Here is a 68,667-nt window from a genome sequence, read left to right as displayed (position 1 = left end):
ATTTTTCTCAAACTCGAGAAGCGATTTCCTCGACTGCTACAGGCGGGGTTATACAAGGTCGCTTACTGACATCTAGCTGGCGCGAACATGAACGTCTTGTCTACATTCCGAACACGACACCCAGCAGGATAACTTGTGTTGCTCCGTTGCTCCCTGACAGAAACGTGATGAGCGCACGGTGAAGAGTACGGCGGTGAGGGTGGTGGATTTTGGCAGCGCCACATTCGACCACGAGCACCACAGCACCATCGTGTCCACCAGGCACTACCGCGCCCCCGAGGTCATACTAGGTAAGTCACCTAACCCTGAACTCTGACCCCCCCTCCCCTCCCGAGGTCATACTAGGTAAGTCACCTAACCCTGAACTCTGACCCCCCCTCCCCTCCCGAGGTCATACTAGGTCAGTCACCTAACCCTGAACTCTGACCCCCCCTCCCCTCCCGAGGTCATACTAGGTCAGTCACCTAACCCTGAACTCTGACCCCCCCTCCCCTCCCGAGGTCATACTAGGTCAGTCACCTAACCCTGAACTCTGACCCCCCCTCCCCTCCCGAGGTCATACTAGGTCAGTCACCTAACCCTGAACTCTGACCCCCCCTCCCCTCCCGAGGTCATACTAGGTCAGTCACCTAACCCTGAACTCTGACCCCCCCTCCCCTCCCGAGGTCATACTAGGTCAGTCACCTAACCCTGAACTCTGACCCCCCCTCCCCTCCCGAGGTCATACTAGGTCAGTCACCTAACCCTGAACTCTGACCCCCCCTCCCCTCCCGAGGTCATACTAGGTCAGTCACCTAACCCTGAACTCTGACCCCCCCTCCCCTCCCGAGGTCATACTAGGTCAGTCACCTAACCCTGAACTCTGACCCCCCCTCCCCTCCCGAGGTCATACTAGGTAAGTCACCTAACCCTGAACTCTGACCCCCCCTCCCCTCCCGAGGTCATACTAGGTCAGTCACCTAACCCTGAACTCTGACCCCCCCTCCCCTCCCGAGGTCATACTAGGTAAGTCACCTAACCCTGAACTCTGACCCCCCCTCCCCTCCCGAGGTCATACTAGGTAAGTCACCTAACCCTGAACTCTGACCCCCCCTCCCCTCCCGAGGTCATACTAGGTCAGTCACCTAACCCTGAACTCTGACCCCCCCCCCCCCCCCCCCCAAGGTCACACAAGGGCAGTCCCCTAACCCTGTTCCTGTGGTCACAGTAAAACGCTGGATCACTCTTCGTAGATCTCAGTAACAGGCTGGAACTCTTCCATTAGAACTCCTCTTTTAGAACTCTTCCATTAGAACTCCTCTTTTAGAACTCTTCCATTAGAACTCCTCTTTTAGAACTCTTCCATTAGAACTCCTCTTTTAGAACTCTTCCATTAGAACTCCTCTTTTAGAACTCTTCCATTAGAACTCCTCTTTTAGAACTCTTCCATTAGAACTCCTCTTTTAGAACTCTTCCATTAGAACTCCTCTGTTAGAACTCTTCCATTAGAACTCCTCTTTTAGAACTCTTCCATTAGAACTCCTCTGTTAGAACTCTTCCATTAGAACTCCTCTGTTAGAACTCTTCCATTAGAACTCCTCTGTTAGAACTCTTCCATTAGAACTCCTCTGTTAGAACTCTTCCATTAGAACTCCTCTGTTAGGATATTGGCACCCTTCCATCAGAACATGACACAACTTTTGTTTTGGTACGTAGATGTATTTTCGTACCGTAGTTCCTGAGAGCTAGGTTGACATCTTCTCCGAAGTGCCACTGAGCCTCTTGGAAAGCCCTCCTCCAGGAGAGCACCACATTACTGGAGCCCTGCCACTGCTTCTGGGGCACTTTTAAGCGCAGGCTAAATCCGGGTGTCTCCCTGGTGGTGCCAGGGGCTCCTAGGCTTGTTAAGGCTTCACAAACTGTCCTCTGTTGAGACATAAACCCTAGCACGCAAACTGGTGTTGTCATCCAAACATTGACCTTAGAGTTCAACCAGCAAGCTCTACCAACCTAACACCTTCCCAGCTCTAAGCAGGGAACCTATTTGTCTGTCGCTGTAGATGAAAGCATCTGCTAAACAAAGGAATGTGTCCTGGTGGGTGGTGGTCACTGGTCCTGTGTGTGTGACCTGTTGTGTGTGCTGTGGTCCTGCAGAGCTGGTCTGGAGTCAGCCCTGTGACATGTTGTGTGTGCTGTGGTCCTGCAGAGCTGGTCTGGAGTCAGCCCTGTGACATGTTGTGTGTGCTGTGGTCCTGCAGAGCTGGTCTGGAGTCAGCCCTGTGACATGTTGTGTGTGCTGTGGTCCTACAGAGCTGGGCTGGAGTCAGCCCTGTGACGTGTGGAGCCTTGGCTGCATCCTGTTTGAGTACTACCTGGGCTTCACGCTGTTCCAGGTACGGGACAAACTAGCCTGCGCTCCTACGAGACACACACACACACTCCTGTCTATCCTGTGTGTGTGTGAGAGAAAGTGTGTGTTTGTTGCTCCTCTGGCCCACTCTCTCTTTCTCACACACACTGTCTTTCTCACACCCACACACACACACACACAGAAAGAGACATTCTCAGGGAGCAGGAGGGAGGCAGGCTGCTAATCCCAGGGGATTACCCCCTGGTTGAGGTCTGGTGAGGAGGGGCCGGACCAGGTCAGGACCCAGCGCCTCATATGGGCCGATGACATCACTACAGATCAACCAGGGAGGGGGGGGGCTTTATCCCCCATAAAGAGCCAATACTGATCCTTAGCTGAGAGGAAGTCTGTTAATGGATATTTGCAGATTTAATGTGTTTGTGTTTTTCTTTCAGGAAGTTTACTTTAATAACCATATATGTCTGTTATAACAAAGTTAGGAAACAGTCAAGAATTCCACTGTACCCGTAGTTGTTGGTCTATGATTTAGGAGGCAGTTGATTTGGGATTCAGGAGCAGGTTTTGGACATGGCTGTTGGTTGGTATTTATCTGTGTCGAGAAGCTGCTTGTCTAACTGGACAAACTCTGTCTCAGACGCATGACAACAGGGAGCATCTGGCCATGATGGAGAGAATCCTGGGCCCGGTGCCTTCTAGAATGATCCGCAAGACCAGGTCAGAACTGCACGCGTGCATGCACTCACACACACACACTCTCACACATACACACACACTAACACACACACTCTCACATATGATCTGCCTGCCCTCCAGGAAACAGAAGTATTTCTACCGAGGCCGTCTGGACTGGGACGAGAGCTCGTCTGCAGGGAAGTACGTGAGGGAGAACTGCAAGCCTTTGAGGGTAAGTGGACCAGAGCAGAGAGGAGGAGAGAGGAGGCAGGAGGATAAAACACCATCTGTGGTCTCACTGCAGGGACTGACATCTCTCTCTTTCTCCCTCACCTCCCCCCTCACCTCTCACCTCCCCCCCTCCCTCCCTCACCTCCCCCCTCACCTCCCCCCTCACCTCCCTCACCTCACCTCCCCCCCTCACCTCCCTCACCTCCCCCCTCCCTCCCTCACCTCTCACCTCCCCTTCTCACCTCCCTCACCTCCTCCCTCCCTCACCTCCCCCCTCACCTCCCTCCCTCACCTCCCCCCTCACCTCCCTCACCTCACCCCCCTCACCTTCCTCCCCCCCCTCACCTCCCTCACCTCCCCCCTCACCTCCCTCACCTCACCCCCCTCACCTCCCTCCCCCCCCTCACCTCCCTCACCTCCATCCTCACCTCCCTCACCTTCCTCCCCCCCCCTCACCTCCCTCAGAGGTACCTGCTGTCTGAGGCAGAGGATCACCACCAGCTGTTTGACCTGATCGAGAGCATGCTGGAGTACGAGCCGTCCAAGCGGCTGGCGCTGGCCGACTCCCTGAAACACCCCTTCTTCGAGGCCGGCGTGGCAGGCGACCCAGCGGGAGGGAAGAGCTGGGAGGGGAACCGCGACATCAGCCGGTGACACGGGGCCTCCCCTGATCACCCCCTCGACCCCTGACCGGCTGGAGGCTGAGCGCAGACTAGGTGTGTCAGGTGAGGCCTGTGGCTGTCTCAAGGTGTTCTCGTGATCTGATCTTCGTAGCATGGACTTCCTCCCTCCCTCCCTTCTGCTCCCAGCACACCCAGACCCCCTCCAGACTGCTTCCCCAGACAGACTCCCAGAGAGAGACAGACCCTCAGCTAGGAGACTGCAGAGGCGGGAAGGAATCAAGGAGTATAGTTCTCACCTCCCTCCCTTCCCTCTCTGTCGAGGTACAGTGACCAAGAAAGGATTGTTTTACCCCCCAGCTATAGCAGACCCCCCCCCCCCCGGCCTTCCCTCTGCATGTGCTGGTGAGGAGGGATATTTCTGAGCGTATGGGGCTGCCCTGCGTTTGGGAGGCAGAACCGCAGCCTGGGAGCGACGTCAAACCCCTTTGGTTTGAAGCGAGGCTTGAGACACAGCCAAGAGCAGAATTGTGTTTGCTCGTTCTGTGAAAGACAACATGGAATGTTTGGTTCTCGTTTGAGCTGGTGAGATGACAAGTCTAGGCATTGATGAACACTCCACCCATATAGGCCTGTGTAGCCTCTGATATAGGTAAATAGTTATTTCTGTTACGTTATGCAACGCTTCTTTGTGTGGGGGCTGGATTAATACGCCGGCATTATAATGTATTGTTCACTTTTTTTTTTCCCCAACTGTTTTATTTTAATTGGCTGTCCTTTCTCTTATCTTCTTGGGAAGTCCCGATATAAACACACACACACACACACACCACTACACAAACTGCCTTTTTCCATGTGTGAAGGATTCAGGCCTGTGGTCTATGAGATTAAGCACACATCCAGGACATGACACAGCATGTGTTTACAGTATTTATTATGGAAGCAACAGTGCCCCGCCCCCCTCCTCCATTGTACATAAGTTTGTTTTTGTATGAATTTAAATGTATAAACCTGTATATATGTACGATTGTGTAGAAATAAAGATGAGTCCTCCCTGCCGAGGGTTCCAGCGTGATCCCTGTCACCCTCAGACTCTGGCAGAGTCAAGGGGAGGCAGGTGGTCTTCAAATAACCTGACTGACTCAATCCTTCATTTTGGGAGAGCAGGGAGTGACTGTCCTCCGTTGTGGGTTTGGTGGCGTTGGCTCCATAGAGTTAATATAACTAGAGTAAGATACTTTTGTCTTTTAAGATGGCGTCCCCATTTATTTCTATGAAAAGTACTCAGTGGCGGTCTGGTTGGTTCTCGTCTGAACGCGCCACACCAAGGGATGGAAAGATGGAGAGTATTTGTTATCAAAGTGATAGATGGATCGAGAGACAGAACGATAATGGAAATAATCTTATTGAAAATAGTGACAAAAGGGTGAAGTGGACAATTAAAGTTCAAGAATAACTAATATGATTAGATTAGAAAGAGATTACTTTACATGATTTGGGGTCGCTTCCAGTTTTAACTTCTGACAAACTGAAATGTCTACCTAACATGCAGGAATCATCTTAAACAAGGTTCCCAGGTGGTCTTAAAAAAGTCTACAATTCTGAACTAAAAACGTCTTAAAAACGGCCAGACGGATGTTATTTCTGCAACACAGATAAATATTTAACAGAAATGTACAGCTTCGTCTATTATGGCTGAGAATCTTTTGATCGGGTTTTGTTCCGATTCTTGAGGTCAGATAATTTTGATTTTTTAAACAAATTGCGATTTTATATATGCTTACATGTTTAAAAAAAAAGAAAAAGTGAATCAATGTGAATTGCTAGAAGACTGAATTGCAATTCATATGTGAATAGATTTTTGATTGCTTTATCCTAAATTTAATTAATACTTTTTCAATGACTATATTCATTGAAATAAAAATATTTTTGGGGGGTAAATCGTCGTGTAGGTCTGAAATTTGACTTACTAAAACCTGCAGAAACCCTAAAATACTTATGGAGACAGAAATGGAAGGGTCACATCGGTATATCAATTGGTAGACTACACATCAGTTCTATCGTGTTTGCAGTTGTCAACACCGGGCCTGTGATTGGTCCACCCATCTTGGCATTCGTCATCAGTCCCCCGTGCTCTTCCCCTGTGAACACGAAATCCCTTCTTTGCCAAATTGTCTCTGCCATCTGTTACTGGTGCCAGCTCTTTTTCAAACATGAGGTCAAGTCACCCAATCATCTGTCCATTGACAAAAATACCCTAATGGGTCATGCTTGATCCTATAGCTGCTGGTTATTTATAAATACCAGTAGTAACCTCAAAATAGAGAATGAAATAACGTTCTGGTGAAAGATTAGTGTTTTTTGACATGACTGTCCTCGAGAATGTAAACCAAAAAGTAAAATTAACTTCCTATAACTACAAAACGTCCTTTAACTCACAACTGAGATGAATTCGCCCCTTGAAAAACATATTTCGTTAAACTCGTCCTGTATAAACATCATGTCCCCATTCAAGAGTTGTCCCCCCACCACCCCACCCCAGGTCCGTATCCTTCCTCGCCGGCAGATTATGAGATTACCTGAAGACGTAAGAGTAGCTAATCTAGTAGACAAGCAGGTGGAGTTATCTCCAATCTCGTTTAAGAGCAGCTGGGAACAGAGTCTGATCCAATCCTGAAGAGTGTACCTGAGGGACGAACCCGAGCAGCGTAGGCCCTACCTGAGGACCGCCGTTGCTGAGACTCAGTAGTGAAGATCCCTCCGCGGATCGAACACGCGTGAGAAGTTTGTTCAGATAATTCAGATACTTTTGTTTTAACGTTGCGGTTGGACGTTCGACTTTGCGCGGGATTGTTTTTTGTAATTGTTGCTACTGCATGTATTTGCATCTGTAGATCTGTGGCTGGACAGTCCGTTCTTCGACCCTGAAATTTACTGACACCTTACACAAAAGCACTCCCAAACTGGAGTTCTGGTAGGAGTAGAAAACAGTATCATTGACGTACACACACGTACACAAAAGCCACAGAGATGGATGCGGCTATGAAGAAGTCACTGGCAGCTCCCATCAAGCAGCTGACCAACTACGTGTACGGGACGAAGAACGGCAGGCGTGGTAGCGTCAAGAACACCCCGGCCGTCCGCAGGAAGAGCATCGCTCGCAGAAAGAGCGTCGTTCGTAGGAAGAGCGCCCCGTGCACCAGCCAGAAAGTTCCGGACTCCTGGCTCCGGGTCTATCAAGCGGACCTTCAGAGAGAACGGTACGGCGATGGGAATAAGTAACGACGGGGGGGGGGTGATGTTTGGAAGTGCCTCTCTTGGGTAGGCCTTGGCTACTTTTGTAAAGAAGCGGGGTTGCTAGGAGTGATTTGTGTAGATAATCTTTGGTAGTCCTAGCATGTAGGATTACGGGTAACATTGTGAAGTGCTTTGAGCTTGTTTAGTCGTGCACGTGTCTAATCTTCCTTGTGTGTGCCTGTGCTCTGTGGATCAGGAAACTGAGAGAGGCCAAGTTTGCCAAGAAGAATGCTGAGAGAACTGTGAGAGCAAACTTCAGGAGCCAGCACTGTCTTCGTAGGGTACGTGTGTGTTGACATGTTTGTGCAGTCAGAACCGACTTCCAAGGTGACTGCTCATCCCATTATCTTCTTCGTCTCTTTGCAGAGTTCTAACACCAGGAAGCCACCCAAGAAGAACCCAAACACTTTATTCGGAGCGTTCCAGGGTCTCAGTCTAGATGGGCTGACGGGCAACACCAACACGACTCCAACTGCCGAACCGTGCAAGGTCATGTGAGGAGGAACGTGTCTAAAGCCTCTGCCATAGTCGCTACCTGGAGATCACACAGCAACATTACATGCAGGACATTGAGGATCCCCTCTGATCGTGAGGGACCTCGGGGCACCTGGACAGATTGAGAGCAATAGTTTGATTGCAGAAGTGTACTTGCATTTACGTTGCTAGATGCTGTGTGTCTTGTTTCCTTGTTGATGTTTCTTAACATATTGAAACATTTTATGAGGTTCATATAATATATATTAATAGTAGATATAATTATTCCTTTGTACTGTGAATTCTAACTTTGTTACATTGTATTGTTTGCACAATTTGCCTCTGCCAAAAGAATGATTAAATGATTGTTAAAATCTGTTAGTATTTAACAGATCTATACAGTACAGTAATGAGTACAAGTTTACACACTTGCATATTACCGTTTGAGAATATTTTCAGTTTATTGACAATACTGTAGATTAGTTTCCCATGATCAACCACAAGACTCCATCCAGGACTTAAACAGAAAGTCTTCTACTACGGAGGATTTGCAAACTGAACAGAGCTGCAGAAAATAATCACTCTTCTTGCCTTGTGGAGAAAACCCAAAATGGGTGACTGTCATGATTTCTATATATTTTAGAAAAAAATTAAGACAACCAAATGGCAGTTAACTTGAGACGGCGTGAAAATCGGCTTGTTACAAACAAGCGTTTATTTAATGGTACAATAAAAAAAATAAAAGATTACAGCACAAGATTCATGACAAACTTAAGGTTGATACAGAGATGGAAGATTTCCTTTCATTCTTTATTGAGCTCATTCGGATGCTCTCGGAGGTTGAAGATCACAAATATGTACATTAAAAAGAATGGGGGACGCAGACCTACACTTTACAGGTGGGGTGTCTGATGAGGAAGGGGGAGGAGCCATCGAACGGGGAGGGGCCATCAAAGGGGGAGGGGCCATCCCTCCCGCACCACATCAGACCAATCACTCTCTCTGTTCCATCTTAACCTTGGGCGGCTTAAGGAACGATCTATTCTTCTTCTCCTTTTTCTTGCCCTTGGCCTGGAAGGTTCTCCAACTATCCACTCGACCGTCCCTCGTTTCCTGAGGGAAATAAAGAGGATTTTACCTCCCTACAGCATCAGGTACAAAATCTCAGGTACTGTCCCCCCAAAACAGCACTTTTCTTCCCAGATACAAATCAACCATGACGACGATAATTCCATCATTAAAAAATTAAAACATACCTCAAAGTTTTTCTGCCACTCCCTATCCCGTTTGGCTTTCTCGTGTGTTTCGATCTCTTCCTCTCTCGCCCTTTTCCTGTGGAGAAGAAAAAAAAGAAGACAAATTGTGGTTGCTGCTTTAATACTAAACCGTCTGTGTTGGCTCTCTGTTGACATGGACAACCAGAGGCTTTGGGACACAGGTGATTGACTGACAGCCTCCTACCTTTCATGCATATCCTTGGCTTCCCTCTCCTTCCTCTTAATCTCTAGTTCTGCAAACAGCTTCATGGTTTGCTTGTACACCGCTTGCCTGAACTGAGGACCAAAACAAAACAAGGCATTAGTTTTGTCCATCTGTAACTGTCAAAAAAACATATAATTTTCTTCTGATCTTTATCTTGATAGAGACAGTCAGAGAGAGAACAAAGTGGAGAGAGAGGGGAGCACATGCAGGAAATGTGCCCCGGGCCAGAATCGAACCCGGTCCCCTGCGGTAAGGCCTTAGCCTATGTGGTACGCACTCTTCCCCGGTGAGCCGACGACATGAGTTTCATCTGACACGGAGAAGCTGCGTTTTGTTCGCAACCTAAACACTCTCTTATAAACACAGAGATGCAGAGTTTGAATGTGTAACTGACCATTTCCGGGTCGTCTTCCTCAACAAACTGGGGTTTGCCATCTTTCTTTAGCTGTTTCTTCTTCTCCTTCATCTGTCAAAAGCAAAAAGACAAATAAGTGAAAAACGAAGTCACTTAAACAGTCAAGTGAAGTGTGACAGGAAAGGCTGGGAGAAATGAAGACATGCAGCCAATCAGGTGAACCCTAACCTCCAGATACAGGTGTACATGCAGCCAATCAGGTGAACCCTAACCTCCAGATACAGGTGTACATGCAGCCAATCAGGTGAACCCTAACCTACACAGATACAGGTGTACATGCAGCCAATCAGGTGAACCCTAACCTCCAGATACAGGTGTACATGCAGCCAATCAGGTGAACCCTAACCTCCAGATACAGGTGTACATGCAGCCAATCAGGTGAACCCTAACCTCCAGATACAGGTGTACATGCAGCCAATCAGGTGAACCCTAACCTACACAGATACAGGTGTACATGCAGCCAATCAGGTTAACCCTAACCTCCAGATACAGGTGTACATGCAGCCAATCAGGTGAACCCTAACCTCCAGATACAGGTGTACATGCAGCCAATCAGGTGAACCCTAACCTACACAGATACAGGTGTACATGCAGCCAATAAGGTGAACCCTAACCTACACAGATACAGATGTAACAGGTGGGTCTTGGCATCACTCAGCAGTATTGCTCCTTCCCTGAACTGCCCACACACTTTGAACTAGGGTCCTCTGTCTCACTCACACAAACACCTTTTTACAAACACCGTTATAGCCAGACAACACCAATCCTAAAGCTGGCAGTTCAATGGCACAGACAGGCAGTGTTAATACAGAGTTTGACTTATTCAACTGGGGGGGGGGGGGAATTGGCAGGTGAGCTCTGAGGATGACTGTCGTGGGTGGGAAGTACGTACATCTGAGGAGTGTGGATGATGGTAAAAGCAGGATCACTCACATTGTGTTCAACATACTCTTTTCCTGCGTGGATCACATCCACCGCTCTCTTCTTCTGCTCACCATCCAGAAGAAGCTTGTAGGCTTTGTCCACGGCTAAAGACACCGTGACGTTAATTCCTCACTAGTATTACAGCCGCCATTGAACTGGGTAATGTAGAACAACTTAGCATTTCATTTGTACCTTCGAAGGCTTGCTGTGCTCTCTCTGGATCATCTTGGTTTTTATCTGGATGGACTAAGATGGACAGCTGGGGGAAAGAGGAAGATAATTGTATCCTTGACGGAAAAAAAAAGTTGTTGGAGACATCTCTGTTCTGAACTGGTATGCCATGTTCGTACCTGTCGAAACCTCTTCTTCATTTCGTCCTCTGTGACCTCGGGATCAATCTGCAACACCTTCAATCCAACAGACGTCTCATTAACATGTCGACAGGCTAGTTCAGGGCACGCTGATAACAAGATCAAAACACTGATTCGAACGAAACAATGCCAATTGGTCCAGACGGTTCTCTCGGTCACCTCAATTAGAGAACGTGTAAGTGACGTTAACCGGGTTAGCGGAGAGTAACCGCGCATACCTCAAAAGGGTTCAGATTGAAGTAAGATGATCCCGGTCGGAGCAGTCGGTCAATTTGCTGCTTTGAGGTCAACACAGAGTCCCTCTTCTCAATCTGCTTTACCTGTGTGACAATAACAATACCATACAGTTGAGTGTTAGCGCTATCATGCGGCTAGCAAGCTAACTAGGTGGTGGTAGACTTGAATGCCAGGTGGTGGTGGCATAACTATGCCCCACTGGAACATGATCGGTAAATGGCTAGGACGTTGGCTTTGACAGCAGCATGGAGAGCAATGATGAGATAAATAGATAACAAAATTAAGCATATCTAGCTAATATAAGATGATAGATTTGAGCTCGCTAGACAACTAGCTAACGTTAGCTAGCAGTAGTGATGGTCTCATGTTAGCTGGATCATATTCGAGAGAGTAATAGACCGAGACTGATCAATCTTTTGAGGAAGGTAAATGATGACACCTCTATACGTATTTCTGTTGAATTTGACAAACCTCCGTGTAGAAGTGTTGAAATAAATCATCCGAACCGCCCTGGGAAGAAGGCTCTCCTCCTGCAGCCGCCATCTTGGCTCGGGCTTCTAAATGACGTCAAATATTTTTGACCACGTGAATGCCAATGCAGCGTTTTAAACTTAGTCTTTCTAAATTTTTATTGTGAATTCAAAGTCAAAAGAAAAGGTGTTGAAAAAAAGATAATCAATGAATGTAAATTATGGCAAGTAGGTATATTATGATTTAGAAGTCGTATTATAATCCATATGTATGCGTGTAGGCACGAAATGTAACATCTTTGTATTCTATCAAATCAATAAATCGAAATCACAAATTACAATTTTCATTATTATAAAAGCCCATAGAATCATCGCGGCTGGTGTCGAATGTTTTAGTCGGACACATCAGAGAATTGCTTCGCATCCCGGGGCAACACCTTTCACTCAAGTTAGAGTAAAGATTATAGGCTCTGACATATTTAAAAAGGAGCCTTTACTACTACCTGTTTTACTGTCACTTGGTAACTGGACCTCACATCATATTAATACATTGATACCAAAACACACCATAGGCATTGCCAAGCCCATATGCCGAGCCCATATGGCCATGGCTGATCAGGAATGTCTCCGATCTGTCATGTCGACATCGCTAACTCCCTCTACCAGTGTAACAAGTGTTATAACAACCTAACAGTGTAATAACAACGTAATAACGGTGTAACAGGTGTATCAAGTGTAATAACAAAAACTGTAACTACAGTGTAATAACGTAATAAGTGTTACAACCGTGTAATCAGTGTAAGAAGTATAGATATTTGTGTAAAAAGTACACAAGTACTTACACACATCTTCTAAAGATTTGCTTCTGTCGTCAAGAGGTGGATTGAAAGAAACATGTTGGTTGAATGTTGAGTTGTACATTTCCTCAGGATACTTTTTGTGTTGAAATAGAATGTTGAGGTCATTATGCTAGGCAACCAGATTTATGTATTTATCCACATTCATGTGAAATGTTTAAAATGTTGCCCCACTTAATACTGCAGATTCCAACAATAAACTTGAAACATTCCCTCACAGAAAAGACACACAACACAAACTCTCCAAATAAATGACTCAAACACTTTTCTCTCCAACAAAATGTATTTAACAAAAACACATAACAAAATCTGAACATATTTTTGTTGTTGTTTTTGAGTATGTCCCACGCTTCCAATGGAGCACGTCCTCTCTCAGGCAGACCCTACGGGCCATCAGCAGCCGTAAAGGGGCTGCCATCTACCCTCCCCTCCCCAGACAGCGGGGTGGGCAGCGTGGGGCCCCCCTGGCGGAGGTGGTGGTGTAGGGGACAGAGGCCCTGGATGCCCTGGGCCCTCAGAGCCCTGCTGGTCCCCTCCAGAGCCTCCAGCCTGAGGGCCATGTCCTCTAGCCGGCTCCTCAGGGCCACAATCCTCCTCAGCTGGTCTGACAGGGCGTTCTCTTCCTCACGGCCCTGGTGGGGGGGGGAGACGAGACAGCGGTTAGATACAGGTGTTGGGAGGAAGGGTGGGGTTATTAAAGTCACAGTGTTAGTTATCGGTAGCCAATTACAAAACTAGAGAGAATCACACAAAGAGACAGACAAACTACGATCAACAAACACGGTCTGAGCCGGCTCACCTTCCTCCTCCGGAAGCTTCTGTAAGCGTCGTAGACGGCGACGGCCACAAAGGTGACCGCGAGGAGCAGAGCCCAGACCGGGGAGGAGAGGAGATCCACCACCTGGGCCAGGGCTGGAGGTTTGGCCTCTGTCTGGCTCCTCAGGAAGGCTGCCAGCTCTTCCTGGGGGATGTCCAGGCCCACGGAAGCCCACGCTGGGATCTTGGACTGGGGGCCAGGTGACAACTCTCTAGGGCAAGAGTCTGAAAATGGCCATCGTGTAAGGTCCATGTTAGCTGAATGGTTTCTAGAATGTGAGGCAAACAATGCTGGCAAACACTAAAATCAACAAGTCCTGTATGTGGATGTTCTAAAGGGTGTGTCGTCATTTGCGATTGTGACATCATTTGAGATTGTGAGATAATTTGCGATTGTGACGTCTCGCATTGTGACTGGTGCAGAGTGCGATGATTTTAACAGGAGGGTGAAAGGGTTTGTAAGTAACCACTGTGGTACTGGAATAAGACCTTACCCCTGGTTCCTCTCCCTCTGAGCCACGCCTACAGCTGGGAGGGATGGAGGAGGGCAGGTGTGACTGCTGCGCACCTGCAGCCTAGTGACAAAGCCAACATATAAACACAAACACAGCCATACTCATCAGTTAACACACTGTCAAATAAACTCTTAGAACGCCTTAAATTTGACACCTGTCAATCAAAAGCAAATCAAATCACAGGGGGGTGAATTAACCACTCCAAGTTATACATTTGCCTGTTAATTAAAGAATAAAATATATATATATTATAACCCCAACCCTACATAATTATATACAGAAGAAAATATATATTCTGCCCTCTAGTGGACACTAACAGCAAGTACAGCTATTTCCAGGGACATCCATTGTTCTAATATTTGCTGGTCTCGACCGAATCTTAAAAACACGACATGACTGAAAAATGAATACATTTTTAAGAACCAGGATACTAACAGGCATTTATTATTGAGTCTTTATCAGATATTTAACAGCCAATTGAACAGTAATATTGCCTTTCTGTCAGAGGAAATATGAAAACCATGTATATCCATCGTCATTGAGATGTCTCCCTCTAGTGGCAAAAAAGGATAACGGTTTCTCCTTAGACTTAGATTTGAGAAGGCACAGACTGGAGATTAACACGAGGAGTCCCACAAGTGACAGGTGTTTATAAAGACCAGGGCAGGGGGTTCACCCTCTTAGTAAATCCATCATGGTCTAATTTGGGGACTCTTTAATCCAGACAGAACCTGACAACAATCGGCTTTTGAGAACCACCGATTAATTTTTTCTCCAGTCAGGCTGGTTACAGTAATGGCCAAATCCCCCCCCCCCCTAGAGCCAGTATGTACGGTTCACAAAACTGAAAAGTACTCTTAGGGGTGTTTCTAAAGAATTTCCACCCCACAGAGCGAGCATACGTTTACTGTGGCTCGTGATTCCTAGCAGAGTGGTTAAACAGCGTAGGTAGGTGTGACATGCCTGAGCTGGGAATGTCCCCTTGATTAGAGGTGATAGTCGGTGAGGCGACTCTGTAAACTAGCTCACCCTCTTGTAAGAACACAGTTGTGGGTGAGCTCCTCACGTTAGCGATGCTGCACCTGCTTCACCACCTGGGTATGTTGGGATAGAAGGACAGAACATGAACAAACACAAGCGCTTTCATCACAAGGCAATTTGCTCTCAAGCACGTTGCTTTGGAAAATGAAAGAAAAAAAAAAAGTTTTTTAAAAGCGTAAGGAATACAAGAAAGAAATTAATTCAATATAGAGATTAATTCTGGTGTCAGGTAAGAATTTTAACCCTTGAGGATTATCGGATCCGTTTTTGTCCATATGGATTCAATCAGCTCCATCAAGCGTTTCTCATTCAACTATCCCACGGGCCCCACATGAAGGATGAGTGGAGGTGAATTACAATTGAGCCAGTTTTTCAGTACAGTGTCTTCAGGAAATGTGATTTGTTCCTAGCACTTTATTGAATTGGTCTGAGGTGTTTAATGTACACATGGTATTGTAATGGGGACAATATGAATGCTTGCCCAAACAGTGCTACTATGGTAAAAAAAAAAAAAAGAAGACATCCTGAAAAGTGAAAGGGTTAAAATCCTTTTTAGTTTTTCGGTTATTAAAAAACTATGTATCTTCTCTTGTCCAGTCTTGTTTGATACACAATTGAAAAAATTGCCCAAATGTGAAATTTGAGGTAGGAATCGACTCAAAATATTGATTGACACCATTAAATTTGAGGTATCTGACAATTGAATTGATGCTCAACTGAGTTTTATTGAAACGGAACAAAACGTAAAAGTTATAAATACAAACATCAAAGAACAAACGGTGGCTCTTAAGGTAAGCCAAACCATGTTCTAACGGGCAAGTTCAAAGAAAACATAGGAAGTTAAGATAATAATATCAGATTTAAAAAACACAATCAATCTACCTCTAGAAATGCTAGACATACACGTTTTAACGTTACAAAACTTTTTTTTTTTTCTCGCCTCTCCTTCCTGTGGATTATTTTCTTCACCACTGCAAAAAATGATTATGAAGCTCTAGCCATATGCAAATATTTACAAGCAAGTCCCTAAGCGACTAGTAGAAACCAGAAAGAGAGGGAGTACAAGTGGGGGAGGGGGAGGGTGGACACAAACTTCCTGCAAGGCAATCTCATGATTTAATGTCCTCTCAGACTTTTGAAAATGAACGTCCGCTTTTTAAAATGTTCATTGTTGGCTTTAAAAGAACCACAAACAAAAAGGAGTAAAGGTGTGTATGTGTTGTTTTAAGACGTATGTCCCATGTAACCGTAAGGAGTAAGAACTGCTTCAGTATAACGGTTACTTCTTCAGCCAATCAACTTCAGCCAATTCTGGGGTCTGTCCATTTTAACATTTTTTTTTGTCAGTGTTTTTTTGGGGTGTGTGTCAGTTTGTTTTCATGAGGGGATGAAGAATAAAAAGTCAATCAAAAAACTGCGGCCAATCTCCTCTTTTTTTTCTCTCTTTTTTTCTACTTTCTGCCAAATACCTTTCTGTTGCATTTACTTCCATTGCTGCCCATAGGAATCCTGTGAAAATTCCAGGGTGTCATTACTGTAACCATAGTTACCGGAATAGTCGGCCCCCTGTTGCAGGGGCTGCTGGGCGATGGGTTGGGACCCCCAGTTCTGTTGGTTGGTCTGTCTGCGTTTGGAGTCCGGCTGGTTGAACACATCCGCCTTCCTCTTCCCGCCCACATTTCCTCCACGGTTCCCCCGGGGACCCCTGGCACCCCGACCCCTCTGTGGCTGGAAAGGGGCCCCCCGGCCCCCTCTGCCGCCCCGTGGACCCCCGATGGGAGGCCCCCTCTGAGCGTAGCCCCCTCGACCCCGGGTAGGCGGTGCCCCGCGGGCCCTGGGTGGGGGAGGGGCCCCCCTGCTGGGCCGGCTGCCTCGGCCCCTCATGGTGTAGACGTCGTCGTAGCCATAATAGGGGTCTTCGTAGCCGCCGCGGTAGTCGTGGTAGTCGTAGCCGCCGTAGTAGTCATCGTAGTAGTCCTCATAGCTGTAGTAGTCTGGGGGGTAGGCGGAGTAGCCCCCCCGCCCCCCTCGGCCCCTCCCCCTGCCCGGAGGAGGCATGCGTGGAGGAGGGTAGTGGTAATAATCGTCGTACCTGCAGGAAAGAGCAAGTCAACAACACAGCTTTCAAAAAAATAAACACACTCGGGGTGAGCTACACGGGTCAAATCTCAAGGTCTGTCAAGGTTCCTTCATATCTACCAGATGTGAGTCAAGCCTGGGCTGTCCCTCTGAGCAGCCTCACCCTGTGTTCCTGGTGGTCTGTCTCTGAGCTTGCCGCTCTTTCCTTTTCTTGTCCGGAGGCTTGGCCAGGACGATCTCTATGTCCTCCCCACCCAGCTCCTTTCCATTCATCTCGTCCATCGCCTGAGAGAGAAAACGGCGGAAAACGGCGTCATCGCCACGTGTCAACAAGGACACATGACTGCGGCCGCTGACTTAGGGAGTGCAAGGGGGTCGTGGTGGGGGGGGGGGGATGTTTCCCACCTTCACGGCCGCGTCCCTCTCCTCAAAGTGAACGAAGGCGTAGTCCTTCAGCTTCTTGACTCGCTCCAGCTTCCCAAACTGGGAGAAGGTCTTCTCCAGCAGCTCCTCTGTGACTGGGGTGGCCAGCTTCCTCACAAACAGCACCTTCACCTGGAGACACACACACAAACACTCAGAATGATACAAAACACACTCATCACACAAAAAGGGAGAGAAGAAGAAAGAGAGACAGAGGGAAAAGACAGATGGAGACAGATGGATGAAAAGGACCGAGTCTGACCTTGGCCATGATCTCTGGGTCTGGCTCTGCGACAGGGTCGGCCCACTCTACGGTGACGGGGTTTCCCCACACCTTCACCTTCCCGCTCATCAGGCGCCGCCGGGCCTGGGCCGCAGACTTGTGGTCCTCGTACTCCAGGAAGCAGAAGCCCCGGTTCTTCTTCTTGTCATCCGGCTGGTGGTACAGGATCACCTCCTGAAGGCCCTCTGGAGAGGAAGACAAAGATCAGCACTCTAACAAGAGAGAAATCTGCTGGAGATTTGCACTGTGATTTTATTGACCTGGAAGAATTTCGCTGACTAGGAGGAACGCGCATAAACAGGAACTACCATCTTACCTGTGACTTTACCAAAGTCCTCTAGTATGCTGTCTCTGGTCTTGTTCTTTGGGATCGAACCCACAAACAGACGATTGTTGGCCACAGATATGCACACTCCGAGGTACTTCCCAGCCCGGATTTCATAGTTGTCACACTGGAGACAGGAAACATCAAACATGAATACTCTAAACCTTCTCTTGTGCTACACCCATCCCCTGCTCTACGACCAAGCTACACCGTCCCTATGTTCTACCACTAAATTACACCCAATCCCATAATCTACCCCCCCCCCTCCCTCCCCCACCCTCTCCCCTCCACGTCCACCCACCCTCTCCCCCCCTCCCCCCTCACCAGTTTGACAGCCTCCTGCGCGGCGTCCTTGCTGCAAAAGGTGATGAAGGCGTAGCCGCGGTTCTGGCCCGACAAGGGGTCCATCATCAGCCTCAGGTCCCAGATGGGCCCGGCCTTCTCAAACAGCGGCACCAGCTCGTCCTCATACAGGTCCCTGGGGATCTTCCCCACAAACACCTGGTGGAGGAAGCAGCCAGGGCAGTCAGCAGTCCACTAGGAACTGACTGGATCTGGTTAGGGTCCTACGCGTGGTAATGCAGAGGGGAGAGGCCAGTGGGTCTGCCCTGGAGATTTGCCTGATAAAAAATCTACGTTGTTCTGTTTTTTTTTTACAGTGTTGCTACGGAGGAAAAGATTTAGGTGAAAAATACAATTTTTACAGTTGGCGTAGCGCGTGAACTCCATTGCTCTGACAGTAAATACGCAGATTTGTTTGTTGTTTGCGCAAGAAAATCCAAATCTCATCCAAAGTGACTTACAAACGATGGAGCCGACCAAAAAGAGAGCGGCGACGTAGTTAGGGTCGCTCTGAGACGAAGTATCTTTACATTGTCATTTAGCAGACGCTCTTATCCAGATAGACTTGCAGTAAGTAAAGGAACATACTCCCGAGGCAAGTAGGGTGAAGTGCCTTGCCCAAGGACACAACGTCATTTTTGCACGGCCGATTAATCGAACCGGCAACCTTCTGATTAGCCCAACTCCTTAACCGCTCAGCCATTCTTTACCTCAGTTCCAATTCCAGGCTGTGTTCCTTTGAAGACGTCGTCGGGCGGCGGGCCTCCGTACTTCCTCTGTCCCGTGGTGACGTCCAGGGTGTACCCCGTCCTCTCCAGCAGGGCCTGGGGAGAGAGGCCACGTCAGCACCACCGCACCTGGGCAGGTGTGTCGCCCCACCGCACCTGGGCAGGTGTGTCGCCCCACAGAGACGCCTCCCGAAGACTCGACTTCAACACTTGTCGTCAACGCACCTTTATTTTGGACTCGTCGGGTCCCTTTGTCGATTCCTGTACTTTGCTTCCTTGTTTCTCTCTCTGTCGGTATGTTTTCATGACGCCGCACAAAAACGCACTTTTGTTCTGTGGAAACAGGGGTCACTTCACCTAGGGTGGGTTTGTGATGGTAACCAATACTTTTTAACTAGTCTGATGAAGTCTTAATACAACATTTTAACAAATCTGGTTTTATCCAAAGCAACAGAAAATTAAGGATCAAAAGTAGGTCGTTTAAACAGTATTTCAGTGGTTAGAGTCAAGGAACTGTCTGTATTTACCAGGCACAGTGCAACAATAACAATATCTCTGCTACCAATCACAGTGCAACAATAACAATATCTCTGCTACCAGGCACGTGGCAACAATAACAAAAGTCCTCACCTGCACATGGGACAGGTCGCTCTCTTTAAACTGCAACAGCACGGACATAGCCCCCTCCTCGTTGAATTCCCTCAGGGCATCGATAGCCCTCTCATCCAGATCCGCATACGCCACCAAGCCTAGACGACAGAAGACACGCTAAGATCACTATCATCCCTGTCCCACACGCGCACCCGCTTCTCTTAACTCAGTTCTCCTGTGCAGCTTGCAGCGTTTTCTGTTTTTCCAACACGGAGAGTGGGAATTGTCAAACCCGTGGTTCCCCGCACCTGTCTGGAAGATGTTGTCGAGGCTTTCTGCCACTTTCTGGGGCAGCCCAGCGTCGAGGAGCGTCTGGTAGTTCTCTGTGTGGGTGCTGCTGATGTCCATCGGCTCTTCCTCCTCCCTTACCGGGGCAGAACTTCCGTTCACCTCGGCGGCTGCCATTCTCCTTTAAGTAAACAAGTGGAAAAAAAAGAAAAAATCCGAGATGTGAGTTCATTTACAGTTCAACTATTATGTGTAGGCTAGTGATACAGTCATCCGGTGGAGACATGTTGCAAACAGGGACAGGGGTTTAAGCTACTAAACAACCCCAACATCGCACACTACACCTTTTTTTTTGACGAAAAGTTCAGCAAACGCCGTCAGTCCAAATTACATTCATTCAATGATTCATGGTTTCTTAACCAAGACCCACACAAAATTAAATTAAACTAATGGTTGAATTAAATATATGCCTGGCGAAGGAATTGACAGGTGCAACGGTCAGAATTGAACTACAGCTTGTTAATTGCAAAGATGATTGATAGCTAGCTAGCTCGGTTTCATTGACTTCACGATTTTCTAAGGGTTTTTTTTCTCTTTGCTGGACAGCGCCGTCCCGCCCCCTTCGCATGTAGCTAGTCTGCTAAAAGGGCTAACATCAGATTACATAGCTAGCAGGCAGCAGAAAACAAGACAGAATACAGAAATCAAGGAGACTACACCGAGGTTGCAGCATGACAAATGCCAAAAAATATTGCACAGGTTGGAAAGCGGCGAATTGAGTAAAATTACGAAAAATATCACAGCTGGTTAGCTAATGGTGGGGCTACGGCCTTGTGTGTGCAGACACCTTTCAGAATTCCAATAAAGCACGCGCCCAAACAGATAAGCATTAGGTTGTATCAATATCTTACCTATCTATTCCGGTAAATTACCAGTGGCGTTAATCTTTGGCGACAATTAACCTGTAAATTTGATCCAAAACTGCTGATATGAATAATATGTTTTGGTCTACCCACGAGACAAGATCTCGAGACGGCCCAGTCGCTCACACAACGCCACCGCTTGGCAACGAACCCAGTTTCTGAGCTACACGCCCCCATGCTCTGTGTAGCAGACTCCCCAACCAATCCAAGAGGTTTAAAATTGACTGACGTTTTGTACGCCAATCGTTTTACTCCTAAAACAGAAAAGCGGTTTCAAATTTAAGCTTCCAGACATAATGGTAGTTGTATCGTAGCTACCGTTTTATGTCCAAGATCAGTCAAACTCGTTTGTATTCGCCAGGTAGGCTAACGTCCGTGTCTTGGATTTATAACTAAGAAACGAGACTGCTGTCACCCCCAAAGATTACACCGCCCCCCTCCCCCTCCCAAAATTTAGCTTGTAGGGCCAATCGGATTTCAGAAAGGGATTTAGTATTCTCAGTACCACCTTTACAAATCACAAGAGACCACTTTACAGAAAATCCAAAAGCATTTATTCATAAATAATGCTATAAACCATCAAATCCAGCATATTGATTTGTGATATAGGCTAAGACTCCTATAGAATATTGGAGTTCAGTCGTCATGGTTCAGCTTCTTGATCTTTCCCAAGTGACGATCAATCTCTTTCTGCAGTCGCTCGATCTCCTTCTTGTGGTGGTCGATCTCCTCTTCATGGTGTTGATGGAGCGCCGCCAACTGATCTCGGCTTTTTTCCCTGGGAATTGAAAGACATCATAATAAATCAAATGAAAAACTTGCCCCTGGAGATCTACCCTCCTGTAGGTTCACCCCCAATCTCAATTTATTTAAATTAACCAGATAGCTTCAAGTAAAATCATGTGTACTCGATTATGGTTTGAGAAAAGCAAGGTCATATGAGGTCAAATATAGTGAGACGCCCAACTTAACAAAAAGCACACAACCTTCATTACTGGTTAAACAAGAGTTGTACAAGTAGCTTGAAGCCCCATTACAACTTCGTTGCCATTGGTCTGCTGACTACGGTCAAGTCACTACACTGGACAAGTTTACTTTGGATTCCAATGATTCAACCACACACACACTTAACATAGCTAGACTAATTGTATAACACTTTATATCCATTGCATCTACGAAAACAATCTAGCTAATGTGGTAGCTCATTGTATCCATGGACATGTTACTGCTAATATTCGTCGTAACGGAGCAGGATTGGGATCCTTGAAATTATTTAAAAACAGGTGGACTCGCCAAAAATAACGCTCCTCTTCGGCAGCTGCTTTTCTTCCAAAGGCCCCACCGGCCGCCCTGATGGAGCCCCCTCCCCCTCCCCCTTTTCCGGCTCCTTGGCCCAGGTCGCCGACCTATGACAAAAAACAAACAAAAAAAGTTGTACTTTTAAGTAAACCGATGCACCCTTTGTTGGTGCACAGGATTTATTTTATTGTTTACTATTTGTGGAATTCTTCTAGTACTAGAGCTAAATATGGCAACAAAAGCTAGAGCTAATCTGTAGACAAGCAGATGTACAATTGAATGACCCCATGCCCGCAGCTAGCAATGATTAGCTAGCTGTTGTTGTTATATTTAGAGCTAGCTAGCTATGTATATAGCTAGCTTTGAGTTTCAATCAAACTTTGGCTTTCTTGTGTGCACACAGGACACTCTCCATGTCATCACTCGTAAAACACTACCTGATCGGACGACATCCTGAACTGGTTAGCAAAGCAACCTCTGAAGATGGATCTCGATAGAAACCTCGCCATTGTTTTTTCTTTCAAATTATCAAGTGAGCTCTGCGCAGGGGGATTTAAATTCCTGACTGGATCCTCAAAGCGGAAATTGGCCTTTTATATTCCCGTTTGGCCCCTCTCTACTGCCCTCTGCTCCTGTTCCTAAGCCATTGGAGGTCACACAGTGTTGAGAATTATAGAGCAACCAGTGGTAGACTATTACATAGGCTATTTAAACAGATTGTTTTTTAAAACGTGTAACTGTAATCATGCAACCTGGTCCAGTTGTGTCAGATAATCGGTAATGATTTCTTAAAGCCACAATAATCAACCCTGTAAAGTCTGAACTGATATTTTATAATGACCCAGCAGACTTTGGATTGAATTCAGAGTGGCTTTACAATCCGACAGGTTACAAAGAGGCCATATCATTTCCTCTGAGTACGATGGCACTGAAGGCTCATTCAGAACTAGAGGAGAGATGACACAAGCGGATATGTACTAAACAAGAGAGAGAGAGAGAGAGAGAGAGAGAGAGAGAGAAAGAGAGAGAGAGAGAGAAAGAGAGAGAGAAAGAGAGAGAGAGAAGGAGAGAGGGTGTTAGGCCGGATGAGTCATGGAAGCACTCAAAAGGTATACAATCTCTGGATGACAAAGCTCATAGCAGAGAAGAGCCGAATGAGTCCAACTGGACCAGACTCTCTCTAAATCATCCATGGTACTGAGGACGTCAAGGTCAACAACCACCAGTGTGTCCCCACATATTTTCCTGTGACCCAGAAAAACTAGGGGGGTCTGGGGGCATGTTCCCCCAGAAGACGTTTTTGAAAATATCCTTTTAAACAGTGTCCTCTGGTGGGTTTTAGAAAGAGAAATTAATACATTTAGATTTAAAATATGAAAGAAAAAAGAAAGACAAATATATATTTTTCATTTTTGGGGGGGGGGCTAACGAAACTTTTGGGGGGGAAAATAGGGGTAGATACGCCCATGATCTCCACAATGTCTTCTCTACTCTGAACGCTACGAACGGGAGGCAACCGAACAGTCATGGGGGACGTTTGTATGACACTTAAACACAGCGAAAGGAAAGGAGGCCCACAGCTTTTTGAACAAGAAAGTCTGGTTTTATAGCTGCTTTTTCTTGAGGGTTTGAATTAAAGAGAATTCGTTGAATTTTGAGGTAAAGCAGTGAGAAGGAAGGAGTCCACCAAATGAGAACTACACGCTAAAAACAAGAAGATAATTTATCTGAACCATGGCAAATAGCATTGAGTTTGGATAATTTTCCTGGTTAAAGCTGTATTTTCCTCATAATTCTAGGTTCATGTTTATTATTGATGTATTCCAGCTATCAAAAAGGGAATTTTTAAGTTTTTACATTTAAAACGTTACTTATTTTCCCGCTGTATATATTCTGTAGTCTAATGCAACAGTTGACGAGCAACTCCATCTCAAGGTCAGTTATAGAAATGCTACTAAATTGCAGTTTTAGCTAACAACCACAGGGTGGCAGTGTGGCTCAACACAATTTCATGCAATTGACACTTAAAAATCCCACTGGCTTTCTGCAAACAGCAAACATCCTCCTTGATAAACTGTATTCAACACATTGTTATATAAAAGTGATTGCATGTTTTTATAAGCAATCTGCATGATCATTACTCTCAGGGTAAGAGTGAGTTGTGAGTCTAAGTAGTCAAAAACTCATGTTACCTTTTTATAATGTCAAATTAACAATGCAATACCTTTATTCGATATGATCTGCAATATATATTATTTATGCATGTTTAATTTTACTCTCTGAAAGAGATATCTATAGATGTATGTAATATGCATGATCAGACTACGGTCTGATGTTTAAGCTGCGACTGCCATAGACAAATAAGAACAAAAATATTATTTGCATTATATAAGTGTCTGGTATCAAATCAATCACATAGGGAAAATAAAGACAATATGTGTGCTTGTATCTAGATTGTTTTGCTCGTCAGTGTACCATACAGGCAACATCCAGTTGTTTATGCCAATGAAAGTGATGGTGCTTATTTGTTTTATTTGTTTGCACAATAATAACTAATAGTCAAATCCATTTGAAAGGTTCAGAGTAGCACAATGATTTGTTTTTTGAATCTGCTTTCTAAAAGAAAGGAGACAGAAATGATGAAATGAATTATAATTGATCAATTAATTCAGGACAAACAACACAATGCTGCACAATGCTTCTAGGTCTACGGATGAACTGCAATGAATGGTGAAAACTCCCTGACAAGGCAAACTATAGGCTAGTTAAACTATTGGAGATTGCATTATTTCTTATTTTCTGTGTCTGTACATGAATGGGCTTCCGGTGTGCAGGAGATGGAACAGCCAGTTACCTGCGTGTATCTACTCACCTCGCCAGCTCAAGTGTTGCCATAGGAAATAGTATCCTGGCAACAGCACAAATCTGAGCAAAGACAAAGTAAGGTCGCGCAGAGCTTTCAATTTGAGGCCAGTGTCCCCGTATGAAAGATTTACTCTCATAGGTTAGATAATGTGTTGCTTGCTTTTGCCAGTAAAATGTATCACATGCATTGATTCTGACAATTTGTCAATTATACGCCGGGCTTTGCTAAAGCCATGGCTACATGGTATTGCAGCATATTGCAGTCCACACCCTTCCTCAGGAACGACGTTAAGTGTTTCTTCGTGGCTGCAGCGTATTCTCTCCCTGTGACAGCACGCCACAACTTTACTGACATGGCGTCTTCCCATTGGGGAGGGGAACAAGTTTTCCCGTGCAGAAAGCGTTTGGATTTAGATTGAAGCATGTGTTATACGTGAGATATGGTGAGATAAGTCTACCTCCATTCTGTAGCTACCATCGTACGAGACTAGCTAGATTAAAACGGCTAGACCTCTTTCCCCCCTGAAACATTTCACTGCAAAAAGTGCAATCAGAATTGGGCATCCAAAATGAACATTCACTAAACTCTCAATATGGCTCTCGGTGAAAATACGTGTAGCGCCGCCAAAGGTGGTGGTGGTGATGGTGACGACCGTCTAATGATAATGGTGATGATAATGAAGCCATCTCGACTGGCGACCATGATGACCTCTAAACTATAGCTGCGGTCAGATCCTTCCTCGGTCCGCTCTGCCTCTTTATCTATGTCTCGGTAACGACCTCAATGAGCTGACTGCTTGCTCTCTCTGTTGCCATGGGGATGTTGCGGCGCGAGAGGGCCTGGACTATGTGTGCATCCATAGGAAACACCAGACATAAAAGGAGCGAATGTAAGGCCTATTGAATTGCTATAGCACAAATAATGGGAATTACACGAGTTGTGTGGATTTTCTGTAACGAAAGCGTGTCACACACACACACACGCACACAAAACAACCGACATCCGACCACTTAAGAACTTGTCTTTGTCTGCTTAGGCTATTCGGTGAATATAGTTCTTCTGGCATTTAGTTCAGACGGCAATTGAATTGTTTCTACATGAGCTTTTCCATTAAGACCTCTACCGCTCTTGCTGGTCATTAGCCGCCCCCGGTAGAAGTCCCCTGCAGGGCTAACATGGGCCTGGGACTGAACCGAGAGACCGACCCCTCCAGGGAACTCGGCTCAAGAGAATGTTGGCATTTGCTTATGACGCACAAACGCAGCAGTATTCCGCCGCAATTGACATTAGTCATTCAGAGAAGTAGGTAAACTTCCTAAAGGTATCATGGAGGAGGTTTTTTTCAATGGCACTCTTACGTATTTTGTACGTTTTGTTCTTCTTTCATTGACGAGCATTCATAATAATCGGAATAATGTTATAGGCTGCCAAATGTGTAGGCGTACGTTCATGTAACAACGAACCACTAACCTCTCTACAAGTCCCCCAATCCAACACAGAACCCCACCCCCTAACTGACAAGTTGATGCAGTAATTGTCCTCAGATTTCTTCGAACATGGCTACATTGATATTCAACTGTAATTTCGCCATCGGAAACAAACCATTTAAGTCCAGACAGCGGATGTGTCACGCACTCACGCTCTCCTTTTCCCTGTGTCCATCAGACAAGAGAATCATTTCAATAGAAAGCTGCATGCTTCTAGAAGCGGAAACGTCGGGACAGGCCAATCAAACCGGTGTCTGAGTGTGCCGAATGTCGTCACTCTTCCCCGGTTGATTGCTGTTTGTTGTGCCTACCGTTTACGTGACCTTTAACAAGCACAGCGGGGTTACACCACCACCCACAGCCAGAGGTTGAGAGTGATAGCATGACATCGATGCAGATCAGAATATTACAGAGGAAAGCAAACCTAAGAACAACACCGGGGCATTTACTTTTTATTTTACTGGACGACAAAGATGTACTCACATTTTGCACATGCCTATTGAAAATACCGGTATTAAAAACACTGACAGGGTAATTTTGACCGTTATTCCCCTCCGGTATTTATCTGCATCTTTGAATACTTAATTCATGCAGCATTGGCATGAAAAACAGACCCTTGGTCTGCAGAGTGAACACAGCAAACATACTTTTCTGCAGAATAGAAAACATGCAGTGTGCAAAGATTCTCCCCAACACAAAGAAAACAAGATGGCTGCAAATAACCTTCAGACACATGTTTACTCAAACTCTGTTTCATTTTTAGTACATCTCATTCATTTGGCAGGCGCTTTTATCCAAAGCGACACACAAACAAGTGTGTGTATAAGTACAGCAGAAGATCAAGGAACTGAAGTTCCGAGTCCTAACAGTGTTGTTGCCTCTCTCCTCTGTTCAAGCCTCGACAGTGTCCCCTTGGAAGACCAAGTGGGACCACGCCAGGAAAACAAACATACGCTTCTCCAGCCCTCCATCTCTGTGTTACACTTGACAATTTCCATGGCATCATTAGTGCCAACAATCACCAGCAGAAGCCCGGCTGCCTGGAGATATAAACCTAGTGAGTTCCTCTAGTCTGTCTGCCCTATGTGAGCACTACCTCCCCCGGCTGTTACACCCTCTCCTCTCCTCCCCCCCCACCCCAACCCGCCTACCCCCCTCTTCCTCCCCACCCAGAAGCCATAGGCGATACCCCCCTTCTCCCTCCCTCTTCTCTCTCCCGCTCTCCTCTCCTTCCTCTCCTCTACATTCTCTCCTTCCTCTCACTCACTCCCCTTTCTCCCTCCCCTCTCTCCTTCCCTCCCTTCTCTCTATATTTTCCTCCCTACTCCCTCCCTCCCTTCCTCTCCCCCCCCCCCCCCCCCCCCCTCACCCTCCCTTCAATGCCATCTCCCGCTTGGCATCTGCAGTTTCCATAGCAACACTCTTCAATTAACCGCTGCTCGGTGTCCCATTGTCATCACAAGCCAGGTGCTAATTGATGGCTGGATGGCATAAGGGCAGGGCCCCCGGCATCTGCTGCTGGAGGGTCTTCAGGACCACGTCAGCCGTGTCCATATCATCAGGGCTGAGCTGCAGTTCCAGCGCTGATTTTGTCGTTGTTGATGTTGTTGCAGTGCAGTCTCACAGTGAGAGCCAAATCTTCAATACTGGTGCAGACTCCAGAGGCTGTGTTGTCTTCCAGAAGGCAACAAGCAAGCAGAGCCAATGAAACTGTCTTGTCTGTGGATCCGTGCAGTTTTACAGTTGGCGCTCTTGCTGCAGTTGAGCAGAGTCGAGATCCACAGCTGAGATCACCTTATTTTTTTACTGTCTCGTTACAGAACAGGCTGTTCCTCAGCACTAACCCCTGTAACACCGTTAGAGATGTTATAGATGTTAGAGAGGTTTGACAGGTTAGAGATGGCCTTTTATTTTCAATATATTTTTTAGGGCATTTCTACTGCATAGGGAAGAATGGCAGGAAATGTAGGAGAGAGAGAGAGACAGACAGACAGAGAAAGAGAGAGAGAGAGAGAGAGAGAGAGAGAGAGAGGAAAGAGAGAGAAAGAGAGAGAGAAAGAGAAAGAGAGAGAGAGAGAGAGAGAGAGAGAGAGAGAGAGAGAGAGAGAGAAAGAGAGAGAGAGAAAGAGAGAGAGAGAGAGAGCGAGAGAGAGAGAGAAAGAGAGAGAGAGAGAAAGAGAGAGAGAGAAAGAGAGAGAGAAAGAGAGAGAGAGAGAGAGAGAGAGAAAGAGAGAGAGAGAGAGAAAGAGAGAGAAAGAGAGAGACACACGGTATGTGTGTATGTTTGCAAATGTGTGTAGTCCCCCCTCTCCAGATGGACAGGGAATGTACCGAGCCCCCCCGGCCCCCTGACCCCCCAGCCCCCCTGAACCCCCCAGCCCCCTGACCCCCCAGCCCCCCACACAGAGTCACACCCAACTTGTTTGCTCTCCAAACGACCCCACATAATGAGCTCTGCTCAACCGACAGACCCTGCTCATCTTTCCCCCTCCAATGCCTCGCAGCTTCAGATGGTCTGAATTAAAATTCGATGAGAAGATGGACTTCAGACACGAGCAATGTTTGGGCCTGTCAACTGACAAGCACCACAGATTTAGTCTGTTTGGATGGTTTTAGTTTGGATGCTGTTTTTGTCGTTTCCCCTTTATTAAACTTGTTTGTTTCCTCTGTGCCGAATTCCATATCTGTAAAACGCTGCTCACAAATGACTGCAGTTTTCCTCTAATGTTTTGATATCCTTTTAGAGCAGAACGAACGCTTGCTTTAGAACAGAGCCAGGGAAAGTAGTCAGTTTATCATTTTTTGAAGATTGCCTTTTTGCCCCAGTTCTATATTTAGAGGAACAAAACGTCGCCTGGGGCTTACATGTGACAGGCTTTACAACTAAAGAGCATCCATTCTGCTTTGTTCTTCCTGTAATGCATTCCACTGTGTTTCTGCTCTGATGGGAGTCAGGTATGGTGCTTCACAGGAGAGAAAGATAAATCTTTACCTTGCTATAATGTTTCCTCATAACTGTCGTATAACAAATCAAATCAAGGAGTTTGTAAAACAATCTGTACTGAAAGACCCAAGAAGAACAACTCTCATTGTGTAATATAGATATGTTTAGTTTTTTAATTAGAAATAGGACACATTCATCTTGTGCTCTGAAAACTGTAAATTTACAATAAGATAAACTGAAAATGTTAATCGAACATAAAAAGGCGGAGGAAGATACAAATAGGATTTGATACAATTAACTCTGTGATAGATGAGGACAGGGAAAAGGGGAATTATTGGTACATACTGTCATGTAATACTGACAAGGTTATCAAAAACACACTGTTACAGAAGACAGGAGGTTCAGTTACTCTGCAGCGGAGCGCTGCGTTGAGTACAAACAGATATCCTAAAGCACAGTTTAGAGATATTCATAGGCTAGTATTCATCTACATCTGCATTTTAGAATTACAATGACCTATCACAGAGCTCCCAATATGGAGTCCTGCCCTTTCACTCAGCACGCAGTCAAACCTCTATGGAATTAATTTCTTCAATCGCTAATAAAGATGCGTTATACAGTATTCTCATAAAGTATATATGATCTGTAAGTATGAGGAACATGTTATAAAATTCTTTAAAACATTTGTAAGAAAAAATGTGCCTGAATCTTGATAATCAGTCTTGCTTGAGCATCAAGCGGCCATCATATTGCACTGTTTCACACTTGATGGTTATTAAACACAAAGATGTGTTGAAGTCTTTAAAGGATGGCTGGCACCGCGGAAGTCACTTAGAGGGCTGACGCCTCCCAGCTTAGTTATAGAGTTCTCTTCTTGGGTCTAGAGTTCTGCAAGGCCGGGCGGATGGACACATGACGATGCTGAAGATTATGAAACGGTCCAATGGGATCCTCTCCTTTTTTGTTAGTTTTTTCACAACGATAAGGAGCCTGCATTCTGCTCGGTGGGAAATAGGGCGTGTCTGTAGGTCTGTGTCTGTCCCAGTCCCTTAACGTGCCCAACAGCAAGTTCCCAGAATGCACTGCTCCTCCTTAGAAAGAGGCTAGGTTGTCCCTGGAGCCTGTGATGTGGTAAGGAAGGTGAGCCACGAACGAGTTTGGCTACCGTCACCAGTACCACTATCATCCTCATGTCTGTCCCCGTGCTCTGCAGTCCTTTTGAGGAATTACCGTGCGATATTCTACCCATTATTTTGGAACCTTATGATATCTCAGCAAACAGTACAAAAAAACGTCAAATGACTAACAAAGTCGGGTGCGATGAAAACGAAAAACAAAACACAGGTAATCACAATCATACCAATGATACTGATAAATGGCAGTAATAATAATAATAATAATGTTCAGCTCTGTAAGTAAGCGTGGTCAAGCCTTGTCTCCGTGTTGAGAGTCCAACGAACAGTTTTCAGCCTCTCCTCCTCAGAAGCTGTAGTTGTGGGAAGCAACCACAACTACAACCACAACTACTACCACAACCACATAAACAGAAGAACTCGCGTCCGACTGTCCATGGGTTCACTACCGAGCCAGACCCCCAAGCCTGAGGCCTGAGGGGGAGTCCTGTCTCAGGGAGTGAGCTGGGCGCTGCAACATCCTGCCTTGGAATGGGTTTCTGGGCTGTCCACTGTCCGCGGCCAGCCAGTGCTGGACTGGTCCTCTGGACTAGGACAGCCCGCTGTTTTCGAAGGGAATCAGAGAGATTGAAGCGCAGGCGTTGCCATGACCACATCTCCCAAGCCTGGGACGGAAGAGAACGGGGAAAAACTCTCGAACGGAATCGCAAAACCGGAACCGATCCTTGTCCGCTGGAATCCACCCGACTGGCTTCTGACTTGCCAGTTTCCACTCGTGGACTCGCCGGTGTTTCAAAAGTCAATGCTGAGAGTCAAACAGCACACCAGGTCAGCTAGCCTTTCCTCTTCTCCTTCCGAGGGTTGAAAAGACATGGTTTCTGGGTCCAAAACATCTCGCTCTTCCATCCTCCTGCCTTCTTCGCTCAACACTCTTTCCCAGGCTGGCTCAGCACCATCCCCACGTGGACACGTTCTCATCCCCCAAACCAACAGGTGACCGAGGTGAAGAAAAAAGGACTCAGACCTCCGTCTGCAGGTCGATGATGTCTTGGCCCACCAGAGGGATGGAGGTGGCTGCTTTCTCCCATTCCCCCGCTTGGATCTGCAGGGGAGAGGCTGCCAGGGGCTCCAGGTCCCTCTTCACCCAGGATGGGGGTGAGTGCTGGGTTCTCTGAATGCCCTCCCAGGGTCTCTCCATGGGTGGCTGCTGTTTGTCCTGTTAAGGGAGAGGGGGGGGGGGGAGAACCAGGTGGTGAGTCAACGACCAAAACCAAAACATCCAGTTTTTGAGTTCAGGGCTGGTGTGAAGAGGAAACGCAGCTGGGTGTGTGATGTGTGATGGGTAAACACTGGGAATAAACACTCACGCTGTGGTTTGTTTTGTCACTTCCGCCAGAGGAAACGCTCCATCTCACTGACTGTAGGGGGAGACGAAGGTAAAGACGTTATTGAAAGGATTCGACATAAACGATGCAAACAAACAGAGTCCATTCAGATTAAAAAGGCAAGGAGGGGAACAGTCGCTTTTTATTTACCTTGCTGTCAGAAGCAGGAGACTCTCTGTCTTTCTCAGCGTGATGCAACTTCCTGTTCAGATCCTGGAACATGTTCTGGTGGCGTTTCCTTGTATGCATGATCTTCTACAGGACGCACAAAACAAAGACACCATTGTCAGTCAAGCCTTTTGAAATCTTACATGTTATGAATTTGTGTTATTACTTTGATATTATATAAGATTTGGTACGCTATCATGCCATTTCGTACAGAATACACACCTCAAAGTCCAATTCAGCATAACGAGATTTCTGCCTCTGTGAAAAGGAAGAAGAAAGAAAATATTTTGTTAGTTTCTTAATAAATCCAAAACTTTCTCCTTAGCGTGTACAGAATGAACTACAGATACTAACTATTTATTTCTACTAACGATTCCATCCCCACAAGTAGCTCCCTTCCTCCCCCAAGACCTCAACCCCCATTCTCACCTCCAGAGAGCTCATGGACAGAGTCGAGATGGTCTCACTCTTGGACATCATCGAGTTCATGGAGTCGAAAGTGTCCCCCAGGCTGCTGTGAGTGATGTGGGACTCGCTGGACATGTTGTGCAGGTTCTGGACGGGAGAGTCCCTCTCGGAGTACGTCACACTGACGCGATCGGACGGCAGGCTCTTCAGACCGAAGGCGGCTTGGGGTTCAGCGAAGGGCCCGCTGAGGTGCACCAGCCTGGTCTGGGGGAGCTGGTCCACGCTGATGTTGTACTTGGACGGGTCGTCTTTGGGCTTGGTGCGCAGGGTGGACGTGTTGTTGGGCATGAGGACGTATCCGCTGCCGTCCGGGGCGCTGCCCTCGGCCTGACCGCGGGCCAGGCTGGCGTCCAGCTGCTGGAAGAGCTCGCCGTCGCACACGTAGACCGGTTTGCCGCACGATGGGTCCATACCGCCCAGACGGGTCTTCTCGCGCTTCAGGGTGAGGGTGTGGCTGGAGTATTCAGGCACCGCTTGCATGTGGGCCTTGGTGGTGTGGGCGGGGAGGGTGTGGAAGTTGGAGCTCATTGGTGGAGGCAGCTGGGGTGGGGACATTTTCTCCTCTAAGGTACTCATCGTGCCTCCTGGGGTTGAGGGAAGGAGGGGGGGAGAGAGGGAGGAAAGAGAGGCACTTAGGTTAGAAAGTGCTTTGAAAATGTAGATTGGCTGGGCTTAAGTCACTAGGGTTGAGAGAATATAGTCAAATGAAAATGGTTCGTGGCACTGCCACTGGTGGGTGAATTTTAATGTGCTTGTCTTAGAAAATTGCTTTCTATCCTTAATGGAAAAAGGCTTTGAGTTAGACGCTCACCTGGTCTGCTGGAATCAGCGTCCTTCTCGAAATCAGACTGCAAAAAAGAACAGGGGAGACAGGTTTTATTAGACTTTAATGCATGCGCATATTCGACCTGACAGAAAAAAAAAACTGCATTTCTCATTTAGGAGAGACACTCCAGGCGATTCGTAAGACCTTGCAGAGTAACTCACCCCTAGTTGGGCCTGTCCGTGTTGGAGGGAGCTGCCGGAGTCTCCGTTCCCGTCGTCTTTGCGGTCGACAACGCGACACTTCACCGCCTCCTGGACCTCCCTGCGCAGGATGCAGTGCACCATGACGATGATGAAGCCCTCCAGCGAATCAAACACGGCGAACAGGATCTGGAAGAGGGCGGAGCGGCGGTCGGTGATGGCCAGCACGGCCGACATCCAGGTGAGGGCGAGCAGTGGCAGAACCACGCAAGAGCTCCACAGTGACGCCCTGCAGGACAAGAGGGGAACTGCAGGTTAGACAGGGTTCACACTGTACCGTTGATGACTGCAAACCAGAATTCATCCACCTTTGCCTTGTTCACTGTAACCAGTTGACAGAGTTTGCTTGGTTGTTTGATGGTGGAAGCCGATATGACCGGGCTTTATCAACATGGCCGTAATGACACTGATGGTGTGCGATAAGAGCCAGTTTAGGAAGAGGATGCGATCGATAAAACCTACCCTGCTCTCTCCTTCAGCTTCACGTCCGTAATGCCGTCCTTGGACACCAGCTTGTTGAAGACCAGAATACCAATCACCATGTTCACCTGTTCCCAACACACACAGAGAAAGGCAGGGAGTAAGACTATGCAGGGGCCGATGCGGAAGACACCGCTTGCTGTACTCATACGTGGTGTTTAGTAAGCAAACCCCGGAGGGTTGGAGTGAGGTACATACCAGGACGACGGCGGCAGCGGGTCCAACGAAGGAGTAGAGTAATCCACCCTCCAGAGAGAGCCAGCAGCTGTCAAACACAGAGCAGGACACACATAAGTATCTGTGCTAGGAGAGTAGACATGGAGAGAGAGATGGAGGGAGAGTGAAAGATGGAGGGAGAGAGAGAGAGGATAGACTGAGGTCCAAACTTACTAGTTGACGGTGCCATATCCCTTCGCCTTGGTGAACCCCACAGAAACAGCCACGACCAGGGCAGGAAGACCTGAGGAACAGACAGGCGGAAAGAGACGGAGAGTTAGGATTGGCTGAGCCACCACCAACGGGGCCTGGGATGACAGGACTGGCAGGCAGACAGGGAGGAGGTGGAGAGGACGTCGGGGAGAGCTCTTACCCCAGCCGAGACAAAGGAAACGCTTGCGGATGATGCGGTTGCGCAGACGGCCTGTGACAGCCATGTAGGACTGCCAAGCTTCCGTCAGCACCCAGCAGAACGAGGACAGGAAGAAGAAGTGAAGGAGAGCTGCCACCAGCGCACAGGACACCTGGACGAGGGAACGAGAGAGAGAGAGAGAGAGAGAGAGAGAGAGAGAGAGAGAAAGACAGAGAGAGAGAGAGAGAGAGAGAGAGAGAGAGAGAGAGAGAGAGAGAGAGAGAGAGAGAGAGAGAGAGACAGACAGACAGACAGACAGAGACAGAGACAGAGACAGAGACAGAGACAGAGACAGAGACAGAGACAGAGACAGAGACAGAGACAGAGACAGAGACAGAGACAGAGACAGAGAGAGAGAGAGAGATAGAGATAGAGATAGAGATAGAGATAGAGATAGAGACAGAGAGAGAGAGAAAGAGAGAGAGAGAGAGAATTGTGTCAGTAGAGCTCCTCCTCACTCCCCATAGTCCCCAAAGAAGGAATTCAAAGCTTCACAGGAGAGCGTCGACCGGGTTCGCAAACAAAGCCTTACCTTGTTGCGAGCTTGGGTTTGTCCAATCAGAATGAGGGCATTGGAGCAGATGATGGAGAGGCAGAAGTTGATGAGGATCACGGAGCGCTCGGAGCGGATGTATCTGGAGGGAAACGGAGGGAGGAGAGAGAGAAAAACAGAGTTTAGGGAGGAGACGAGGACGGGGCATTTGATAAACCCTGCGAGGCCATCTCGGGGGCAGGTTATGGTTAGGGGTGGTACTCACTTCCAGACAGAGACGTAGATGATGATGAGGAGGAGCAGGGTGAGGGAGGAGACGCCACAGCCCACGATGAGGGTGACGGACGGCAGCAGAGACTTATCCATCATCTGGAGAGAGAGGAGACAAACACAACACACGCTTGTTAGACTTCCATCGCCACCAGCCCACACTGGCAAAAGGGCAGGGGAGAAGCAAGTATAGACACTAACGCGTACGCATCACTGAATCCTCTGAGCGCGCGCGTGTGTGAGTGTGTGTGTTGCTATCTGGAACAGCAGACAGCTCCCTGTGGGCAGAGAACTGAATGGCACAATTAGGCCACGGCTGAGACAAGGTGACCCCAAGGTGAACGTGTCAGGAAGATGGAGCGTGCCTCTGTGAGATGCTGCCGAGGTCACTGCATTTCCCCATTGAGCTTTTGAACCAGGAAATGAGGCGCGAAGGATAGGGAACATACATCTCCCTCCAATAAACGGGTAGATAGAGAGAAGGAGAGAGCGAGAGATAGAGGCAGAGGGAGAGAGCGAGAGAGATAGAGGCAGATAGAGAGAGTGAGAGATAGAGGCAGATGGAGTGAGTGAGAGAGATAGAGGCAGAGGGAGAGAGCGAGAGAGATAGAGGCAGATGGAGAGAGCGAGAGATAGAGGCAGAGAGAGAGCTGTCCCTTGGGTGTTCCGCTGTGGTTGACATCTATTTTCTCGCACATCTGTAGCCATTTAACATTATTATTTATAAAAAAAATTATTGCGATGGGATATCAAGATATTGAGCTGCATTCTGGCCCCTTTCCTGTAAGGGTGTGAGAGCATTTTCAAATCGCATATCTATCTACGGGACTGGACAGGTGGGCTGTTATCACACCTATGCATTCGTTTACCCCTCCCTCCCTCTCTCCCTCCCTCCCTCCCTCCCTCCCTCCCTCCCTCCCTCCCTCCCTCCCTCCCTCCCTCCCTCCCTCCCTCCCTCCCTCCCTCCCTCCCTCCCTCCCTCCCTCTCTACCTCCCTCTCTCCCTCCCTCTCTCCCTTCATTTAAAATACTGGCTGAGACCATGGTGTTCCGCGTTGCCGATGGTATCCAAGGAGACCAGAATGGATTTGAATTCAGTGCCTCGGAGGGTAGGACTCTCTTGCAATCTGCTCTCCACACGTAGTTGCCTGAGTTCAAAGCACAGCTGGCACACTCTGGCACACTCTGGCACAGCTGGCACACTCTGGCCCGCGGCAGCCAAAATGCGAAATTAGCACGGCAAATTTGTTGCGCAATCTATCCAACGACATCAGAGATCCCCTGAAACAGATGGTGGATCGTGCCGAGGTGAGCTGGCTTCCGTCTCGGCTTTCTCCTGGAAAGCCGAGAGAAACAGCCTTTCTGGGTGGATTGCCTTTCGCCGTTGGGCAACCAAGTCAAACTCAGCCCCAGAGCCTGACCTAAATATGAGAAATATGTGCCGCTTGTGCCCTTGAAATTTTGCCATGCTCCCATTTATGGGAGAAAGAATCAAGGGATGAAGCACAAGGTGGGGGGGGGGGGAATTCCACTAAGGCGTTTAACCAGTATGCATTTAGATTTCTACTCAATATTGATTACCCAGAGTGCAGTGTTCCAATAGGGGGCCATTGGTCAAGGGCAGCTGCCGGACCAATCAGGTAGTTTGGTCCTGTTGGACCGTGTGTCCAAGCCGTGTTCCTATTGGTTCTGAAAGCAGACCATATCGAATGGAAGCTGGAACACTGCAGTGTCTGGGTTTTTTTCTCTCTCCTCTCTCTCCCTCCTTTCTTAATCTCTCTCTCTCTCCTCTCTCTCCCTCCTTTCTTAATCTCTCTCTCTCTTCCTCTGGCGAACAGTATTGAAAATGTCTCCAGCACACATCAAAGGCTGAGGGGGGGGGGGGGGGGGGGGGGGGGGGGGGGGCAAAGAGGATCCATCACCGCACACCCAGACAGCTACCGCCACCTCTCATTGGCCAGTTTAGTTGTGTCTTCTCCAGAGAGACACTGGATGTGGCTGAAGGGTTGATGTTGTACGGGTGAGGGGAGGGAGGGGGAGGGGGAAGGGATATCAAGGAAGAATTCTGTTATTGGTAGACGGAATGATTGGCGCAGCAGGCTATCTGCTGTAGAGAAGGGGTGGGGTGGGGGTCGGTTGCAGTTCCCATTTCACACATACAGGTGGCGCTGTGTCTCCTTCTGGCTCCCAGACTGGGACCCACAAATATCAACAATGACAACAACAGGTCTGAAGACAAAGCTCCCACAGCATCTAAAGCTGCTGCAAGAAAAACAGGCAGCCAAACAGGCTTGCATCTGTTCTCCTTACAGGCCAGCACTGTGCCCAGCACTGTGCCCATCCCTGTTCCGGAGCTGGCTAGTAGGGCTACACGTAGCCTACTGTTGATAGGGATGGTAATTACATTGACTGGTTACCCAGTATATGTGAGAGACGTACGTGTGTCTGAATAATCATAGCTGGTGCCATCTGTTGATTGTCGTTGCAGCAAAACTGAGAAGCAGAAAAAAACGGGCCTGGGGGGAGTGTGTGTGTGTGTGGGGGGGGGGTGTATGGAGAAAGGAGGGGGCCTGTTTTTCCTCACCAAATACAAAAAAAACACACTAAAAACTAAAAATCACATAGATCGAGTTTGCGCTGCAGAAGCCGTTGCCAGGGCAACAAGACGGAGAACCGGTTCCGAGGCACTGTCTTTAACTGTAGATTAGAAAATGACAAATAGCTTTGAGCAAGAAAAAATGAGCTATGCGTTTTAACAGAATCTACTAAATAGACTGTGGACAATGTGTCTTGCAAGTTACGCAATGCACAAACTGATCGAATAAAGATCGAATAAATATTGGGATTGAAACTAAATTCGAAATAGCTAGGAAAACAATCAACATGATTTATATTGAATAAATAACTGACTTCTACTGTCCACTATATTTTAACTGAGACCTTGTTTTGCAGTGTTCAGCTTGTTTGGCAATTAGGTGAACAGTCTTCATTTAATTGACCATGTCATCAAAGCGCATAATCGCATTAGCATGCATTTGAATAACTGAAAACAATTTAGCATATAAAACAGTCAGATCGACTTTGTTATTAGCGGCTCAATTCATTTCTACATGTTGCACCGTTATTCGCTTCAACGTTAAATCATCGGAATATGCTATAAGTCTTCCGTCAATGGTTCCTTCACACAGACAAAGACTGGAAAGGCAGCGCGAAACGAGATGAATCGAAAACAACGCCTACGTTTTCAATTCACATTACACCTGCACTAAACGAACATTAACATTTAAAAAAACGAGGTAGTATTAAACAACACTTACCGAATCGGGATTGATCCGCGATAAAATGGCGAAGGTGGAGAGGTTGTCACACACGCATTTGGTTCTGAATGAATCAACGGCAACCGCTCTGCAGCTTCGCGCAGTCCAAGATCCTAGCAGAGACGAACTGTGGAGGGGCGAGAGGGAAGGCGAACAGCGGGTTACGAAAGGGGGAACATTCTTACAAAAAAATTGAAAAAACATCTAAACCTCTTTCCCATCACAAACATTTATCTTTGAATGTTACAAAAAACACAACCCGTCTTAAATACACATAATGAAGAAATACAGGTGATTCAGGTTGGTATGTTAATTGCTATGCAGTGGAATTCATATTTCTAACAATGAAGGTATTTACTTTTAATTTGAGTAATACACTAGTAGGCTACACTGCTCTAACCAGGAGTAGATATGTCTATCACTCTCAAATGACAGAGACCCTATTTCTATAGGTGGCATAGCTACAATCCCCTTCACGACCTTCCATTTTAGATCTCGTCTGTGTCTATTTGGAAACCCAGGGCTGCCCACTGTGCCGAACCAAACTACCCTGGACCTGTAACTATGTGAGGTACCCTCTTTTTGTGTTCCCTCTGCGGTGGCAAACGCAAGGTGAGGTGACCAGGGCCCCAGCTGTAGTGTGAGACGTGTTGGCATGTGACAGATCACGGGGATGCAGAGCCCAGACTGTACTGTGTAGGCTGAGGAGGCTAGCATGATCTCTCCCCAAGAGGAAGGGAAGTGTTCAGCCTGGGGGCGCTTGGGAAGCCATCTTCCACAGTGAGGAAGGCGTGTGTGTGTGTGTGTGTGGGGGGGGGGGGGGGATGGGCCACCTTCCAGCTAGGTTGTAAATGCATGCTGAGGCCCAGTGAGGGCTGGGGTGCAGGAGGTGCTCTCTGGAGAGGGCACCCCCTGTGATGGTGCTGCCCCACACAGCCGAAGCAGCAGCCCAGGGATGCTGGCCCTTCGACTCCTGCCAGGGATTCTGTCTGGCTAGCTTTCCTTTCCTCCCCCTCTCTCTCTCTCTCTCTCTCTCTCTCTCTCTCTCTCTCTCTCTTCCTTTCTCCCTCCCTCTCTTTACCCCACTCTCTCTCCCTCTCTCTTTCCCTCTCCCCCACTGTCTCTCCACCACCCACCACCCCCCCCCCCCCCCTCTCTCTATACAGCCATTAATCAAATCTGCCGTCCAAAATGTATCTAGTTTGTCTGGAGGCACGTCAACCTTCCTCCAGCAAGTGTGAGTTAATTACATTTCCTCTTCTCCTCTTCTCCTCTCTCTCTCTCTTTATTTGTTTTCTGTGGTCTGGCAGTGAATGTCTGTGTGGATATGTGAACAGGTGGAATACAGTAATGCTTATCTCTGCCCCACAAGTGTAGAAATCTATCTAAATGCAAAATCCCACCTGTGAGGGCTTCTGGTGGGAGAAGAGGGGGAGGGGGCAACGAGGGTGGGGCTGACTTGTATGAAGTCTGGGGTGGGGTCTGTAGGGGGCCCTGGGTCACAGAAGGTAAAGCCGTTTTGCAGAGGCCCTGTCCTAGCTGTCACTGAAGACCGACATGATGCCTCTGATCACTCAGTGCTGACTGGCCACCCGCCGTCTGTCTCTGTGTCTCGGTGTCTCAGTGGTGAAAACAGATGAACAACAACTTCAGGCTCTGCATCTAGATGCTGAGACGGACCACGGGCGATTAAATCGACGTGGAAACCCTGTCTATATGCTAAGGAAATGTAAACAACTTACGTTTCGCTCTGGTCCCAGGAGATGCATGTCTCGTTGACGGTTCCCTGGAAAGAGAGAGAGAGAGAGAAGCGAGGTGAGAACCTTCAAAAAAGAAACGCGTGATGAAGACACAATTGCAAAGTCCAGGGCGCTGCGTCGTCGTGATGCATCTGTTTGAGCCCACGGTTTCCCAGCAGCCTCCTCTGTTATCGCCATGGGGACTAAAAACAACCCCTCATCGCCGTGACGATGCATTCCTTCATTAAACTTTCTGTCTCGCTGCGGGTTAGGGTTAGGGCCCGAGCTAGGAAAACAACAATGTTGTGGTGGCTGCAAATGTCAGGCTGCCACTGCGGTGGAAATGTCAACCAATGTAGCGTGGCTGGGAGGAGGAGCAGGGAGGGTTAGGGGTGAGGGAGGGAGGAGAAGGGTGAGGGGGGTGAGGGGGGGGTGAGGGAGGGAGAAGAAGGGTGAGGGGGGTGAGGGAGGGAGGGGGTGTTTCTAAGGTCGTTTGAAGGTCTCTCCACCGGGGTACTTACATTGTGGAGGTGGGGGAAGTCGATCTCCACTGGGGAGGACAGGAGGGTTGGGGTGGGCTTCACTATGACCGAGACGACCTTAGAGTTGAGGATGGTGCTGTTGCTGCGGAGACAGAGGAGAGGGGTCCAACGCGATCAAACAGAAGCTCGGAACCAGATAAGGTACAATTTAGACTTGATTCATAGCTACTCAATACTGGCGCCCCCTTGAGAATTCTAAACAGGTGGGTTTTACGCAGTTAGTGAGATTAGGTCTGTATATCTGACTGTCTCCTCTCGTTGCAATGGAGGACAGGATCTCCCAAGGAGTTGAAACAGAAAGTAGAGCCAATTCTACATCATAAAACTTCTTAGTGGAACAGCCGTACCTGTGGAAAGCCAAGATGGAGCCCAGGTTTCTGTACAGGACGATGCCAGTCACAAATGCAGTGGTGCCCTCTGCAACAAAACAAACGCACCAATCAGTCTGCTGTTTCACCAGGAGCTAGGAGAACGGATGTTGATCTAGTGGCTCTGTGTGAGGTGTGTGTGAGGTGTGTGTGAAGGTGTGTGTGAAGGTGTGTGTGAAGGTGTGTTCGAAGGTGTGTGTGAGGTGTGTGTGAGGTGTGTGTGAGGTGTGTGTGAAGGTGTGTGTGAAGGTGTGTTCGAAGGTGTGTGTGTGAGTTCTCCTCACCAGGCTGGTCGATGGACAGGGCGTTGCGGGAAACTGTAATCTTTTCCTCAGAGGTTCTGACCCAGTCCATCATGCCCCTCCAGCCCTGCACTGGGAAGCTGAAGTCTGAGGTCACGGCAGTGGGTCGCTTCTGGATGCTCAGCACTGGAGAGAGAGAGAGGTAGACGGGGGGGGAGAGGGAGGGAGGGAGGGAGGGGCACCGAGAGAAAGAGAGGGAAAGCTGTTAAAAAGCCGCCTCAGAATAAATACCCATGTGACTCTGTAAGTCCATGTGTGTTTGGCAGGGGAGTGAAGACTCTGTAAGTCCATGTGTGTTTGGCAGGGGAGTGAAGACTCTGTAAGTCCATGTGTGTTTGGCAGGGGAGTGAAGACTCTGTAAGTCCATGTGTGTTTGGCAGGGGAGTGAAGACTCTGTAAGTCCATGTGTGTTTGGCAGGGGAGTGAAGACTCTGTAAGTCCATGTGTGTTTGGCAGGGGAGTGAAGACTCTGTAAGTCCATGTGTGTTTGGCAGGGGAGTGAAGACTCTGTAAGTCCATGTGTGTTTGGCAGGGGAGTGAAGACTCTGTAAGTCCATGTGTGTTTGGCAGGGGAGTGAAGACTCTGTAAGTCCATGTGTGTTTGGCAGGGGAGTGAAGACTCTGTAAGTCCATGTGTGTTTGGCAGGGGAGTGAAGACTCTGTAAGTCCATGTGTGTTTGGCAGGGGAGTGAAGACTCTGTAAGTCCATGTGTGTTTGGCAGGGGAGTGAAGACTCTGTAAGTCCATGTGTGTTTGGCAGGGGAGTGAAGACTCTGTAAGTCCATGTGTGTTTGGCAGGGGAGTGAAGACTCTGTAAGTCCATGTGTGTTTGGCAGGGGAGTGAAGACTCTGTAAGTCCATATGTGTTTGGCAGGGGAGTGAAGACTCTGTAAGTCCATGTGTGTTTGGCAGGGGAGTGAAGACTCTGTAAGTCCATGTGTGTTTGGCAGGGGAGTGAAGACTCTGTAAGTCCATGTGTGTTTGGCAGGGGAGTGAAGACTCTGTAAGTCCATGTGTGTTTGGCAGGGGAGTGAAGACTCTGTAAGTCCATGTGTGTTTGGCAGGGGAGTGAAGACTCTGTAAGTCCATGTGTGTTTGGCAGGGGAGTGAAGACTCTGTAAGTCCATGTGTGTTTGGCAGGGGAGTGAAGACTCTGTAAGTCCATGTGTGTTTGGCAGGGGAGTGAAGACTCTGTAAGTCCATGTGTGTTTGGCAGGGGAGTGAAGACTCTGTAAGTCCATGTGTGTTTGGCAGGGGAGTGAAGACTCTGTAAGTCCATGTGTGTTTGGCAGGGGAGTGAAGACTCTGTAAGTCCATGTGTGTTTGGCAGGGGAGTGAAGACTCTGTAAGTCCATGTGTGTTTGGCAGGGGAGTGAAGACTCTGTAACTCCATGTGTGTTTGGCAGGGGAGTGAAGACTCTGTAAGTCCATGTGTGTTTGGCAGGGGAGTGAAGACTCTGTAAGTCCATGTGTGTTTGGCAGGGGAGTGAAGACTCTGTAAGTCCATGTGTGTTTGGCAGGGGAGTGAAGACTCTGTAAGTCCATGTGTGTTTGGCAGGGGAGTGAAGACTCTGTAAGTCCATGTGTGTTTGGCAGGGGAGTGAAGCCGACTGTGGACTCAGGGCCTGGCTAACACATTGAGGAGCCAAACGTACCCCAGACTCCTGCGTCACACTGGCCCTTTAATTGGAGGAGTCACTGAATCCTGTGTGAAAACATGGCCTCTGCGTGCCAGAGGAACAAGCTGACGAGAAACTCTGACCGGTGCCAGTAACTAATGTGTCAGTTTACAGTTGGAGCAGTGCAGACTTGAGAGCTTGATGGGAAAAACCAATATGTGTCTCAGGACCCTCCCCTGGCTCTGGTGTAAACTCCCATTTATCTTAATATACTAAATCCAGGTGCTGTGGTTAAGTAACATCTTGAAGATGACTGGGGTAATAAGAGATAGCTAATGGCACTGTCAGGGTGACTGCAGGGATACATGTGTTACGCTGTCTCGATGGACTTCCATTCCGCGGGGTGATGAAGATGGATGTACTCCCGTGTCAGAGAAAGGTGAAGACAAATCATTGTCTGACACAGGAGGAGAGCAGCTGGCAACTTTGAGCTCACCTAAATTCTCGGTGACTTCATAAATGTCCTGGAAGTCCTTCATCTGCATGCCGATCATGTCCACAAAGTCCTCGACCAGACGAAGGAACTCCTTGACGTTAAGCCCCATCTGAGGGGAGGAGGAGAGGGAGAGAGATAGAAAGAGAGAGAGAAAGAGAGAAAGAAAGAAAGAAAGAGAGAGAAAGACAAAAGAGGGACTTGATTTAATTCAAAGGTGAGCTGTGAGCAGTGAAGGATATTGAATGGCTCGCCCACTCCTGTCAGTTGACACAAAGAAACTAGTTAGAGCAAATGTACAGTGCACAGCCCAGTTTCGTATCCGCATACTGTAGAACTGTAAAAGCCCTGTCTGTCAACCCCTGAATCACCACCAACTGAAGCCACGGAACTTCCTCAGGTCCATTCATGGACACTGTGACACTCTGATTCTTTCTTCTCCTCTTTGCTGAGAGGAGGGGCGGCTTGCGTGTCTCTGACGCAGAACTGCAGCTGTGTGGCTGCAAGGCGTGGACATCTGTGGATCACAGCGTCCGCGGTCTGTGGGCCGGTGGTGAGACGTGCAGATTGGCGAGTGGGCGTTCGCGATTCTCCCTGGATTTCTTCTTCTCCTTTCGCACGGCTGCCGTGGTAACTCTCTCCCGACGCGCTAGGCTAACTCACCAACCACCTCCCACTTAAGTTCAGACACGTTTATCGTCTGAATGAAGAACCCAGTACTGGCTAGCTGAGTCATTAGGCAGCCCTCGTTTGTGTAAACCCTGAGGGCACGTCTAGAAAGAAGATGCGCTTCTTTCTTTTTGAAGTATGACTAGCGGAAACGGGATGCAAACAAGCGTTTGTGCAAAAACGTTGAAAAGGGAAGATCACAAAGAAACAACCTCTTAACCCTTGCTGTGGGAGAAGGTTCCTAGAGACGAGCACCTCAGGGTTCCTGCCTCCCTCGCTCACAGTGTTCAACACGAGATGTTGGGCACGTGTACATATGCTCTTCTCGTGTCCACATCACAAGTGGTGGTGTGGGTTGAACAGACAGGCTGAGAGCAAAGGCCAGATGCACATTCTCCCATACTAGGCCCATGAGTTTCCAACCGAAAGTCGGAGGTGGGTTAAATGTTGTTTCTTTAGGAGGGGGTTGAAGGGTTGAGGGGGGGTGGCGCTGGTGATAATGAGACAACACCAATCAAATCTCCACCCCCGCCCCCCTCAATCTCACACTTGCTCTCAATCTCACAGATGCTTAACAAGAAAAGTTTCTCTGCTTGTCCCCCCCCCCCCTCCCTCTCTCCCTCTATCAGTCATGCCCTCAGTAGATAACAGGAACATGATGATCATACAAACACTGCCTCCCATGCTAACAGCGAGCCATGTGACTTTGACACTTACCAGTTGCGCCTCCTCCCATTTATCGCGGTGTTCTTCCTTCAGCAAGTTGCTAATAATCTGGGCGTAGTTCTGCACGGGATCAAATGGGAGAGAAGGTGTTAGATGTTACCACGTATAGACATCATTATTCCTGTTATGTACAAAGGTGTTAGGAGCGACAGTACAGCTCCTACGTAATTACAGCCTACCAAGTTTCTTTTCAACTGTCACTGCTTCAAACACGAAAGGTTAAATGTGTTTTGTGAGTGTGGGAAACCTGGACTGACCTGCACGTCTGCGTTGTTCAGGCTGGATCTGGATCCCTTGTACAGCTCTGTGGTGTTCCTCAGCACCTCAACCGTGGCCAGCAAGTCTCCGCTGTACTGGGTGCCCTCGTCCGATGTGGCCTTGAGCCGGGAGATCACCTCGGAAACTCCATCTCCCATCAGCCCTGTCTGCGACTTGGAGACTTGGTCCTGGGCCTGCAGGAGGTGAGGGAGGGGGGAGGACGAAAGATCAGGAACTGACGTCTCTGATCATCTCGGTACCATTGAATAAGCAAGTGACCATCTAAGAACAATCCAAGTTTAAACAAGACCCTTTTCCTCCTCACCAGGGCAAGGACCCTAGTCTGTAATGTTCAGGAGGGGAGATGGGATGGTTTGGATCATCTAACTCACCAGCATGTAGATGTCCTGGTAGTCCTTGGAAACACACTTGACATGGCTGGGGTTTTCCCAGAAGGCCAGACCGATGGCATCCAGGGTGCATCTGCGAAGGATCAAGCCTGAGAAAGAACAACAGAGCCCCAGAGGTTAGGCCCTACACACACACACACACACACACACACACACACACACACACTTGCTTTGTGCTATGGGTCTTGGGTGAGTGTGTGTGTGAGTGTGTGATCCTACCTGTGGATCCGGAGGGACAGTTGACAGCAGCCAGGTCTCCAGCAGCAGTTTTCTTCCAGATGACATCCCCATTGTTCTCCTCTGGGCAGATCTCGTGGGGTTCTGCAGAGAACAAAACAGAGGACGTTAGTCGGGGGCTCCGGCGTTAAAGGGGGGGGGGGGTTTCCACGACAGCGAGCCAGACGCATGGCGTCGTGGTTTGTCAGGGTTGTGTTTGGCTTCTCTGACCTGGGCATCTCTTGTCGTTGCAGCGCCTCATCTCTCCGTTGTCTCCTGGGCAAGGCTCCCCTCCGAAGAAGGGCCCCTCGCAGGACCTGCGCCTCTGCTGGTTCCCGCCTCCGCATGTCCGGGTGCAGCTTCCCCAGGAGCTCCAAGATACCCAGCGCCCGTCGACTGCAGGGAGAGGAGCAGTCTGGTTATCGACACGCCGACACACTACATCTTTGAGATGCTTTTAGGGGTGTTTTCCATGCGGGATGTTGTGGAGGTGGTTGGGAGACAGGTATGGGGGGTATATTTACCTGGGCAGTCTTTCAGGAAGCAGTTGGACGTCTCCTGCCAGTCTCCGCGGCACTCGGAGCCACCGTAGGACGGGCCGTTGCACTCCCGGGTTCTCTGCATGGTTCCGTTGGAGCAGGACGCGGAACAGGGGCTCCACCCGGCCCACTCGTTCCAGGATCCGTCCACTAGGAGGAGCAAGAGAGACGCGGGGGCCGTTAGGTCGTTGACAGGGCCACAGGGGTCGTGTCACAGCGTGTCATGTGTCCCACTTCTTCTTTCCGAACGAGCCCGGGAGAGGAGAGCCTTGTCCTTCAAGCACCAGTTGTCTGGCGACAACTCCCTAAAACACAGCTGTCCCAGATTCCAACTCTTGCTATTTGGGGTTAAAGCCTCATTAAGTCTGAGGTATTTAAGTAAGCGGGAGGGCAACAGGGCTATTCTGTACTTCCAGGCCAACACAGCCCCGACAGTCGATTGGGAATATAAAGAATAGAAATGAAAATAGATGATGGGGCCTATTTTTCTAATGTCACCCAACCCAGAACTTTAGGGCTAATTACAAGTTTCGGGAGCATGTTGTGTTCTATTGCTCCCAGAGTTCCACCTCATTACAAAGCCTTGCAGCCCATCTAGGTGAGCAGAAACCTTTTTTTTCTATTCCTGAAAAGTCTTTCCTTTTGTGATAATGGGCATGGATGGGGGGCCTAATTCAGTGCAACACTTAACTTTGAATGCGCCACTAAGCCCTATTCTTACCTATGTCTATTCTCAGGCAAAGGGAAATTTACTTGCGGAGGGGGGGGGGGGGGACTTGACCAAAGAGATCATTATGTATTTCAATTGCCTTTATTTAGTCACAAGGTCAAAGCCCTTTGTAAAACAAAAATCAATCCCAATCATTAAGACGCTACACTCAAAATAAAGAAATTACATTCTAATTATTCCTGAAAATTATGTTATGAATATAAAATCTGAGATATTCTAAGAGGACCTTCAAGTTTAGGTGAATTGTAATCGCTCTCAAGTCAATTATTTTCCTCAAGCTACGCCAGCTAAATTATATTGACGTCTCCCTTTGTGGAGAGCGGCCCCTGGTGGCCACACCACTGAACTGCATGTGCCTGCCAGACTCCAGCAGAGGAGATGCTGAGAACAGGGGAACAAATCTCTCCTTCCCCACTGAAGGAAGCGAAGCATCTGAAAACGGTTTGTACCCACGTTCTTAGAGCACCAGCGTTCTAAGAGCACCAGCGTTCCAAGTGCACAAGTGTTCTGAGAGCGCGAGTGTTCCAAGTACACAAGTGTGTAATTACAGGATTGACGCATTAGCCTTTGCAGATCCAGTGCGCCTGTCTGTGGGCGGCTGTGTTCTGTCACAGGAAAACCGATGTTCCGGCATGTGTGAGCGACCATGAGGATAGTGACTCACCTCTTCTACAGCCAGTGACTAACACACAAAGGCATTCGTCCTCTAGGCTGCGTCACACCTGCCTAAACACACTCATCTGCTTTCTATGATGATGATGGACCAGGTGAACTCGGTGAAGTGGTTTTCTTGCCGCGGTGTGAGTCAGAGGGGGTGGGTAGGGAGGATGCACTAGGTAGACCTTGACTTTACCTCCTGTGAGTGTTCGCACGTGGGCAGAAGGCCAAGGTCCACTTAAATCGCCGATACATTTTAAGCCGATTTACTCGCAGACTTTTACTCTGTGTTCGAAATGTGTTTTACCTCCAGTTTGATTGGTGGATTGGGGCGGTGATGAAGCGGTGGATTGGTTAACGAGCTAGCTGATTGGCTGGGGCGGATGAGGGCTACTGACCTGGGCAGACTGCGATGTTGCAGAACTTGGTCTGTTTGGCCGGCCCCCTGCAGGGTTCTCCTCCGTTCTGGGGCTGCTTGCAGGTGCGGGAACGTTCACGGAACCCTCGTCCACAGGTGGAGGAGCACAGGCTCCATGGAGACCACTCATCCCAAGCTCCATCCACTGAGAGGATGAGAGAGGACGAGAGAGGAAGACAGAGGGAGAGAGAGGGAGAGAGAGGGAGAGAGAGGGAGAGAGAGGGAGAGAGAGCCCAGTACGTTAACACCAGGAACCAGACACTCAGCCAGAGATGCTTGAATGGCCCATTGCATCTAAAGCAGACAATTCACACTGTTGGCCACTAGGTGGAGTGAATGTATGTTGTTCACGCCATCCTTAAGCTGTCTCTGTGATGAGACATACTGTATATGTGACGCATTCGTTCACACCCCGACCTACCATCCCACTCACCCACCCACACACACACACACACACACACACACAAACACACAGATGAACTCAAGCACACTCACAAACACACAGATAAACACACTCAATCACACACACAGACACACACAGTCATACACTCACACACACACACAAACACTCACCGGGGCAGACGGCGGTGTTGTTGCAGGGGCGGTTCTCGCGGAGAGGCCCGGTGCACTGAGTGCTGTAGGAGGAGGTGACACAGAAGCGTGTCCGACTCTGCCAGCCCTCCCCACAGGTGACGGAACACGTGCTCCAGGGGGACCACTCATCAACCACGGCCTCCACTGCAGGGGTCAGGGGGACAGGGGACAGGAGTCAGGGCTCAGTGGTCACAGTGGACGTGGGTGAGAACCCCCAACTAGTCTTTATTTTTCTATTGATTTAAAGATCGAGTTCTGGATCTGTGCATCCATGCATCTGTCGCACAGATGGTGTGGCTCGGAGCAGGAGGGGCGCTTACCGGTTTGTGTCGCTATGACTCCAGTGTTGGGGTTCTCCACGTTGTCTCTCTTCAGACCGGCGTTGGAGCGCAGGGATTGGCTCTGGGTGCGAACTTTACCTGTTGGATAGAAAACCTCGACCAATGAGCTGGGGCCGAATCGCGATCCATATAAACAATCGGCCAATCGTTGAAGCCAATCCGAAATGACTGGCAGGCATGCTCACCAATGCAGGGCTGAGGGTTGCAGGCACGCCCCTCCTCGACCACGCCCTCGCACATGCTGTCCTCTGGTTGGCAGGATCTGCTGCGCACCTGGACTCCGCCCCCGCACTCCTGGCTGCACTCTGACCAGCGACCCCAGCTGCTCCAGCCTTCTGTAGAGGAGAGAGGACATGGAGAATGACACCCGCGACCACGCACACACACACTCACTGACACACACACACACCTGTCTGGGGGGCACTCACTGACACACACACAGACCTGTGTCTGTGCTGCTCCTTTGGCAGAGGGATATTAGCAGTATGTACCTATAACCCTAACCTATCGCAGGAGAGGAAGGTAAAAAGCATAAGCTTTCTCCCAAACTTCAGCTTGGAGTGTAGCCACAGGATATGAGGCTTTAAGGCGAGAGCAGGGCGAAGGAGGGCGAGGTGGGCTTCGAGCTGAGCGTTGAGACCCCCGATGGGAAGACAAGGTGGATGTTTGTTCCATCCAGTGCACAGGATGCTCTCTGTCGTTCAAGGCTGGCGCGTTGCCATGGCTACCGCGAGCAGGGCTCCGCTTCTCCTTCCTGTGCCAGCTGACTGAGCTTTGTGCTGGTGTGTGTGTGTGTGTGTCTGTGTCTGTGTGTGTGTCTGTGTGTGTCTGTGTGTCTGTGTCCCATGGAGACTGTAAGACTGTGTGCTGGGAGGCTAGTGTTTCTACTTTGCGCTGCCAGTGCGATGCAGTGATCCCTTAACCTGTTTCATTTACTCTTTATGATTCAGGGGCAGCAGAGGGCACACCCTCTGTCTGAACCCCCCCATCCTGCCTGTCTGGGTCATTACCAGGGGGTGGTTAAGACACCTGGGGGGTCAACAAAGCTGTGGTGAGCTGGACAGGGGGTCGATCAATCCCCCCTGCTCCAAGAGACGTGACCCTCGATCAACACCTAGACAAACAGAAAACACACACGGACACACGAACTGCTACTTACTGATGATCTCAGCATCGCGTCCGTTGTCCCTGGGCACTGGCATGCACTTCTCCACCCAGATCCCGGCTCTGAAACAGCCTCCAGGTCTCCTCTGGGGAGTCTCCCAGCACTGGCAGGGGGTGTTCATGATCCCGCAGGGGTTGTCGTGGGTGCTTGTGGACAGGCACTTTTCAAGCCACTGACAGAGCATCTGGCAGGCTGGCATGCTGGGGTTCCTCTTGCCTACAACCAGGAACTCGGTCTTGAACTCTCCGTTGCCCTCCCTCTCCGCCACTTCCAGGCCGTTCCTGGGCATGACCTTGCGCAGCTGCAGGAACTGCTTGGTGGATTCCAGGTAGGTGACCGTGGTAGAGGCGTCGCAGAGACGGACCACTTCGTCGAAGCTCTCCATACCCAGGTAGGTGCGTGAGGTCTCGATGAAGGAGTCGAACTGGAAGGTCTTGATCTGGCGTGGCAGGCAGGAGTCGGTAGGCTTGGTGATCTTCATGTAGACGGTGTAGCGGCGAGGGTCGGGGTTCTGCAGGGTCCAGGAGCAGGGCGTGGAGGGAAGGGCGGCGGTGGAGTTGAACACCCCGAAGAAGCGGCTCTGCTCCAGGGTGGCGCAGGTGGCCGAGGCGGGGCCGGAGGGAGTGGCAGAGGACCAGCCCAGGGCCAAGAGGAGCAGGGGGACCAGGGCCACACAGGAGCCCCAACACGGAGATCGCGCCATTGGCTCGATTTGGGAGGGGAAGCCTTCTTTAGTTATCAAGCTGATCTGTGATTTCTTCTCTTTTTTTTCTCTCTCTGGTGTTTCTCTTGTTTGTAGCGATCTGTCTGAGGTTGTATGGTTTAGAGCTTCTAGACTTCAGAGCTATAGGCAGACAGACATGTCTTTCTGTAGGAACATAAGAACACAGGGGTGGGGGGGAATAAACAGATGTTCATTTAACATGCTAAAACATTCTCTACTTTAGACAACACACAGAGATTCTGCACGTTTGACAACCAGCAGGGCACAGTACATTTCCGTTTGTCATCAAGACATCATGCGATTAAGTACTGTTGAACAGCTGGAATATTTCTCTGGGTCTGTCATTAACATAGCATTGGGATTCTCTGCACATGTACCGATCAGAATGCACAGGGTCCAGAGCATAATTACTGTAGCTCTGCAATAAAAGTGCTTCACAGCGGGCCTGCCTCTCCACGCTCTCGCTGTTCGCGCCCACACACCCAAATGTACCGCCAAGGCAGTGCGTCACCGTGACGCCAGTGGAAGGGTTGCTATGAGAAACCATCACTGTTGTTCCTCCCTCTGGGGAGAGGAGGGATGTGAGGCTGAGAGGGTCAGCTGGTGAGAGGGTCAGCTGGTGAGAGGGTCAGCTGGTGAGAGGGTCAGCTGGTGAGAGGGTCAGCTGGTGAGAGGGTCAGGTGAGTCGAGGGGTTGTGTGAGGAGGTATGGAGGGAATGTTTTCTCTCTGGGTCCCTGCAGTGTGTGGCGTGTGCACTTGTTCCTCCAAACAGGAGAGCAGCTTAACCTTAACCTACAGACACACACACACCTACCAGGACCCCCAGCAGACCTGTTCTGACCCCGATGAGGGAGGTTAGGGAGGGTGAGGGGGGTGAGGAGGGTAACGAGAGGGGATCGCTGTGAGGGTGCAGTGATATGCAGCTCGTGCATCATTCCTCAGATGTTTCTCCCCCACGTCTTGTTTTTGTCTCTCTCTCTGTCTCTCTCTCTGTCTCTCTCTCTGTCTCTCTCTCTGTCTCCCTCTAATGTCTCTCTCTCTCTCCTCTCTCTCTCTCTGGTCTCCCTGTCTGCTGCATGTGCATCTTCACAGTAGTCATGGTGATGAGTATGCACAGCCCGTCTCACCAGGGTGTCTCTTGTCAGGTGGGGGTTTCCTTCCATCGGCGGAGAAGAGAACACTGTTGCTGGGCAACACGTTTTGCACGCAGTTTGCCCTTCCCACGCACCACAGTGCGTAGACGACCGACGTCAGAATGAGAACCTCGAAACTTTGACGCGGTATCATCGATCAGGTGCAGCCACTTCGATGCAGAGCGGGGCGTGAGACAGGGGTTAGTTTAGTTTAGTCTGGAGGGAGATAAAGGGTCGGAGGTGGGTTTAATGAGTCTGTGCACTGGCTGTAGTTACACATCAGTGTACATCTTCCCTTGTGTCGTCTTTTGAGTGCACCTGCATTCTTCAACCAGATAACTTGTCATTATTCTGCATGTGGCTTCCCATCAGGCTGTCTCTGCAGCCGGAGGCATGGTAGACCTCGGCTTTGTGTGAGCGAGCATCTCTCTCCCTCCTCCTATAACAACCGGAAGCTCCATGAATGGGTTTCTAAAGGAACACCTGGGAAAAGGCAGTCTCTTTCTCTCTCTCTCTCTCTCTTTCTCTCTCTCTCTCTCTCTTTCTCTCCCTATCCCTCCACCTTTGTCTCTCTCTACCCCCTCCCACCCACGTCCCCTCTCTTATTTTCTTTTTGGTCTCTCTCTCTTTCACCCTCTCGCTGTCGTCAACAACATTTCTGCAAAGCAGGCAGGCAGGCAGTTGGTAGTTATGGAAACAGCTGTTATTTATTTTATGTTTTGTAGCTGATTTGGGGTAAAAAAAAAGAATAGAGAAGCAGATCTGAATTACCTCCACGTCGCACTTAGTGTTTATGCTGCCGTGCACAGTACTGAAGTGGTACTTATCATCCCAGAAATTATGATAGGACTGCTATGCATAACACATGTAGCCCAATCTACACCGCCCTGGTAAGAAACAGTCCTACAGCTCTCCTGCGGTGAATCGGCCCTCATGAACCACTTCATGCACCTGCTGACAGCGCTGCCTACCTCTACAAACGATGAACACGCGCTCTTGTCTTAAGATGATTCACTGACAGTAGTGTTGCATAGCAGGGGGAGCCATGAGAAAGCATGACTAATACAAACAGGAGGCTGCGAAAGGACCTGTGGAGGAGGAGGAGAATTCATGCCGCTACACAATGTCTTTAACCCCTGACGTGCTGGTAGCCTGGGGGCACCTGTCACAGACACGGGAGTGGAGCCCCAGGTGCTTCCAGCTGAGGTCACATGCAGGTGGAGGAGAAGCAGGAAACTGGAGATGACTCACACGTCCTGCCGGCACCATCAGTGTTTGCAAAGAGTCTGGGGGGTGAAGGCTAGGAGTAAGTGGTAAACTGCAAAGTAACCATCTGTGTGACAAGCCCTATGGGACTGTGTGTGTGTGTGTGTGTGTGTATGTGTGTGTGTGTGTGTGTGTAAATGTGCATGCGAGAGAGAAAGAGAGCAAAAGAAAATCACGGAGGTCATCTCCACTTCCTGCCCTCCTTTCTGCTTCTCTTTGCAAGATTGTTCACTTTCTGCTGACATCCACAGACAAAAGCAAGTGGAGCACTTCTGTTCAATTCTCCTAAAATTGCTAAGGCCATCTTTTCAATCCCGTGCAACGTGAGGGTGTGGGGGGGGGGGGTGCACATGCACACGGCACAATGCACCACGGCACCATGTCAAATTTATCTGTGGACATTTAGGAAATTCATGTGACAGAGAAACAAAAAAACGATTTAGAGAAAGCAAGTCATCACATGCTCTCCAGCAGGTGTTTAGAACCAACCGGCTGCAGGCTTGAGACAGAAACTCATTCCCACACCCTGTCCATGTTTTGGCAGAGTCTGAGTTTGCCTTTTCATATCCATCTGAAGCCTAGGCTACTGAGAAGCACATTCAACTGAGACCATCTGGTTGCTGTGACAACAGTGTGTGTGTGTGCGCTTTTTAATGCACTTTCTCTACAGATACTGTGCATTGATTTAACGCTAGGCAGAAGTTTGTAGATGATAGAACAAATTGTTGTCTATGCATCTATATGCATGTTTGGTCTGTCTGTCACAAAACAACATTATCATCTGCAGTAATTTATATGTTTTGCTTGTGAAGCGTTTCATAGAACAGTCTGGTAAAAAGAGAAGAAGCTGAAAATGCCTGATAATGCTAAAGAAGCAAAACAGGAAAACTTGTCAAATGATTTGATCAAATGCATGATGGTATGAGTTCTAAAGCATGAGCTGGAGACAGTGAACCCAGTTCAAGCTTCCCCATGCCACGATCACATCTTGTCTGGGTTTGACATTCTCAGTCAAACCCAGACGATGAACTGTGAACGTGAAGGAGCCCCACCAGACCTGCAGGACTGAGACGCATGGCCATAAACTTGAACTACCAAGTATTTACCAAATCAATGCAAAGTTGTCCATAGATGTTCAAATGAATTATTATTCCAATATAAAATAACATGCAGGCAAGGTCCAAAAAAGTATTTTTTTGTCTCAATAAAACTTCTTATGAGGGGGTTACAGTGCAGCTTTGGTGTAAGTATTTGCATGTTGAAATGAAACAACGGTATGGTTAGTCTAAAGGTTGTAATGAATCGTTCAAATGGCAGCACGTCTCAGCAGCTATGTTCCGTGCAAGCGTGCAGAGAAGCAACGCAGTGAGTTCAGCACCATGGACAGCGACAAACTATGTTAACGCAACACGGGCAGAAAATGTTGGTGAATCAACTGAATTTAACTAAGCAGCAGCACAAGCATTGATATGCGTAGATGACGGACACATGACAAGTATGCTTTAGATCACAACATTCAATCTCGTACAATAAGAAGTTATCCAAACACAGTGAAAGTATTCTAGAAAGCTATGTGGCAAATGTCAGCAACATCCGCTTGCAACAGTCAAAACATATGAACGGAATACACAAACTGGAGAAACGAAGAGTTCATCCAACAAGCACAGATCAAAAGCACATGAACTTCACAGAAGATGCACATTAAGTCCGAGACAGCATGTAAACACGGAGAAGAGACATGCACGAGAAATGAAAGACCTACCTTGAAATACGTTCTTTAAAGTTCTGGTTGGCGTTTCTCCATCCAATGGTCCAAATGTCCTCGAGCTTGGTTCAGGAAGCAACTTTCGAAGTCTTCAAATGTTCACCGCTCGAGGCAACAACTTCTCCGACACATTTACAGAGATTGTAACGCCAGTCCAGAACCGACTGAGTCGGATCGATCCAAAGTTTCAGTGCAGTGTCCACTTCCACAAGCAATATCAAATAAAACGACTCTGACCAAACTCCAAAGAGTGTACTACCAACTTTTCTTGGTTGCTATATCCAGTTAAACTGGTTACAGCCAAATGTCAAATTGATTGTATTGGAGCTCCAGCAGTCTCGAAATCAAAAAGATTTGATCTTGTCTTTCCTTTCCGCTCCAATATGTTGGTACTTTTACTCCCGGCTTCGGAGTCTTCTTGCTTGTGGTCTTTGCACTGCAAGTGGATCCTGTCTCAGTGTGGCATGTGGCCTCCTCTGGAAGGTATTTATCTGAACCCCGCCCCGCCTGCTTTGAGTCGGAGTCAGTGCGTGGATCACACACTGGAGTGAATGAGACTGCGAGAAGACGGAGGGAAGGGTGGGGGCGCGGGGGAGAAATGTGTGCGTGTGAATAATGTGAAGGGAGGGAGGGAGAGAGGGAGGAGAAAGACGATGCAAGCGCCGAACTACGTAGACTTCTACCGTGCTAGAATAGGGCACCGGAAAGAGGAGCGGTCTAGTGGACATCATTCTGCAAGCCTATGGCATACACGCGTAGTAGCGGCCGTAAGGAGCTCATTTTGCACCAGGGCTTTTGACATAAACAGTCTAATATACAAGTCCCCACATATTTTCCCGAAGACGTGTTTGCACAGAAAATATGCATGATATGTTAAGTACAATTGTCAATTCTTAATATTTACAGTACAAAGCACAACTTGTTTATAGGGCTTTAGTTTATGACTGACTCATTATTTGTTATTTGTTAATTGGGAATTGTTAATTGGGATTGACTTTATGCTAATTCGAACGGTGTTGTGTAAACTCAAAGATACTGAGAGCATGCAAGCTCATCTTCATCGTTGCTGACATGGCAACAACCTTTCTGAAGTCCTCCACGTCTGTTGAAAGTAAAAGGACTCAGACCAAAACAATGCGGTAATGCGGAAGCAGAGGGAAAACGCGCTCTGGCCCTGTCCTCCCTCTCATGAGATGTGGGCGGCCCTCGGTCCTCGCTTTGCGCGCGCCCCATCATATTAGGAAGATAGAACACCGACGGGGGGAGTTTAGGTCGGTGGATTTCTTGGCATCTCCAGACCTGCCTACAAGGTACTCAAAAGAGGCGTATGTGTTGCACACAGCAGGGCCAAAACCTAATATCCCATGACTCAACATTATGTAAAACAGCGTAGTTGCTCAATCCCGTGAGTAAATTCTCCATGTTTTCTCGCGGTGACACGGTAGGGTACCCAAGACAACAAAGACGTGTGGCGTCAGAGCGCAGTGTGGGACCATTTCAAGCCCACCACATGCATGTGGTAGCGATGTCATATGAGGCGTTTATGGAATCCCCCAGAGACAAGGAACACAGCCAATGACAGTATACTACTCCTTAACTCGCTTTTTTACACATGGACACATGCCGCTACTAATTTACCGTGAATCATAATAATATGACACTTGTGTCGTCTCACTTGTGTCATATTAATGTCTCACTTGTGTCATATTATTATGATTCACGGTAAATTAAACTTTGATCATAATACCACAGTTGCCCATGTGTGCCCACTGTTTTTAAAAAGTCATATTGCCTCATACAAGTGTAGTATGTGGGTGCTTGTTGTAGCAGGGTGAGCACAATACATGACAGGACCTCCAGAACAGAAACCTGACCTGTGTACTGTAGTTACAGAAAGTTTTGACATAAGTAGGGTGGCTCAGCGGTTAGGTAATCGGGCTAGTAATCAGAAGGTTGCCGGATCGATTCCCGGCTGTGTGTTGTGTCCACTTCACCCTACTTGCCTCGGGGGAATGTCCCTGTACTTACTGTAAGATGCTCTGGATAAGAGTGTCTGCTAAATGACAAAAAATATGAAAATGACATAATCATGATTCTGAGTGACACACTGACATGGTCCCTCTGCACTGTGTCCAGTAAACACAGACCGTTCCTCAAATCCAACCACCAGAAACACTGTTAGAACTACACATTTTTCGATCCTCAATCTTCTGCTGCGCCTTCCTGATGCGCGGTTTTGCACGTCTCTTTGGATGAAAGCGCCGTCGTTTTACAAACGTAGTTAAATCTAAATGTGAGCCGATGTTTGAGATGAGCCGGTGTACGCTGGGCCCTGGAGGAGGAGGGCTGAGAGGCAGGGAAGCCTACAGACGGTCAGGATATCCTATACGTGGGAGATGGCAGAGACACAGAGATGGTGGTAGCAGCATGAGGAGCTCCGATCCCGTTGATTAAGATATGGGGGGGGGGATCTGTGCGTTTGGGTGTCACCCCACTGTTGACAGAGGGGCAGCTCTGGAAGCAGTCTTCTTCGTACATTTACATGTAGTCATTTAGCAGACGCTCTTATCCAGAGCGACTTACAGTAAGTACAGGGACATTCTCCCCGAAGCAAGTAGGGTGAAGTGCCTTGCCCAAGGACACAACGTCATGTGCACTGGCCGGGAATCGAACTGGCAACCTTCAGATTATTAGCCCGATGCTCTACCCGCTCAGCAACCTGATTCCCCGGAGATGTAGGCCCGGACCCCCCTAGAAAGGATGTGGGGCACAATGTCGACCCATGCTACAGTAGCTCCATGAGTGCACCTGCTTACATTCCGGTTGGTTCTACTGAACATTGTGCACAGTAGTGTCAGCAGTGCTCACACAAACATTAGTCACTCGATGGATCTTCCACAGTTGTTTTCCCTTTGGATAAAAGTGCCTTCTAAACAAACAAACAAACAAACAAACAAACAAACAAACAAACCCCCCAAAACCCCAGCACAAAATAAATAAATAAATGAAATGTCAGCTTGAGTACTTTTCAAAAGCGGGGGTGGGGACACACACACATTCAGGGATAAATAGTGCTTGTGTGCTGTGGTTAGACTGAACAAACACGGCTTGTGTACTGTTATGGTAGACACTACAAACAAGGTTCATGTACTGAGGTAAACTAACCAAACAGGGCTTGTGTACTGAGGTAAACTAACCAAACAGGGTTTGTGTGCTGAGGTAAACTAACCAAACAGGGCTTGTGTACTGAGGTAAACTAACCAAACAGGGCTTGTGTGCTGAGGTAAACTAACCAAACAGGGCTTGTGTGCTGAGGTAAATTTACCAAACAGGGCTTGTGTGCTGAGGTAAACTAACCAAACGGGGCTTGTGTGCTGAGGTAAACTAACCAAACAGGGCTTGTGTACAGAGGTAGACTGAACAAAAAGGGGCTCAACGCATGGCGCTCGTGAACTGTCCGAGGCCGTACGCCGTAGTCAACCCATCCGTGTCCGGCCTAGCCAGTCAGGCTGAGCTGGAAGCCTCTCCTCCCCCACCAGGGGCTGCCGTCCTCTGGGAGGGAGCCAGGGGTGTGTGGGCAGGCAGGTCGCTCCACACAGAGGTGTTGGCGCCGGCGCAGAGCTTGAAGGAGACGGTTGAGAGGAGGAATCACCTGTGAGCTGCAGCCAACGCCTCCACAACGCGGCCTCCGCAGGCCCTCCCTACACAGCCCCTCCCTCCGCAGGGCTATTGATGCTTGAGAAGGTGGTGCACAGTCCCAGGTAAACCCTGCCAGCTCTTGATGCTGGAGGGTGCATTACGCACGGTGTACGGTTGTGAAGAACAAGCTGTGTGTTTTGTTTTTTTCGTGAGCACAAATGTGTGTTTTGACAAGGGCCAAGTGCAGTGCCCACACGTTCTACTGCAACTTGAGGTACTTTTGTTCGTTTTCATTCTGGCGACCATTATGCTTAATTGCATTTCATCATCGTTTGTTTCAATCTCCAGGTTTTGAAACTCGTTCTGGTCTCTCTTTGCGGTTGTTCCTGAATCTGGGTCCTTTCTGTGCTGTCTTGTCTTGAATGGGAGGCTGTGTGTTCACCGTGCCTCTAGAGGGCGCTATTTTACATTTTCCAATGAAAACAGTAGCCATGTATTGTTAAGCAAGACATGAGAGGAAGAGAGGGGGGAGAAAAAAGAGGCATTTAAGAGAGGAAGCTAGCTGACATGCTGAAACTGGAGAGGTTCTCAACATTATGTGGACAAGAAATTTGTCATTTGAAATTTGTACAGTCATGGTAACATCCACGTGCTAACCACTGTACTGCTGTTGGTGTACATGTTGATGAAATGGTTATGTCTGCAGTTACGATCTTACGCTGACTAATGGGTCAGCCATCTGACACGTTCAGCATGCTCACCTGAGTCTGACTGAGAACTTAATCTGGATGTCTGACTTTACATATGTAGTCAACAAGCCAGCCAGTCAACCAGCCAGCCAGCCGGCCAGCTTTTAAAAAAATAATTAAATATTTTCTTCCCAACCTCTTCATGCCCTTTCCTTTCTCAGGTGTTGTCAGAGTGAGATCGTGAGAGTGCGTAGAGCGTGTGTGCGTAGAGCGTGTGTGTGCGTAGAGCGTGTGTGTGCGTAGAGCGTGTGTGTGCATAAAGCGTGTGTGTGCATAGAGCGTGTGTGTGCGTAGAGCATGTGTGTGTGTAGAGCGACACCAACCTCAGTCACATGATCTCAGTCACATGATCAACCACTGAGCTAGTACCCTTAGAATGACTAGTTAACTCGCTGGTTGAAGCATTGTGGAGAAGTTCAGTGAAACATGTTGTGATGGCTAAAACCAAAGCTGGGGACAGTTTTCTGGTCTCTATTATGTTCAGACACCTATTATACCCAACCTCAGTCTCACAGGTAGGCAGGCTCTCTCCAAAGCCCTCCTCGGCTCTCATCTTCCTCATGTCATCATCAACCTGTCAGCTGCAGTGGTTCTCCTTCTCTACCCCTCCATCATTTCCTTTCTTTTTTTCCTTGCCCTCTGTCTCTCTGTCTCTCTGTCTCTCTGTCTCTCTGTCTGTCTGTCTCTCTCTCTCTCTCTTTCTCTCTCTCTCTCTCTCTCTCTCTCTCTCTCTCCCTCCTATTCCCCCCCTCCTCACTCTCTTCTCACTTTCTACTCACCCTTTGTTGCACTCACCTTCCTCTCTCCCCTCCTTCACCCTCTCTCCCCTCCCCTCCTCCTCCCTCTCTCCCCACGCTCTGCATGTGCTTCATCGAGAACGAGATGAGGAGGCAGCTGTGTTTCTGCTCACAGGCTTATATCATAGCAACAGACAGGTCAAGCAGGTTGCCAGCATCTCGTTCCCCAATGTCTCTCTTATGTATGCAATGTATTCAATCCTTTCCGTCTCAAAAAATGTAGAGTGAATGGTTATTTGTCTTTGAAAAGTTTTCTTCCGATGTCAGTGTGCTTGGTGGTCGAACATTTGACAGTAGATGAATAGGTAGCTGGTTCAGAGCCACATCCATGTTAAAGTATTAAAATATGAGCCAATCACCTCAACAGAAGTTAAGTAGATCATAACTCTCCATCTGTATCCTGCCTCTTAGTGAACAACTGTTGTGTCTTGAAAGAACACGGCCACTCGAGTGTGTGGTGTTCAGTCTCAGTGACAGCTCATGGGTCAGTGTGTGGTGTTCAGTCTCAGTGACAGCTCATGGGTCTGTGTGTGGTGTTTCCATCCTGCCCGTCAGCTGACACTGTTCAACATCTCCATGTGAACCGGTGAATTGAGGATGCTGCTGTGCAGAGACAGAGAGATAGAGAGTGTTTGTGTTTTTGCATTTCTGAGTGTGTGCCTGTGTGTCTATGTGTGTGTGTTTGAGAGTATCTCTGCGTGTGTGTGTCTGGGTGTGTTTGTTTGAGAGAGTCTGTGTGTACCTGTGTGTGTGTGTGTATGTGTGTGTTAGAATCAGTGTCTCTTGGCTGGAAGCCTCAGGCTCTGCCAGGGACACTAACTCCAGTCTGATCTGCAAGAGACCACCCTGCTGTTCACCAGAACATCAACAACAACAAGCTGGTGTCTTTGGTACCAGCCCTTCACAAAAAAACATTCCTGACTCACTGCTGGAAAAGTACCTGGCTGTCGAGGCTAAGAAATGGATGTCGAGAACATTCATAAACACCTTTGCAGAGTCATAGACCTGTAATGGAATAAATTATTGGTTCATCAGTCATTATACTGTAACTGAGAAGAGGAGGAGGAAGTGATTCCCATCGCAGCAGGGACCATGGGGGTAGTAGGAAATTACTTCTGTACCCTTTTCCACAGTTTCCGATTTCAACTTGAATTGTTTTCCTGCTTTGTTTACGTTCCTCACTGAAGATACCATACTATCACTGGGAGGATCTCAGCCCTCCACACACACCCACACCCACACACAGACACACACCCACACACAGACACACACACCCACACACAGACACACACACACCCCACAACCCCTCCCTCTTCCAGCATGTCACTGACTGGTCAAACTCTCCTCTCCCTAGACTTGTTTTGTTCGCGTTCAGTCCTGCAGACCCGTGTGTCCTCTCATCACACATGAAGGACCAATCAGTGGTGGTGGTCCTGCGTCTCATCGGCCCACGCTGTGCACTTGATCCCAGCAGGACTGTGCAGATCAGCCGTGGTTCTCTGCCTCGGTCGTCATATCAGTGTCAAGGCCACCGCCTCGACGCCCATGTCAACAACTGGGGAAGGCTCCTCTTCCTGCTTAGTATTCGTTTTCTGTCGTCTTCTCTGTCTGTCTGTCTGCCTGCCTGCCTCTCTCTCTCTGCCTCTCTCTTTCTCTGTCTGCCTCTCTCTCTCTCTCTCTGTCTGTCTGTCTGTCTGTCTGTCTGCCTCTCTCTCTCTCTCTCTCTCTCTGTCTGTCTCTGTCTCTCTCTGTCTCTCTTTCTGCCTTTCTCTCTCTCTGTCTCTCTCTGTGTCTCTCTCCCCTCTCATATGTGGGTGGCCAGAAGATGAATCATCTGCTGCACAGCTCATTGCTGCCTGCCCATGTTTGGGCTTCCAGGAAGCCCATGAGTTCTGCTGCGGTTGTACAGTGAGCAGAAGAGCTCTTTTCTCTCTTTCTCTCTTTTCTTTTGCACAATTTTATACCCTGACACAAAGAACAATTCAATACCACGGTCTTCTTCGCAATCACTTCTTTCTGTCATTTATCACTAGGACGACAGGTATGCAAGGACATTTTGCTCATGGTAGGAATTATACTGAAGGCACACTGTACAGTCCCTGTACTTAGTCTTACTCGCTCTGGATAAGAGCATCTGCTAAATGACTCAAATGTAACGTGTAAATGTGTGTGCATACAGGAGCATGTGACACTGGCAGGTATGGATTGTGCAACTCCTCCATGATGACGCACAGCTGATGACACATGCTTGGGTCATACAACCTGTGCTGGTGAGAAATACACTGCATTGTGTGTGGTGAAATTAAGCTTAACACCTAAACCACAGCCTGTAGTGTTTCTTGCATGTTCAGAAATAGCAGGCATTGTGCTCTGACCTGGAGAGATGCTGTGAGGTTGTACTAGTTTGGTGATGAGACACCCTCTCAACAAGAAATACACACCCAGGACTTGGTATTTTGGTTTTCTTGAAGGAGATCGCAGATAGGATTGTGGCTTTCCCATGCAGTTGGCGGACAAACACGTTTTTGGTTTGTCTATTTGTGATGTAGGACCACCCCATGACGATCTGAGGGTGGTAGCTGACCTCTGACCTCTGACCTGGTGTCCTAATCTCTCTCAGGCTGCTCCAGTTGTCTGCTGAGACATCTGCTGGAAGCCCTCTTCTTCACCTTCCCCTCCTCTCCCTCCTCTCCCTCCTCTCCCGGTCAGCGGGCTGCCTGTCCAGGCCTGCCTTTGAGTCATGCCCTGGGGAGCCCTGTCATCTCTCTGTACTGTGAACAGGACTCTGTCCTGTTGGCCCTCAGGGCACGCCCAGACCCTCTCCTGGTGTTCACGCGTCTGCTTATTGATCGCACGGGCTCTTGTCGTGTGATGTGTCACATGGAGAGATACAAGAGTGGCGGGGGCCGAGAGAAAGAAAGACAGAGTGAGAGACAGAGGGGGAGAGACAGAGAGAGAGAGGGAGGGAGACAGAGGGGGGGGAGAGAGAGGGAGAGAGGGGAGAGAGAAAGAGAGAGACAGAGACAGAGAGGTAGACCTTTGTTCTCACCCGGTCAGTGGCACAATGGCTGGGCGGATTGGACGGCTACTTAATGAAATGATGATGGAATTCATTAGGCTGTGTCACTCCAGACCCTCGACCTAAACACAGTTGTGTGTGTGTGATGTGTGTGTGTTTATGTCTCTGTGTAACCTTGCATAGATACACCCACACACAATGACACTCTCAAACACACACACACACACACAAAGAAAAATGACAGTGAGAGCCACCGGAAGTGAGGGGCATAATACAGACTGCCATTTCATGCCCTCTAACACACACGCACTCTCACACACACACACACACACACACACGCATGCATACTCTCTCTCTCACACACACACACTCTTAAACTCACACACAGACACACAAACACACTCTTACACTCTCACACACACAATCACACACACCACATCAAAGAGTCTCTGCAGCCTAGAGAGCCGTCTGGCTCTCTCTTCATCCTTTCTCTGCTGTTGCCTCGTCTAGACACATGAAGAGACACTTGTTTGTTTGTTTATTTGTTTATACTTGGGCTGGGAGGGGGCTGGGGGGGAGCACAACTGTGTAAACCCATTTTTTATGTGTGCGGACTAAAGATGAATTTAGTTTGTTTCAAGAACATCCTCCAAGGACTTTGTTAGAAAATGTTGTTGAACCTAAAGGTCCTTTTGTTTTAGTCTTCTTTTACAAATGTTTTTATCTTTATTTTTTAACCTTTGACATGAATGTGCATGTCTTACTATACCAGCTTAGTTCTTCTGTTGTTTACTGGTCAAGGAGGTTTATAAGTAGATGACATCTACATTAACAGGATGACATCTCTGTTTTACAAACACTTGTTGAAGAATCACCCTGTAACTTGCAGACTGCAAGAACAATGTTTACTTGTTGGAGGAGGGCTTTGTTCAGTGGTAAAGCGTTTGACTGCAGGTGTACAGGTCACTGGTTCAAATCCCCCTGTGTACATTGCTTAGGATAAAAGGATCTTCTACATTGATATTTATGTTATTAATAATTCTATTTTTTCCATTTTAGTCCCCCTCTAATGTGTTATTGTGGCTCTTGTGGAAAATGCTAGAAAATGCCAGAAATTGAACTGTTATTCCCCTTCAAATGATTACTGCACAGTTACATTTTTCTCTGGGCTTGGTCAGTCTCCTCACAGCTGCCTTTCTCACAGCCCTCTCTCTGCATTCCTCCACTTCCCGTCCGGCACTTCAAGATGTTGTCAATTACATCTCAGCTGCAGATTACATCTTATGAAATGCCTTGATTTTGCTGACTGCACATGAATGAAGAACCTCTCTCTCCTGCCCGGGCAGAGTGAACGGCTGCAATGACTGAACGCTGCTTTCACCAGGAGGAGAGTAGTGTGTGTGTGTGTGTGTGTGGGGGTGATTGTGTCTGCACATGTTTGAGCATGCAGCATGCAGAGGCATTTTGAGCATCTGCATGAGCCCATTTTAAAATCTCAGAGTCTGGGATCTGTGGAAGTTGAATCTGAGGGTGGAACGGGTTTGAAGTTTTTGAAGGGGGTGAGTGTGTGTGAAGGGTGAGTGTGTGTAAAGGGTGAGTGTGTGTAAAGGGTAAGTATATGTGTGTGTGTGTGAAACATGTGTGTTTGGGTGAGGGTGAGTGTATGTGAAGGGTGAGTGTACGATACATGTATTCACAGCACAATCTGACAAGTCTGGTGTGAACTTATTGTGGGCAGGCGTTACTTACACAACTCTCCCTTCCTCCCTCCCCTTCACCTCCCCCCAAACCCCCACAGCTCCTTCCCCCCACAGCCCCAGCCCCCTCATAGCCTACCCCTCCACCAGCTGCTAGCAGTGTGTAAAATTCACATATTCACGTTACATTATACTCTTTCAGCATAGGCTTTTATCCAAAGTGACATACAAATTGTGCAGGCAGTAAGTACATAGGATAGTCAAGGATGAGAAATGTGCAGCAATAGTAGTTTCTGTAATCAGTGCAAAGAGCTGTGTTCTGTATGGAAGATCTCCAGCCTTTAGCACTTCCATCATTTACGTCAACAAAGTGAGATCTCCCTCTTATTTAAGTGTTGCAGTAATTGTTGTTTGTTTGCATTTAACCAAATGAGACGTTATTGTTGCGCTGTGGGAATTCTTCTTAGTTGTCCGTGCCTGGTGGCTGAGCTGCGGTTACTTTGTGCGATGAGGTGAAAACATGTTGTTCCTCGACTCGGACCGGCGAAATACGGTTTCGAAAGATACACCTCTAGTCTTTGCTCTCCTGGTGTACTTTCCACATGTGCCATTTGTTGTTAGCTGTCTGCTGAAAGACTTCAAATATCCAACGGATCTTTCCTGTGTTCTCACCGGATGGCTCAATTCTTCCTCTCGATCAGACTGACCGCGTCCTCGGTGGCACCCCGGGGGGCCGTGGGAGTCACAGGAAGTGGCCGGAGAGCGGGAACAACAGGAAGCTGAGCCATGGCCGGTGCTGGTGGAGTTCAGCTAGCCTCAGCGCTCAGCATCTCCCGCAGGAGTTGAAACTCAATCTGTCAGTTTGGGGATTTGATTGAATTCCAAACATTTTTTTAGGCTCACAAGAGGAGGATGAGGAGAATGCTTGGAAGTTTACAGTAAATAGACCTTGCCCACAAGAACAAGTGGACTTATTAACTATGAAACTCTAAAATGTTGCCACTACAAAAGGGTCCACAGCAAGGAAAAAGTTAAACAAGACAGACAAGTTTGACTGACACAGTCCTGTTAGATAGTTATCTACACACTCCCCTTAGTTAGACCGGTGAGTGCAGATACACTCATTCAGCAAAGAGTTTGATGGTTCAGACCACGTTTGTGGGAGGGAACTGTAATCTTGATTACTGTCCTGTGTGTTAGGATTGAGTGTTGAGTGAAACTTGTTGGCCGTGAACTGACTGACAAAGATAAGTCATCGAGTGGGTGGTTGACAGCCATATTGATCAAGGCAAAAGGACTCTGTGTACCGTGATACGTGTGTTTCTAGCGACCTCCTCCTCTTCCTTACAGATACTCAGAGGTCAGATACTCGTTGGATGATTGGTGCTAGCCATGTGACCTTTCACCCTTGATCCCTGCGTCTGCCACCTCGGATGATCGGACAAGACAAAACACACAGCGTCGCGAGTCTTCAGCAAACCTGTCCGAGTTAGTTAGTGTAGCAGAGGCGAATTGGACAACCTCCCTTCCTCAGTATCGATAGTAAGAGCTAGCTTTTTTGGTGGATTGCTGGTTGGTGGTCGCGCTCGTAGGTCAGAGGGCCGGAGTTCGAAGCCCGGTGTGGGTGAAGATGGTGAGGGAGCAAACTCCAGGCGACATCAGCATTAGCATCGGCGCTAGTCCACCAAGGACACCATTAGCATCGACGTTGGTCCACCAAGGACACCATTAGCATCGGCGCTAGTCCACCAAGGACACCATTAGCATCGGCGTTAGTCCGCCAAGGAGGCACCTCTCCACTGATGGATTAATTACCAGGGTGGAATGAAGCGCTGCCCGGCCACTGAACCACTGAACCATCAAAGAGCTCCTTCATCCACCTACGACCTGCCTGGAGATCCATTGTCACTCAGCTGACGACTCGTCTGAGTGGAGACATCTCCAGGGGAACGGTGATGTGCCCAGGGCCTCTGACGCACGCTGGCAGGAGGGAGAGACGGGCACAGTGGAGATGAAGGGTACATGAGGGTCTGTTGGCATCCAGGCAGCAAATCCTCTCTTCATGGTTCCCCTCGGAGGACGCGCTCTCCTGGGAGGAGCGTGAAGAGAGGTGAAGTGGAGAGCAGGATCATGTGATACGAGAGACAGCACTCTCTGATTATTTCCACTTGTGAAAGCTGACCCGTGCTGTCAATCAACGAAAGGGGTTCTGGGACAGATAACAGATGAAGGTTCAACGGTTCAAAACTCCCCCCCCACCCCCAAAAAAAAGAAAAGGCAGCATTTCATGTTATTGAGTTGAGTTATATTTCTTTTGTGAGCTCTCAGACTGGTCTTTGTATTTTTTCATTATTTTACGAAATGTCATCTCGACTCAGGTGCCCACGGTCGTCATGGCGACGCGGAGGTCTTTCCCTGCCAGGGGAACGGCGGTGGTTGATGGATCAGTAATTTTGGGTTCCATCTGGCAGGCGGCACACCTACGCAGGTGACCCCCTGGGGGGCTGAAGGCTCCCACGGCCTGACGCAATCCTGGACGGAGACACCAGCGAACAGCTCCACATGGCAAGGACAAACCTGTCCTCGCCCACCGCCATCTGGCCCAAGGAGGGGGATCCTCGTGTTACGCAGTCATTTGTTTTAGTCACCCCTGCATCTACAGCCTTTTAGTCACGCAAGAGTGCTCTGCTCCTCCGCACTGCGAAGATTCCCAAATTTGAACAAAACGTCTCCATTGGAACTCTGTTTAAGACTTTTATTTATTTATTTTTTATTGATGATTCATTCTTTTTTTCTTGCCTACCATGTAGCAGTTGCTTGCCATGTCTTCAAAATGTCGTTCATGATGACCTTGCGTTACATTGTGCACTTGATGAATTAAACACTTTTGACTTGGACTTTTCATTGTACCTTAGTGGTGATGAGTCAGTTTCCCTCTCTCGAGATCCGCTGCAGTTGTGTTGAAGTTGACGTTCTGAACCGTGTATGAGTGACAATTTGACGCGCAAGGCTCTCAGGACTCTATTGTTTCCCGCAATGATTCTACTCTTTAGGGGGAAAAATGTAATTTTGATGTCATAAGAAGTACTCAGTGCCAGAACCCCTGATGGGAAAAAATGAAGTGATTTACGTCACTGGTGCGACACGGCACAGAAAGCACTCACAGGAACCAGACCGGCAATTCCTCACAAAGGTTATCTTGAAGGTAAAACTGGCACTGAGAGCCTTGAGATTCACGCGCGAGCCATATGCCAACCCTGGGTCAGATGTGAACACTGGAAGGTCAAAGTCCTCGCTCCCCGTCTCCACCAGCTTGGGCCTGAATCTGCCAGCTTCCCCGTCATCTTCCACAAGCCGTGACATTTTGCCGATGG

The 68,667-nt window shown here is 48.3% G+C and overlaps 5 protein-coding genes across 8 annotated transcripts in view; 1 reads left to right on the top strand and 4 right to left on the bottom strand.

Annotated features, from left to right (window-relative positions):
* The window catches only part of clk2a (CDC-like kinase 2a), an 18,848-nt gene extending 13,843 nt beyond the window's left edge, over positions 1 to 5,005 (top strand). For all 3 annotated transcript variants that reach the window (XM_047018602.1, XM_047018603.1, XM_047018604.1), the window contains 5 exons: positions 161 to 290; positions 2,290 to 2,372; positions 2,985 to 3,064; positions 3,164 to 3,254; positions 3,719 to 5,005. In XM_047018602.1, the coding sequence (XP_046874558.1) occupies positions 161 to 290; positions 2,290 to 2,372; positions 2,985 to 3,064; positions 3,164 to 3,254; positions 3,719 to 3,907 (573 nt within the window). In that variant the 3' untranslated portion in view covers positions 3,908 to 5,005. The remainder of the gene's footprint in view (positions 1 to 160; positions 291 to 2,289; positions 2,373 to 2,984; positions 3,065 to 3,163; positions 3,255 to 3,718) is intronic.
* A 3,325-nt stretch (positions 5,006 to 8,330) lies between these two features.
* Positions 8,331 to 11,636, bottom strand: dnajc8 (DnaJ (Hsp40) homolog, subfamily C, member 8). The gene is made up of 9 exons (XM_047018605.1): positions 11,545 to 11,636; positions 11,055 to 11,156; positions 10,816 to 10,872; positions 10,658 to 10,724; positions 10,475 to 10,569; positions 9,521 to 9,592; positions 9,106 to 9,197; positions 8,901 to 8,976; positions 8,331 to 8,757 (listed from the first exon to the last, which is right to left on the bottom strand). The coding sequence occupies exons 1-9, from the start codon at positions 11,614 to 11,616 to the stop codon at positions 8,638 to 8,640; spliced, it is 753 nt and encodes a 250-aa protein (XP_046874561.1). The 5' UTR covers positions 11,617 to 11,636; the 3' UTR covers positions 8,331 to 8,637.
* Positions 11,637 to 12,664: 1,028 nt separating this feature from the next.
* Positions 12,665 to 20,916, bottom strand: LOC124467288 (heterogeneous nuclear ribonucleoprotein R-like). 2 transcript variants are annotated; one of them, XM_047019525.1, is made up of 15 exons: positions 20,743 to 20,916; positions 19,852 to 20,012; positions 19,583 to 19,701; positions 19,178 to 19,285; positions 18,935 to 19,048; positions 18,207 to 18,383; positions 17,874 to 18,009; positions 17,537 to 17,742; positions 17,257 to 17,406; positions 17,015 to 17,136; positions 16,323 to 16,864; positions 14,761 to 14,825; positions 13,711 to 13,791; positions 13,200 to 13,441; positions 12,665 to 13,032 (listed from the first exon to the last, which is right to left on the bottom strand). In XM_047019525.1, exons 2-12 carry the CDS (start codon positions 20,006 to 20,008, stop codon positions 14,794 to 14,796), a joined length of 1,863 nt encoding a protein of 620 aa, XP_046875481.1. In that variant the 5' UTR covers positions 20,009 to 20,012; positions 20,743 to 20,916; the 3' UTR covers positions 12,665 to 13,032; positions 13,200 to 13,441; positions 13,711 to 13,791; positions 14,761 to 14,793. The 2 variants fall into 2 exon arrangements, with proteins under 2 accessions (XP_046875481.1, XP_046875480.1); XM_047019524.1 differs by lacking the exons at positions 12,665 to 13,032; positions 13,200 to 13,441; positions 13,711 to 13,791; positions 14,761 to 14,825 and having other exon boundaries at positions 15,478 to 16,864.
* Positions 20,917 to 21,285: 369 nt separating this feature from the next.
* On the bottom strand, positions 21,286 to 22,654 carry LOC124467289 (ATPase inhibitor A, mitochondrial-like). The gene is made up of 3 exons (XM_047019526.1): positions 22,491 to 22,654; positions 22,048 to 22,160; positions 21,286 to 21,532 (listed from the first exon to the last, which is right to left on the bottom strand). Exons 1-3 carry the CDS (start codon positions 22,560 to 22,562, stop codon positions 21,391 to 21,393), a joined length of 327 nt encoding a protein of 108 aa, XP_046875482.1. The 5' UTR covers positions 22,563 to 22,654; the 3' UTR covers positions 21,286 to 21,390.
* A 6,889-nt stretch (positions 22,655 to 29,543) lies between these two features.
* adgrb1a (adhesion G protein-coupled receptor B1a) lies at positions 29,544 to 51,206 on the bottom strand. The gene is made up of 30 exons (XM_047019330.1): positions 50,498 to 51,206; positions 49,524 to 49,673; positions 49,318 to 49,416; positions 48,977 to 49,141; positions 48,384 to 48,548; positions 46,584 to 46,748; positions 46,291 to 46,455; positions 46,063 to 46,164; positions 45,826 to 45,932; positions 45,433 to 45,627; positions 45,167 to 45,235; positions 43,784 to 43,892; positions 41,651 to 41,794; positions 41,346 to 41,415; positions 40,978 to 41,080; positions 40,460 to 40,503; positions 38,718 to 38,844; positions 35,397 to 35,500; positions 35,171 to 35,273; positions 34,600 to 34,750; positions 34,401 to 34,470; positions 34,209 to 34,275; positions 33,993 to 34,078; positions 33,497 to 33,759; positions 33,316 to 33,360; positions 32,466 to 33,085; positions 32,259 to 32,294; positions 32,019 to 32,123; positions 31,851 to 31,901; positions 29,544 to 31,699 (listed from the first exon to the last, which is right to left on the bottom strand). Exons 1-30 carry the CDS (start codon positions 51,204 to 51,206, stop codon positions 31,502 to 31,504), a joined length of 4,587 nt encoding a protein of 1,528 aa, XP_046875286.1. The 3' UTR covers positions 29,544 to 31,501.
* Positions 51,207 to 68,667: the final 17,461 nt, after the last annotated feature.

This window comes from Hypomesus transpacificus, chromosome 4 (genome assembly GCF_021917145.1).
Source record: "Hypomesus transpacificus isolate Combined female chromosome 4, fHypTra1, whole genome shotgun sequence".
Taxonomy (NCBI): domain Eukaryota; kingdom Metazoa; phylum Chordata; class Actinopteri; order Osmeriformes; family Osmeridae; genus Hypomesus; species Hypomesus transpacificus.
The sequence above is the reverse complement of the archived record's forward strand: the minus strand, read 5'-3'. Positions and strand labels throughout refer to the sequence as shown.

Excerpts from the sequence above, each read along its gene's own strand:
- dnajc8 (XM_047018605.1), bottom strand. The coding sequence starts at position 11,616 with ATGGCGGCTGCAGGAGGAGAGCCTTCTTCCCAGGGCGGTTCGGATGAT. Across the intron at positions 11,157-11,544 it reads TTCAACACTTCTACACGGAG|GTAAAGCAGATTGAGAAGAG; the intron begins GTTTGTCAAATT and ends ATTGTCACACAG. Across the intron at positions 8,977-9,105 it reads GCCAAGGATATGCATGAAAG|GAAAAGGGCGAGAGAGGAAG; the intron begins GTAGGAGGCTGT and ends TCTTCTCCACAG.
- LOC124467288 (XM_047019524.1), bottom strand. The coding sequence starts at position 20,008 with ATGGCAGCCGCCGAGGTGAACGGAAGTTCTGCCCCGGTAAGGGAGGAG. Across the intron at positions 19,286-19,582 it reads GCGACCTGTCCCATGTGCAG|AACAAAAGTGCGTTTTTGTG; the intron begins GTGAGGACTTTT and ends CTGTTTCCACAG. Across the intron at positions 19,049-19,177 it reads CCGACGAGTCCAAAATAAAG|GCCCTGCTGGAGAGGACGGG; the intron begins GTGCGTTGACGA and ends CTCTCTCCCCAG.
- adgrb1a (XM_047019330.1), bottom strand. The coding sequence starts at position 51,206 with ATGGCGCGATCTCCGTGTTGGGGCTCCTGTGTGGCCCTGGTCCCCCTG. Across the intron at positions 45,236-45,432 it reads TGAACAACGCAGACGTGCAG|AACTACGCCCAGATTATTAG; the intron begins GTCAGTCCAGGT and ends GATCCCGTGCAG. Across the intron at positions 31,700-31,850 it reads GTGACAAAACAAACCACAGC|GACAAACAGCAGCCACCCAT; the intron begins GTGAGTGTTTAT and ends CTCCCTTAACAG.
- LOC124467289 (XM_047019526.1), bottom strand. The coding sequence starts at position 22,562 with ATGGCGAGGTTTCTATCGAGATCCATCTTCAGAGGTTGCTTTGCTAAC. Across the intron at positions 22,161-22,490 it reads TCAGGATGTCGTCCGATCAG|GTCGGCGACCTGGGCCAAGG; the intron begins GTAGTGTTTTAC and ends TTTTTGTCATAG. Across the intron at positions 21,533-22,047 it reads GAAGAGGAGCGTTATTTTTG|GGAAAAAAGCCGAGATCAGT; the intron begins GCGAGTCCACCT and ends TTCAATTCCCAG.